Below are 72089 nucleotides of genomic sequence, written 5' to 3' on the forward strand. Positions count from 1 at the left end.
AGAACAAGAACAGAAGGATATATACACGGACACTGGGGCGTCTTTCTTTCTTTCTGAAGCCAACATGTGTAAACAATGCCTGGCTTTCTGGAGTGTCAAGATTTCAAATTAAAAACTCTTGCTCGTTAACTGCGAAACTGCCAGTCGTCGTCTCGTCAAAACCAGGTCTCTTGGAGCGTCTCGACCCTGCTTGTGAGAACTCGGTGGGCTTGTGTTGGCCTTTGTGTGCCTTTCCCTCCAGCACAATGCGTCTGCCCTGAGGAAAGGAATTGTGGATGCCTCTTTTTTCTCAAGGGCGGGATCTATCTTTTCACTGGCTGCAGCCGAACATTTTGTTCCACTCAGTGTATGTGTCAATCTCTTTCTGTGATATACTGGCTTGGAATTTACAAAAGACACTCTCAAAGTCCTGGTAGGTGAGGGGCCTTATCTGTCCCCGGGGCATCATACCTGTCATGTCCATGCCCTGTGCAGAGACGTGTAACAGACCTACAAGGGCTTCCTGGCAGAGTCTGGCCAGATCCAGTCCGGAGAAACCCTCTGTACGCTGGACCAGCAGCGCCAGCTCCTCCTCGCTCAGGCAGTACTTGTGCTGAGACTGGACCAGGAGCTGGTTCACCATCTGGTGTCTGGCGGCGCCGTCCGGCAGGGGCACCAGGACCCTGCGGGAAAAGTACCTGCGCAGCCCCTCGTCCATGTCCTGGGGTCTGCTTGTGGAGCAGACCACCAGCACTTGGTTGCCGCTGTCCTCTCCGGAGCCCATGAGCAGCGAGTCCAGCTGGGCCAGGAGCTCGCCCTTCAGCCGGTTGATGGGGCTCTCCTCGCTGAGGTGGGCCGACAGCAGCATGTCCACCTCGCTGAGGAACAGCACCGAGGGCTGCCGGCACCGCGCCACCAGGAAGGACGCGCGGATGATTTTCTCTCCGTCGGCCAGCCACTTGGTGGCCAGCGTGGAGCCGCTGAGCTGCAGGAACGGCGCCCCCAGCTGGCTGGCCAGGCAGCGGCCCAGCAACGTCCTGCCGCTGCCGCGGGGGCCGAACAGCAGCACGCAGCGGGGGGCCGGACCCAGACTGCTGAACATGTCCGGACGGAGGATGGGCCACAGCACCTCCTCCTTCAGCGTGGCCTTGGCCAGCTCTAGACCGGCGATGTCGCTCCAGTCCACGGGGGGGCCCTGCTGGACGATCTCCGAGGTGACCATGTCCAGGAGGTGGGGGTCGCTGGTCTTCAGCTGCTCCTCGGCCGGCGGCCGGGAGGAGGACGAGGACGAGGAGGAGGTCGGGCCCGGCGCCGAGTGGGACAGGTGGAGGCGGTGGTCGTCGGCGCCTTGCTCACTGAGGGAGGGGGAGGTGAAGCTGGCGAGGGAGTCCGCCGAGCGGGACCCCCCCAGGGTGGAGGAGACGTAGGTGGGCGGAGTCAGCGGCCCGGCCGTGTACTTCCTCTGCTCTGACGACATGCTGGACTGCTTCTGAGGGTTAAAAGACACGGACGACTTCTCGGCGCTCCGGTCGAAGCCCCCGCCCCCGGCGCTGTTAGAGCCCCCGTTGGCGCTGCTGCTGTCCGCCGCCACCCGGTACATGGGGCTGTCGGCCGCGCCGCGGGCCTGGCCGTAGCCGAAGCTCCCGTAGGACGAGTCCATCTCGGCCTGGCCGCTCATGTAGAAGGCCTTCCTCTTCAGGGAGTTGGAGGAGCTGCCGCTCAGCGGGGTGGGGGCGATGGGGGGCAGGTTGTGGCTCTGGTAGGGGTATCCAGGTAGAGCGGAGGAGGGGGGGAGGGGCGTAGGGGCAGCGATGCCTGAGGGGAGGTAGGAGGAGGGAGGGGGCGCTCCCCCGGGGCTGTAGCCCGGTCCCACCGAGCTCTGGGCCGGGTATCCTGCTGGGGGGTAGTTATAGCTGGACAGGTTGGGGGAGCCTCCGTTGTAGGCCGGGACCAGCGTGGGGTGGGAGGGCGGCGGGGGCGGCTGCAGGAGCCCGGAGCTGTGCAGCGGGGAGGGGAGGGCGGGGGCGGGGGCCGACTGCGAGCTGTAACTACCGTGCAGGTAGGAGCCGCCGTAGGCCGCGCCGTATTCCTGAGAGGGGAGGGAGGACGAGTGCAGGGCGGTGGCGCTGTGGCTGCCGCAGCTGCTGCTGGAGTAGCTGGGCTCGCTCAGCGTGCTGGACGCCAGCCCGGGGGAGCTGCACATCCCCGACACCACGTCCGAAGCCGACGCCACGCCGCCTTTCCTCACCGACACCCCCTCCGGGAGGCAGCTCATGGGGTAGACGCCGTCCTGCCACGGCTCCGACTCCCCCTTCCGCCCGTTCATGACCCCCGGGGCCTCCGAGTACGAGCCGGGCATCTCCAGGATGCCGGAGTACTTCTCGGCATACTTCTTGAGCAGGTTGGAGGCGGTGAGCGCCGAGATGTCGTCGTTGGCCCAGGCGTACTGGTAGGCGGCGGCGGAGCGCTGCAGGTGGCCCGGCACCGCCCGGTAGGCCTCAGCCTTGTGGGCGGGCGAGCGCGTGGTGGAGGAGATGTCGAAGTGCTGTTCGGCCCACTGGCTGTGCTCGGGGGTCCACTGCATCTTTAAGCCTGCGAGGGAAGAGACGACAGAAGACAACTCAGGGTTCCCACTCTTTTCTTGAAATCATTTCCCTGGACTTTTTCAGCTGCTACATGTTAATATAATAAACCCCCCGTCCCATTCAAAACAGCTGTACCTTGTTTAGTACATGATTGTTTCTATGTTTATTCCTCTCTCACCCCCAGAAGTCTGATGTGCAGTTGGTTCTCACTTATATATGAAATAATCTCTTACACGTTTAGAAATTATGACAAATTTATCATAGAACAACGTCCAACACTGGAAAACTCATCAAATCAAAGTCTCTAGTTTGCTCGCCAGGCACTGAAAATGGCAAATTGAGCTCTGGTAGCTGATAAATCATTTTCCATCACATTTTACTTCTTTTTCTCCTTTTTTTGTGTGTTTTTCATGACTGGAAAATGGTTTTCCAGGTTTTCCAGGACACGTGGGAACCCTGCGAACTGCGCGTGAACACACTAAATTATTTCGGTTCTAATTGGAAAGGCAACACCTTCAAATTGGCGAAGATGGAAGGCGGTCAATTAAAAAGGCGACATCCATCTTGAGGCTTGTTTTTTATATATATCCCCCTCTGTTTTTTTGTTGTTGTTGTTTTTAAATGTCAAACTAGACATGTATTGTTGATTTCTACAGATCATAAGGAGGGCAGAGTGTGTGTGTGTGTGTGTGTGTGTGTGTGTGTGTGTGTGTGTGTGTTGTGGCTACAGAGGGATGCTGGGAAGGCTGGTTACTGCAGCCTAATGCACCCCGGCCAGACCAATAAGACAGAGGCATTGAGGGTCATTCTATAATCCCCGGCTCATCTGAGGTGGCTGGAGATGGGTTTGAAAATGCGCCTCGCCGTGCACCTCAAAGCAACACACACACACACACACACACACAGACAGACACACATACACATACTCATACACCCCCACCCCCCTCTGCTTTCATCCAACACACACACACAAACCTCTACTCAGACACACAGGCATTAAAAAAAAAAAAAAAAAAAAAAAAAACTATCTATGCCTGCACTCAAGCGTGCTGACGTACACACACACACACACACACGAGCTCACATCCACTGACCCAGACGGACAAACACAGGCACGCACACAGGAGCTGTAGCGAGCTATGAATTACAACACATTGTGTCTCAAGCTTAGTTCCTGTCTGCACAGCTCCACCTTGACCTCCTCTCTCCACCGCTCTCTTTACCTTTCTGTCTGCGTCTCTTCTTCACGCCTCCCCGCTGCCTTCTCCTCCTCCTCCTCACTCTCTTCTCCTCTCTGCTTTTTTCTGTCATCCATTTTCCACCTCCCCTCCTGCTACTAGATCCTCCTTTATTTCTCCTCACCCCCCCCCCCCTCTCCTCCAGCCGCCCCTCCCCTCTTTTATTCTGACTCCATCTATTTCGATATATATCTCTCCTTTTCATTCTGCTCTTTCTTCACGGCCACCCCTCTTTTTATTTACTCCCTCTGTGTCCGCTTCACCTCCTCCCCTCCCTCCCCTCCCCTCCTTCCTCGCTCCATCTCATCTCAGACACACTCACCTGGCTCTCTCCCCCCTTTATTGCCTCGGGAGGCTGGAGAGCCACTGTTTCCTTTAATCCCAGCCAGTGCCATCTGCAAACACTGACAGTCACACAGCGACTCCATCGTTGTCTCACTATCAAAGCCGCGTGGCTATCAAAGGCTGGACGGGGCGTAATCACAGCAGCCGCACGGCAGATTGAACCCCGTTTGATTTGACTTAGTGCACACAAATAAAGGATAATATCGGTGTCATTTAGGCTGCTTCCTCTGACTTATTGACTAGCACTGGATGCATGTAGAGAGCCACGGTTGGGGGTCTAGTGAGCAATACCTGCCTTGGAATTGGTTTCTGTGTGGTTTTTTTGTGCTTGTAAGCAGACATGCACAATAAAATCCATTCACCGAGGAGCAAATCTTCCCTCTCTCTCATCCATTTACGCTGCTGAAAACACACACACACACACAGAAAAAAAAACAGGCAAGCACAAACACATACACGTTCACACTCTCTTGCTCTCTTTTCCGAGGGCCTTGTGTTTGTTTGGTAACAACACACAGCCAGGGAGGGGGGGAATCCCCAGACTCCTATTTCCTCTCTGATTCTCCTCTCTAGCCATCTCTCGGCAGACGCCAGTGGCTAATTAGCAGAATGGCGATCTGCTAATTGTGTTAATTTACAACATTTTAGCCGAGGGGAGTCTAGCAGGGGCTGGCAAGCCTGTCACCATCCCAGCGTACCGAGTGAGGAACGCCTCAGACAAAGAGCCGAGCGGAGAGAAGTTTTTTTTGCATTAGCTGGGAGGCTGCTCTGAAACAGAGAATATATTAAGTGGAAGCGGAGCAATCAGAGGGCAGTGTTTCAAGGAGAAAATTACAAGTCAGGAAGAACTGGACAAAAGGAAGAGAAAATACAGCTCTAGGCTAAACACAGATTTCACAACACACCCTCTAATCATTTTTATATAGTGTTGTGAGCTTCAGAAAAAATGAAAACAAGGATTAAAATATCTTCTTCAAGTTTAACACACAACAAAAAGAAAACGACTCAGTCACTACATGTATGTTTCATGTGAACTGAAAACCTTTGTGCTTGGTATAACTACGTTTTTATACATAACATTGATTCTCTATATAATAAAAGAAAGAAAGAAAGAAAGAGGGCTTTACTCTGTCGTTCCCTCTTCTATCCTTTCGTTTCTCACTAACTCGAGTGGCAGGGATTGGCTGTGTGGAGTCACATGACCAGCGCTGTCAAGACTAGAAAGGCTGTTGCAGCTATAGCAGAAATGCTGCGTCAAAATTATTGATAATCATCGATAATTTATCAGTTATCCAGACCGAGGCTCGCCTGATTTCAATGTCAGGAGAAAAACTTTTAAATGAAAGAAGCAGCACATTTGATCAGTGTCTTATCTATAATATTATATGATCCTATGATGATATGAACAGGAAATGATCATTGTATTGTCTTATTGAAGAACGGTTTTAAAGGCTTCTCCGTTATAATGTTTGTTGCTCTGAAGCCGAGCTGTGATCTGCAGCCACGGGCCAGATATTGGTTCAGCATTGCACAGGAAATTTCTATTATTCCTCCTTCATCTCTCGACAACACGCACCGAACGACACGTGGCAAAGGCCACACAGCTTCAGACACCAGAACCCGCCTTTCTCTGGCTAATCTACAGTCCGGTCCCTGCACCTGACTCTGCCGCAGTCGCTGCACCACGTCGCTCCAGACCGTCTGGTCCTGGAGCTTTTTCACAGGCCGTGAACCTGCTTCACCGACGCACGCTCAGTCTCTTGATTGTGCAGTGCAAAAAAAGAAAAAAAACATCCACTATCACATGTCACCGACTGAGTAATCTACCATTCAAGTTTCCTAATCAAGCCCTCCACCGCTGATCAGGGGATTAACAACACTGGCAAGTGCTTGACCTCGTCCCGCTGCTGATAATATCAGGAAATGCCAGTTTTATAGAGCAGACGCTATAGGATGATGGAGAGAAGCGGTGATTAATAAAACAAGGCCACATAATGATAATTAGGAGTTATGTGATATGACCTGAGAATATTTACACCTTGCAGTGTTTAGCTATTCATCACCGCCCCTGCAGAGGAGCTAACTTTAATGAAAACATGAATCTGTTGTATAAATCTCATTATGAACTATAGGAACTTGAAACATAACCAAAAATATCTACATATATGTATATTCTTTGCATTTGTACAGATGTTTTTATGGAGTCTAACAATTTAGACAATGTGTGAGACTTGTGTCTGCAGGTGCTCAGTCAAATCAAGCAGAAATAAGCTTGTTCCAAGATCATTATTAGTTGATTTAACATAACACATGGAGAGGGGAGAAAAAAAAGGAAAAAAAAAATCTGCTCTTGGATGATAGAAAGACGAATGAGGAGGAGAAGGTCAGAAAGCAAACACGGAGGAAGATGAGGGGAGAGAATAGTAGAAAGAGAAATAACAGAATACACTGGGCTTTGTGAATCATAAACTCTTCCCTCCACAGAGTTTGACACTCCATCAAACTCTGATATGTCCTCCATTTAAAGAAACATGGATCTTTCTAATTCCATCATTAATAAAGATAACATATATAAAAGAGTGTGTCAGGCTCCATCAGGGCTTTCATCTCTTTTATAATGAGGTTAATGCAGAGACGCAGTGATTACCCCTGCAATGCAAATGAAGGCCAAATGATAACTTGCACTATTTAAATAAGGTAATAGCGATTACTCCACGTTATTCAAATGAGGACAGATGCTTTGAACCGAGCGCTTTGAACTCACTGCTCCTTCTCCAAAACATATGGAAGAGCTGGAGGAGGATTGACTTTGGTATCATTCAGGATGTAGCCTCTAATTCAATGTGATGTAAACCAAGGGCAATGAGCAAAGCAAAGTCGCTTAGTGCGGAGGTGCAGGACGGGCGGTGCTGAAAAGAATAGTCAAGGTAGCTTGACTTGCTACACACTCCTTCATTCACTTTGAAAGACCTCCAAAGTCCCTGCAAAGTCCTTCATTGTCAAAGCGAACACAAGATCCAGCATGGTGGGTTTTTTTTCTTTGGGTGGTAACTTGAATCGTTGAAACGTTTGTGTTTCCAAAGTTTTTACCGCATCTACTGTACCAACGAGCCAGCACAGGAGAGGGAAGAGGTCGTTCTCCATCACCCCGTTTACACCTGGTATTAAAGAGGAACTGTGCAGGATTTGTAGCTCAACTATGCTACATTTTTACAAACCCTTAACCCGTAACCTCTTGTTCATGACAGATAAGACTACACAAATATACACGTTGTAACATCGTATATGATATATAACGTCATCTACCGCTCTATTGATTGCTTTCTCGCCAGCTTCGTTGTAAACAAATGCACATGGCCGAGAGGAGGGTTAGCAACACAGTGGAAAAGCGACCGGACTTACGTAGTTTCCTCTTTAACATGAGGTTTTTCAGTGATGGGATTTCAGTCGGATAGTGTTTGACCACCATATTCGGGTCATTAAGGTATTTATTTTATTTTTTCTTTTTGAATTCACCCACGCAGAAAGAAAACAACCTCAAGAATCCAGATTTAAACCAGATACTATATGAGTGGTTGAGTCCTCATCACCACCAACGCCAACGCCAACGCCGACCCTTGAGCATTTGCTGCACGTCATCTCTCACTCTTTCCAATTGAAAGGAAAGAACAACCTCCTAAAAGTCCAATCAATCAATCAATCAATCAATCAAATCCATGTACAGTTGCTCTTGTCTTGACGACTGGTTGTTGGTCTTTCAGTCCATCAAACCTGAAGTCCACACTACTTCTCCATCAGCCACTCTTTCTGTTTTAACTTTTTTTTTTTTTTACAGTTTCACTTTCCTTTTGTGCTGCACATGAAGCCTTCATCTCTGCCACGTGTCACACACTAAAAGCTGATAGTTGTAGCCTGCACATTGTCCAATCAACAACAAAAAAAAAAACTCTCTTTAATAAAAACATCAACTCGCCTGATTCTGAATGCCACTTGTCCAAAAAAATAAGATAAAAAAAAAACTTTCAAGGCCTTTTTCTTATTTGAACTATGAAGAGAATTAAAACTCTGTGTGTTTTGGCTGCAGCGGCCTTCAGCAGGGTAACAGGGCATCACACAATACACTTTAAAAGCTTTGTCCACATTTTCCTAAATAGTCGTCGGCGGATCGCGTCTATTCATTCAGAGTCCAGATCCTTGATGGAGCTGCAAGGCTGCGCGAGATTTGATTTTGCCCACAACGGGGTTTTGAAGCCTGGGGGAGAGGGAGAAAGAGAGGGGACGGGTGGGATGGGGCGGGAGGGGGTTACAGGATTTGCAAAAGCACATGGAGGGACACATGCAGCAAAGTGTGCGAGTAAAGAAAGCAAAAAAGAAAGTGTGTTTGTGCTGCAGTGAAAGAGGGAGGGAGGGGCGGATGGGGAGGGGGGGGGGATCGTGCACTCAGCTGAAACAACATCCAACAGAAAATCTTCTCCACCTTCTGAAGTGTCAAGTCTGCCAGCACTATGTTTTTTTTTTTGTTTTTTTTGGTCCTCTCTCCTCCAGCCTCCACATAGAGAAGCCTAATCATTCTCATTACACTCGGCGTCCATCTGCATCAACAGAGCTGCCTATTACTGTGCGTGTGTGTGTATATGTGTGTGTGTGTGTGTGTGTGTGTGTGTGCAGTAAACAGCTCTTTAGAGAGAGCTAATGAGCTCTTTTAAGTCTGTCCGCCGTGTGATTCTGCAAGCGGGGTGTCAGAGCAAACTGCCCATTTTGGTAACGTCATAATTAAGCCGCGTGAGCGTTGGGAAGAGATGCCGGCACACATGTTGCCGCCGCCGACATGCCCACACACACATACACACATTTACACAATTACACACACACACACACACACACACATGCATAAATATATTTCTGAGATGAGATGTACAAATGTGTGCGGCCTTCTTTGTCTTTTTAACATAAACAGACACGCAGGACCTTCAAAAACAAACTACCATGTCACATCCTCTTAAGATATCTGTTCCACGAGAAGAAGGAGAAGAAGGAGGAGAAGGAGGAGGAGGAGGAGGAGGAGGAGGAGGAGGAGGAGGAGGAGGAGGAGGAGGAAGGAGCTGACATGACAAGCGATAACTTCATCAAGAGAGACCTGTTTTCACACCACCGGGGAAATCTAAGCAGCCAGTTATTCAAATCCTTCTCAAATACACCAGAGGGGATCTGTTAACCTCTTAACTGCTGCAGCTCAATGTGCTATTGTTTTATTGTGTGGATATGAGTGTATAGGCATGCACACAGAGCCTCTTGTGTGTCTGCGTGCGTGTGTGTGTGTGTGTGTGTGTGTGTGTGTGTGTCTGCGTGTGTGTGTGTGTGTGTGTGTGTGTGTGTGTGTCTGTGTGTGTGTGTGTGTGTTTGACAACCTCCGGACCACCTTGTTAATGAGTCCGGCACACTGTGACTAAGCCACGGGCGATGCTGTATTGGCACACAACCTACTGTACAGAGTCAAATAATGTGATTAGGTCCTCCAAAAGGCAATTAATTATAAAATTAGTCATGAGCTTGTGTCACACACACACACACACACAGACACACACACTGACACACATACACACCATAATCAAAACTCTCTCCCAGCGCTGGTGAATTCGTCTGTGATGCCAAACCGGAAAAATAAACGATCTGTGTTCGTTAAAAGACAAAAAAAGATATATGAAACGAAACAAACGAGATAATGTGTTCAGCTAAATTCCTCTCCTCCTCCTCCCTTTCTTTCTTTCCCACCATGCCAGACTTTCTAACCAACAATAACAACAACAACTACGACGACAACGACAACAACGGCGGCGGTTGATAAGCGAGTAAACAGAGCGAGTTCAAAGTCTCGACGGCGAGCAGTGACCGGGAGAGATGAGCTGTCACTAACTCAAAGACAGTAAGGGTGAGAGGAGGGGGAGGGGGGGTGACAGCTCCGAGCTGCAATATAAGGATATTTGACAAATGACGGCGTCTTTAAAACAAAAAAAAAAATCAAATATTCATTGTAATCTGTGATCTTTGACCTCCAGACAAGTTCTTTTTTTTTTGCGGCTTCGACTTTAAAACTTTGAGCTAAAAAAAAAAGAAGAAAAACCCAAAAAAAATAACTCTTTTCTGCTTTTTAAACACGAGGCTGTATTTAAAGACTTGAATCTCTAACTAAATTCCGGAGGCATATCATGGCCGCCCCTGCCCGGCTGTATCAGATCTTCCTTAGAGCTGGATAAATTGACACTGTCTAAATTTCCTTTCAGTAGACAGACTATTGAATGGGTGGGTTAAATGGGTAGGGCGCAGTTAAACAAATGCTCCGGATCAAGGAAATTGTGCGTGGCTTCTTTTGTCATCCAGAGAGGAAATTGAGAGATATTCGGCGGGGGAGCTCCGAGCCGCTAACGCACCGGCATTCATCTATAATGCACTCGGCCTGTCCGTCAGCTACTCCATTTCCTGTGACTAGCGCAGCGTGCCTAATCACCCCAGCGCCACGCGGGGTTCCTTCCTCAAAGACAACCCCGGCACACACACACACACACACACACACACACACACACACACACACACACACACAGGAGAGGAGATGCATGCAGGACACAGCAACATGCATAGAAGAAGCATCAGGCCCGCTGAGGCAAACAGATTATTCTTATCTGCTGAACAAAAACATCTGTAAAGACTCTCACCACCACGGCGCTCTAACAGTGTCACAACCCCAACAGCATCTCCACATCTCCTCTTTCATCACTCACAGGAGAAAAAACCTTTCACAGGAATCCACACACACACATAAACACACACACACACACCAGTGGAGTGGTGGTGTGAGTGTGTGGCTGATACAGTGAATGACACACCTGTGTGGTGGGAAAGTCAGGTGAGATCACACACCCACATGTTGAAGCCTGTGCCTTTGTCTCTTTGTCTTTATCACATGACAAATAAAAAATGTGCAACTGATGAGGAAGATGATGATGATGATGATGATGATGATGATGAAGATAAACTGCAGGCAGAGACTTAACGGACAATTAATTACCTTAATAAATCCATCTGTCAAAACATCTGCACTCATTCAGCTGTTAAATCTGATTCCCTCTTATTTCTAATCAATTAAACACCGATAAACTATTTATTATCTTTTATTAAAACCTTTTGGTCGTGTGAGTTTATTCTATTGTTGATACATTAAATATTTTCTATTTAAAAAAGAACCTTATTAACCTCATATTAAGTAAAAACATATGATTTATTGTGGTTATAGAAGCTGTTAATGGCTAACAAGTTATCTATCAACTTTATTTATGGATTCTAAATGATTACTAAAGTCTTTATGTGGTTATAAATAAAAGAATTAACAAAAAAACATCCAGTAACACTATAAAAACAATGAGTAAAAACATATAACAGTTTATCAAATAAGTAGACACTGCTATTAGGTTAACTAATGATTTATAAAGCCTCATATAAACATTAATTAAGCTATTACTGAGGATTACATATCAATTATATGCTGTCACTGATTTGTCTGTTAATTGAATAAATCTTTTTCAGCACCAACAAATCATTTATTAACTTGATAAATACATTTGTAATTATCTATAATGGCTTATGGAGCATTTCCTAATGGGCTGTAAGTAGTTACTAAACAGCAATTTATTAACTTATTAATCATAAAATAAAGAATAAAGATTAACTTTAGACTATATTATGATATTGAGTCCATAAACTTAATTATGACCTTTAAATGATGCACATATATATATATATAATCTCTAAACCTTAAAGTGAACATGAGCAGGTGAACAGGAGCCGTCAAACATCTGCATCCAGCTGCTGCTGCTGCTGCTGCTGCTTCTACCTGCGGTGCAGCAACAGGATCCTTCAGAGCGGCCCCTGAGGTTAACATGGGGCCACACACTATCAATACTGGTCCGACGCCCCCCCAGATCCATACCCCACCACTTTGTTTACCTGTGTGTTCAGTAATTAAAATAGATTTCTGCGCGGAGGCTTAATCCTTTTAGAAATGACATTGATCCACCGACACCGGTGCAACAGAGCTGTGTCCAGACTCTGCCTGCTTTTATTTTTGTTTTTTTCCTCCTCCTCTCTTGCTGACACTCTCTACATACAATCTCCAACCAAACCCCCCCTTTACCCTCCTTTTCCTCCTCGATTGAAACTTTGGAAAGTCCTCGACATGAAGGACGTCATTTGGGGCCAGGCGGGGAGGAGGAGGAGGAGGAGGAGGAGGTGGCAGGTGGAGATAATAGAAAGGAAGCCTCTAACCCCGTCTAAAGCTGTCTGTCTTCGTAAATAAAATGAGATAATTATTGAGTGAACAACATTATACGCCGACGACGACACACTCTTTCTTCCCCCCCCCCTCCTCCTCTCCCGCCAGCGCAGTTGTAAATCTCAACAAACACGGTGCTTTTGGACATTAAGTGCTCACTAAGCACAGTGGATGCATCATATTTCAAGAGCAGGCGTTGTGTGGGTGAGGAGCTGGGGAAAATGGAGTGTAATGGTTATCCATTATCTTATACGGCAACGGCGGCGATGATCATTTTCAAGTGACTCATTTCTGGAAGTACCTATCTATTGGCCACTTGGAGAGAAGACTTTGATGGCTAATCCAAAACAACTATTCAGAGGTCATTTGCTGCGGCAGCACAGAGACACTCTGCACAAGAGAACGCTCCAGCCTCCCTCATTATTCAAATCCAATCCTCAGGAAGATCCACATCACAAACACAGACACACACACACACACACATAGCGACTGGCCGGGCCGCAGCCACCGGGAGTGGGCGATTACCTCCACAACACACACACACACACACACACACAGAGTCCAGAGTGGAAACATTAACAATGCATCAACAAATGAATATATCACAATCTGAGTGAGAGAGTTTTGAAAAGCGCACAAGAGATATTTGTCACGGGAATTAAAGAGTGATACCGGAGTTTATTAACATATCAACGCCGGGTGGGAAAAAAAAGCTGGGTACAAGTGAGAGCTGTCACATTATTCAATCATATTATTGTATGTTTTATTCAGCCGGGGTAAATAATGTATTTTTAGAAGTGTAGGTGTGATGTTTGTTTGTGTTTGTGTGTGTGTGTGTGTGTGGTCTCGGCTCCACATGAATGGTTACTTAACACCACGCTGATTTCCCCTCAGCAGTTAGAGAGAAACCAGGCGATGCTCAATGATGCATCACCGTGTTTGTTGCCGCCAGGCGGTGTGCATATGTGTGTGTGTGTGTGTGTTTTCTCTTTCTGTGTGTGTGTGTGTGTGTGTGTGTGTGTGTGTGTGTGTGTGTGTGTGTGTGTGTGTGTGTGTGTGTGTGTGTTAGCATCACTGGCACACAGACAGACAGCCCAGGAGTGACTGCCGGAGTGTCACCATCTGTGGATGCATTTATGTCTGTCTGCACTGGGCTGTGTGTCTCTGTGTGTCTCTATGTGTGTGTGTGTGTGTGTGTGTATGTGTGTGTGTGGGTGGAGGGTGGGGGGAGTGGACACAGGCAGACAGTCACTGGGCCACAGTTTCATAGTTTATAGTATATAACAGGGCTATTGTGTAGAACTTTGCAGCTTCTACAATAATTATGTTGAATACTTTTTTTTCCATTCAAACTTGAGTTAAAAAAATATATTTCAAAATAAAAAATAAGACTTTTTATTCTCTTTTATATTACTAAAAACTGTAATTTCATCACCAGGCTCAATAAATAAAAGTTTAAAATGTTTTTTAAAGCGTTGGATTTATTGGTGAGTTCAATAGTTGGTGCAGATTGACGCTCATGATGTGCGAGACTTGTGTGTGTCTGTGCGCGCGTGTGCACCTGCCTGTGGGGTACGTGTGGATGACCTCTAACCCCCCCCGGCCTGTGAACTCATGGTGCATGTTTGAAGTGTCAAATCCTGCACACTTCGTATAGATTCTGGCAAGATCTGCCAACCTCAACGCCTTCTCTCTCTGTTCCAGTGATATAAAATAAAATAATATATATTTATATAGAAATATAAATAAAAGATGTGGAGCAGAATTAGTCTCAGAAAGCCTGTTTTTATGCACCTGAGTGGAAATTGGAAGTAAAAAATAGTGCGAAAAAGTTTTCACCCTTAGCGGAGGTGGGAATAAAGTCTGAATAAATCATGATGTGCTGGCCTCAGACCAGTGACCAGAATGCAACACTGCTCAGATTAATGCATGAAACAAAAATAAACTCTATCATTCTAAAATCAATTTTCATTTACAACACCTCACTTTTTTTATATATAGTAAACCCCCGTTTAAATCTATTGCTGGAGGCTGATGAACCAATCGGGAGAGAGGAGGCTCTGAGCTTGACTGCTTCGTTGTGACATCACAAAGTCACCAAAGTCTGTTTTTTTTCACCTTTCTCCATGGACTGAGAGTTTAATACTTTCACAGTACTAATATAAAACCTAGAGCTGCTTTATAATCAAAATAGACACAGAAATCTGCCTTTATACGATATGAGACCTTTGAAAATTTAGTTTAAGAATCACTCAGAATAAAACACCGTTAGCAAGTGGAGATTAAAGGTCACACTCATGTGTCTAAAAGTGGATTTAATTATAGAAAACATCACTTCTGCTGAGTGAGTGTGACGTCATTTCTCCTGATGAAATGGGAGGACGTGTCGCGTAAGGTCACGGAGTTGGATTCTAACCCACACACACTCATCACCAGTTCAACTCCAGCTGCTTTTATTCCCATCTGGACTCACATGTTATGGTAACGTTATAAGTTGTGTAGGTGATATCACAGGAACCGTCAAACACATCTGTAAATGACAGCGGCGAAACGGCGCGTGCGTCTTTGTAAATCCACTGCGGGCCTCGCATCACGCTGGAATTCACACAGGTTGTCTAAACAGTCAAACAGCGGATCAATACACCCATCGATCGGTGGCATTGAGACTGAACCGGTCGTGTCGAGGGGGCAGGAGATTCTCACTACAGCTCTGTGCAACGCTGCCGCCTGGAGAACCACACTCACAAACAGGGATTTTTTTTTTTTTTTTTTTTTTTTTTACATATGTAGTGTGGTATAAACTGCAAATCTTCATGCACACACAACATTTGCACTCCGCTCGTCTCGCTCTCTCTCCGACACAGACACACACAGTTCTCGGGACGCTCATCTCTCAGGAGCAGATTCAGGTCCTGTCTGCCGGAGTCGGAGCGCTCGGGCCGGCAGTTTGTCTCAAAGTGAGGGCATCCAGTCAGCTCCGGCAGCTGAATATCAAGCTGCCTGCCCGCCGCGTCTCCTCGCACTCCACTGACACCGTCGATAGCTCTGCATTATTCATGGGGATCGGACGGGGGCCGATGAGATGGCCTCTCTCGCTGAGGGCTGGATTTCAACGCTTCTCCAAAACTTTTACAGGGGGGGTTGGCGGACGCGTGACACCTCCGTCAGCGAGGAATGCGGGAGTTTGAAAGCAGATTTTTTGCTGCCTTTTAAATAAAAGTCCCTCCAGAGCTAAAATAGCCCCACTCTGAAAAATAAAGTACATATCATGACTCCCTTGTCAGCTCCTCTTGTTCGCCATCAAGTCAATAAACAAGGATCACAAAGTTAACATGAAATCCTGAAGCGTCTAATAAAAAGAAAACAAATCATAATTTCAAATGCCTGCTCATCCGTGTTCACTGATTTCCATTACACAGACTAAAAGACATCAATTAGCCAAACCAAACCACATCGGTTCAGGACAAAGGGAAAAGAAAACAGACAGTTATTTGGAGTGAATCAAACAAGACGCAACAAGAGAGGGAACCAGAGGCAATGAAACACGTCAGGCTGCTTGATATCAGATCTCGGAGGAGAAATTTGATGGGCACCGATGAGCAGAAGGCATCTCAGGAGGATTGGACAGAGGAGAGATTTAATGTGATCATAGGGGACGCTCATCTTTCAGGGAACGGGGTAATAATGAGCAATCAATAACGTCCTTAACAGAGTTAGAGCGAGTGGCTGACAGCAGATGTAAGGCTCCGGCTAACAGGCCACGTCTGATCTCACATTACCGCACTGGATCTGGCTCTAACATGCGTGCTGCACGTGCGCGTACGTGCACACCGATAGCATATGGAGCAGCATGCACCAACATATGGACTCACACACACACATTTTACTCTGCCTCTCCTTCTTTCCCTTTCTGCAAGCCTGTTTTTCTCACCCACATACACAGACACACACTCTTCTTCTCCTCAGGTGACATCCACCAGCATCGTGTCATTGTGTATCGATCAATAGCTGTAATCACATTCACAGGCGATGAACATGGACGCTGGGAACACAGGCCTCCTCTCGGTTTATCTGCCGACGGCTGATTTCACAGGTTACAACGGCGACGACGGCGACGATGCTGCTGCTGCTGCTGCTGCTGCTGCACACTCGTGAGGTAATGAAAAAAAACACACACACATACACACACAGACGCAGCATTTACTTATTAAATCGACAAAACTCTGTCTCCTGCCGTCCACGCCACTTAGGCTTCCCCGCCATCACACGCCCAGTCTGAGCAAGGCCACGCGTGAACATGACACGCTACATGTAACAATCTGTAAAATATAATCACAGCAGCGGCCGAGCTGGGCTTTTATTTTGAAATTCAAAACTGCATATAACATGTTCCCTATCCAAGCTATTGTTCTCTTTAGCATCATTAGCATTTCCATTTATTATCAGTCCAACTCATCACTTTCTTTTGTCTATAAAAGGTTGAAATAGCTCAAACTGTCAATCAAAATCTGAGGGGAAGGGGAACTTGTCGATGAATTGACACTCAGTCAGTCAGTCTGTTAGTTTAAGGCCCCCGGTGTGCAGTAAACGCAACTTATTCTTTTTTTTTTTCTACATCGGCAGCCATCGCAGCCGCAGTTTGTAGCATCTCCTCTGAAAAACCACCACAGCGGCCGAGACGTTTCATCCCCTCCGTGTGTGTTCACCACTCTGCATCTTTCAGCCTGATCTGGAGTAAGAAAGACCAGGACCTTGATAACAGTGCGACTGTATGTCGGCAACTTCATCTACACATATTCTCAGCTTGATATTTCTCAGCAGCAGCAGCAGCAGCAGCAGTTAGAAAAAGTCTTGTTTTCCCTCTCACTAAATAAATAATTACAGCTTTATTACTGTGGGGCGCCGCAGGGAAACACAAGGTCTCTACTTGTCTGTCGTCTAGAAATAAAAAACGCAAAACTACTTTGCTCGTCTCCGAATGACAAGAGACGACTCACTTCTTTGGGATGCTTAATCATCGTGGTGCTGGTATCCACTTCTACGTTTGTGTGTGAAGAAGCCGAGGAGGCAGAGAAAGGGTGTATTGAAGTGATGAGCTGTGATAAGGAGGCGACTGCGCTGCGCTGTGTGTCCTGTTGGGAGGGGAATGTCATTCCACCGCCGAGGTCCCAGGAGGGAGATGACTCAAGGCCGAGGAACGCTGAGGCCAACAGAGCAGCCTGAAACTCAGCCCGTCACATTCTCATTTTGGAAACTTGCGGTATTTGTCACATCCTGCAAAAAAAAAACGAGCCGGATTTTTTTTATATTTTATTTCATTTCACTTCACCTGCTTCTTTGCTCTATAGACAGTTTTTTCTTTTCTTTTTTTTTGTAAACAACATCATGCATTTGCGGATGCTTGTGCTGCTAACAGCTGACCAGATGTGTCCAAGGGTCTCGGCGTCTCCTAGCAACAGTGAAATGTTATGGCACAGATTTCTATAGTGTGTCATTTCCAATGGATCCTGCAGCCACTTCTGATTTTTTTTTTTTTTTTTTAACTTGGAGAGATTTGTGTTAATTCTCTCCCATCTATCTACCTACTCTACCTGCAGTTCTTCAGGTTGTTCGTTGCTCTCCAACGTGCCTCTTATCTTATCAGCCAATCGGCGACAACACGCGGGAAATGAGACGTGCGGCCAACAACACTCAATTACCATACAGCAGCACGCAAATCAGGGCAAACTGAATTGCTGCTGACGTTAAAACCAACTAAGTCATTAGTCGCATCCATATAGGGAAAGCAAAAGCGCCGCGGGAACGAGGGGGGACAGAGGTGTTGTTTTATTTGGCGGCGTGTACGTGTGCAAAAGAGGAAGTGGTAAACTTCTTCCCGCCGCACGGACGCAAATCCGTCCTTTTTTCTAATCATGAGAGTGTGTTTGTTTTTTGATGCAGCCCCTTAAATTACTGTACTTGTTTGCTGCTTCTGTCTGGAGACGGAGAGAGAGAAAGGAGGAGGGGAGGAGGAGGGAGGGAGGGATCGGACATATATACGGTATAAAGAGAGAGACAGAGATAAAGACAGGAACAGATTCACAGAGAGAGAAACAAAGACTGAGACAAACACATAAGGCGAGAGAAGGAGGGAGAGAGACACAGACAGAGAAAGAGAAAGAGAAAGAGAAAAAGAGAGAGAGAGATAAGGATGCTGGATGTGTGTACTGCATCCCAAGGGATCACTTACTCAGTATAGACACAGTACTGGAGGACAGAGCACAACAAGGGTTCATTGGCCAAAATCTCTCCTCTTTACACACACACACACACACACACACTCTAACGCACACACACACACACACAATCCCTCCAAGCGATATTCCTGTAAGCACTCGTCCACTGAGAATAACCGCATTGACTGAAGTGGAGTGGAGGAAGGAATGGAAGAGGATGATAGAAAAAGGGGAGGAGGAGAAAAAATAAAAACGGAGGGATCAGGACCAAGCAGGAGGATGATGATGAGGAGGAAGAGGAGAGGAAGAGGAGGAGGAGGAGGAGGAGGAGGAGGAGTGTCCACCTGGCCGGTGTCCAGGGGAATTAAACAGTCTGTTTACCATCTCGGCGCGGCGGCGGCAGCAGCAGCAGCAGCAGCAGCAGCAGCAGCGCCATGTTAGCCTAATGGCACGGACACGAAGCCAATTGATTTGTGGACCAATAGACCTGTCCCACTGCACGGGCAGATTACCTAGATCACTGGCTCCGCATCGAGTAGACATCGCTTCTCATTCGCGCCCCACAGGCAGTGGAATGTGAACAAGGTTTAATGTGTGTGCGTCTGACTCTCTCTCCCTGTGTGTGTGTGTGTGTGTGTGTGTGAAGCTTGCATATTTGTACACGTGTCCCTGGGATTAGAACATGAAACAATGGGGCCGGGGTTGTAGGCTGCTGTATCTGCCGGGGTTAATTCTCCACTTGGATATTGTCGCCGTCAGGTAAAAACGTGGCTCCTCCATTGGGTTTGATAACACCATCATGTCTTAAAGCGCTCACGCTACCCTATTACCCCCTTCCAAAACACTGCAATCCCAGAATGCTCTCCTTCCTTCCCATCCCGCGGTTCCTAGAGTCTCCGAAAGCAGAGCCGTTAGCGATCAGGCCCCTCGACTGCAGAACTATCTTCCTTTTTGATAAGTCTTATAAGTTAGGGCCGACTCAGGTGAGCCCTGAACTATCCCCTGGTTATCCTGCTATGGGCCCAGACGGCTCAGAGACTTCCTGTGATGCAGCCGGCTCCTCTCACATCCCATTACTAACCCGGCGTCGCTCTGCAGGTATTTCTGCCTCCAAGAGCTGCAGAGTCCAGATCTGTGACTGCAAAACCAGCAACACACATTATCACCAGTCCTCATTAAAAGTCTGATTGTTGTTATCACTCAGGATTTCTGTTGTTTTTTTCTATGCTGCTTCTTCAATGGCGCTTCAAATGGGGGTACATTGGGTCTCTGCTATATGAATAGTGCAATGCGGTATAAGTGAAAGTGAAAGATTTTTCTTATTGTTACACTGGGAATCATGTTGTGTTTTTGGTTTTTCCTTGTGAAAATTAATGATTTCAAACTCACTGTACTTTAAACATCAAATATAATTGTGAATGTTTTTTTGTTATCTGCTTTACATGATGTTGAATAAGATGTGATTGCACCAAAATGCTGCCTTAACAGTGTATTTTAAGATATTTCTTAAGGTACAAGCTGAATACATATGACTGTCACTCTAATTATCAAACTGAAACAAAGATACACTGCCGGTCAAAAAAAAAAAAAAAGTCACCACTTGGATTTAACTAAGCTAATAGGCCAGAGCCTCCCATTGGATAATTACTGCATGGATGATTATGTTTCAGCTGGCAACAACTTATCTACCTACTGTAACTGACACATCCTGTGGTCGTGGAAAAGATATTAATCTGTTTCAGAAGGGTCAAATTATTGGCATGAATCAAGCAAATAAAACATCTATCTATGCTGAGACTAAAATTGGGTTAAGAACTGTCCAACACATTATTAAAAACCGGAAGGAGAGTGGGAAACCATCATCTCCAAGGAAGAAACATGGTCCAATGTGACCACAGAGTCCAGACTTGAACCCCACTGAGAATCTTTGAAAAATTAATGCAACTCTGGATGTTGTGACATTGCAGAAGCTTATTGAAACGATGCCACAGCAAATGTCTGCTGTAAACAAAGTTAAAGACAGTCCAACTAAATATTGTGTGACTTTTAAAGGATGAGCTAAGGTTAGTTTATAATAGAGCTAAGCAGCCTGAAAGTTAGTTAGCAGCTATTCATTTCAGTTAGACTTTGATTTTTTTTTAACCTTTTAAGTTTAAAGAGGCACTAGGCAAGATTTTGAAACAGCTTTTCAGTAACTGTGATGGTTAAATGGCTCTCTGCCTTCCACCTAGCGCCTCTTGGCTGAAAACCAACGCTGTAGGATCAGAGCCTCCGACTCGTAATCTCTTGTTTATGACAGATGACTACACAAATATACACATGGTAACATGGTTTATGATAAATAACGTTATCCACTGCTCCATGGATTGATTTCTCACCGGTGAAAACGAATGCACATAGTTCCCCTTTAAAAACAATGACATAACAAATTATAACCAGAAATCCAAACAGCTGTTTTCAGCCTCCAAGCTAGCTGCTAGCAGAAACTTGCCACTCGACAATACAAGCAATAAACAATATAAATATTTTATAATTACTAAAGCTGAAAATCCAATTTGCTGGATAATCTAAAGTATTATCTTATAAAATGACGCTCTCATGTGAGCTCAGTGAGTAGGCCTATTATTTATCCATCCACAGGGTTACAGTTGGCTCTGAGCACGATGCACGTTTGCAGCATTAACACTTCACACTCTTTCTAATTGAATCTTAAACCCAAATAAAAAAATAAAAAAAAAGACTTGCTGCGCGACAATAAAAAGACCACACAACGCGAAACTACAGTCGTCTGTGTGTATGGCCGTGCAGTGGGAATAATTCCACATTTTCCACAGTTTTCACTCATGTCACTGTCCCGGTTGATAAGCATGAAAATCCATTTATCTACAAAGGAACTGTATGGCCCATATTGGACAATGTCTCTTTCATGGACCCTCGCAGGCCCTTTTTTTCGTCCACAAAGCCGCCCAACTGACTCCACCACGTCTGTAATAGGCCACATTCATTTGATACAGACACATCAAGGGAGATATTGCAGCGGTTTTTCGCCGTGCATCAAGAAAGGACTGGAGCTGGTTCACAGAAACAACAGTATGCTCTCAACATAAAAGAACAATGGACACAGGCAGATGCTGATCGCAAAGAGAAAAAGAAAAAAGAAATAAATAATGAAAAGACAGAGGAGAGGACACACGGCGCAGGCCTGCATATAAACACCAAACATGTAGCCGTGCATGAATGCATGAATGGGAAACCATATGGAGACACGGTGAGGCTCACTGTCATTATCATTCAGCCTTTTCCTCCTTGTGAGCAGGAATCAGGATGAAGAGGAGGAGGAGGAGGAGGAGGAGGAGGAGGAGGAGCCGTCAGATTACAGATTAGAAGGTGGGGAAGTGGTGGGATTAAACATGTGGTCTAGATGCTTGCCACACTAATACAGCTCACAGCTCACCGGCTAAGGGCGTTGTCAAACCCAGTCCTGTGGGTTTTTACGCTGTGGCTACAAACCGCACTGAGGGAAACGTTTGAAAAAGGAAAAACAACTCTCCTGGATATTGTTATCGAAACACTTTCCACTGGGGTCAATGTTATTCATTGCTCACCTAATCCATATTTGTGTAAATGAGGTGCCGCGGAGCTTTTACAACAGAAGGCAGACACACACACACACATGAGAAAAAAAAAAAAAAAACCTAGGAGACTTTGGTATTAACAACGACGCTACGTCTTAACCACCCTCTGGCTAATGCAGCTAATGAATGAGAGAGCGCTAGCAGGCTAACGGCTCTAATTCTCCTTCACAGGCTATCATGTTGCAGCCCGGAGACAGATCAATACCATTTGCTCAACACACAGGAGGCCCGGGAATCTATAAAAGGGCTTTTATTGAGTAATTAAACACCCATTACTGTCCCATGCAGCCAAACAATAAATTTGATCAGGCCTCTCAGGCACAGATCCAGCCGTGATTAATACTCAGTGCATGCATGACATAAAAGACCACAATGACATTTTACTAAGTCCTGTCTTAGACCCTTTGACAGTCCAGGGGTGGTGGTGGTGGTGGTGGTGGGTGGTGGGGGGGTAGGGACAGGAGTTGGGCTGCTTACAGTGACAGTTTCAAGGTTGGTTAGTGCAGCAGCAGCTTCAGAGAGAGATCCATGTGGACCAGCGTCCAAACGTCCCTGCCAGACTGGGATGGAAGCAAACCAGAACCTGCATCAAACACACACTGAAGTCCCACAGCAGCCACGAGCTCAGGATAAAAAAAAAACTAAACAACAACCCTCTAATATTTGCACTTCAGCCTCAGGAACCAGAACTACAATTATAACTATGACAATAATGATGTTACAACAGTGTGTCAGATTTAATAAGTGTTTACGTTACTTTATTTAACTTCTCTCTCTGTCGTTGTAAAATCGATTTCAATTCACAAATTGTGACATTTTACTCACATCCTGAGAGTGTACACACACACACAACACACTACTACTCTATTTTGACAAATACTACAATTCTTGTTCAGCATGTCACATTCGTATTAGTCCTTGCTTTTTACTATTCACCCCTTTTCACAGTAAACCGTGGGTTGGGCGCTTTTTTTTTTTTGCTGCTTTTTTCCCCCCCCTCAATTTCCCAATGTCCTTTTCTACACTTGCACAATTCAAAAACCTGTTACAATCACATCCTTGTTGGAGAATATTTAGCGTTGTTGAGCCAACAATATGGCATCTGGGTGATTCTCCTAAATATGAATGGCCCATTCACGGGGCTCAATGGAGTCGCTTGGCAATGGCCCGTCTTCCCCTCCCTCCTCCATACTCAAAACAATATTCAGCGCAGCAGTCTTGGCACTTTTCCCCGAAATCAACAAAAGAGGAACTCGAAGCTGTCCCTGAAACCCTCAAAGCATTAAGCCTCTGTGAGATGCAAGTACTTGGCACAAGCAAAGCGATTTAACGACAATGGGCAAATCATACAGTGCTTTGTGAGATTTAGGGGATACAATAGCACTCCGTTTCCAAAGCACACATTAGTAAGCATGTCATTGGGACCCCCTGGGGGGATTTGAGCAGCCCAGAGGATTGTGTAGTGAAGAGGATAAATATATGTTACTGGGCAAAGACGATGGACCGCTGCCAGTGCCTCCCTCCTTCACACAACATACTGCGTGGAATACATTAATAGAATAATCTTCTCGCAAACTAACCCACCAACTGAACCCATTTGGCTTGTAAAGCATATACATTGCAGCACATCCAAAATCAATTTACAACCATTTAACAGAGCTCAAGGGGTGCTGATGAGGAGAGTCTTGACTTATAAATATATATATATATTTATATTAAATATATAAATTAAAAAAAACAAGCTCCCGCCATGAAAATAAGACACAAAAAAAAAAAATACACTTGTTATAAATGTGCGGCGCTTGCAGCCATGCTGACCTCTGAGTACTAAACAAAACCAACAACGGACAAGCAGACACCCACTCAAAAGTCAATACCATGCGTGCCTCCTATTCCTCTTGTATGGTTAATGCATGATGCCAGGTAGGGGAGACAGACGGAGAGTAGGATCTCATTATACACTGCATGCTATCATTAGTTAGCTACCACATGTGTCCATCCTGCCAACAGAGTCGAACAAGCAACATCCTAATGCTCTCGCCTGCTTCCAGTGGGGAAACTTGGCCCACACACACAAACAAACACACACACACACACACACACACACACTGTAGGAGCATGCACAAACACAATCACAGTCACACACACACCTTCTTTGCTTGACAAGCCAGGGTGCATGGACATACACGGGTTTAAAGTCACTTTTTTCCAGCAAAAATATTTAACTTCTCCGATTGCGGCTCCTCTAATGTGAGGATTTGTTGCCGTTTGTGAGTTTTGTGTCATTGTTAACAGACTTTGTGACACGGGAACGGACAAAACAAGGCGGCTAAAGATGTCACCTTAGACACCGGGAGGCAGGGATGCTTCAAATTATTCTGTCAATGAACTGATCACCTGAAAAATAGCACAACTCTAGGCACTTTTTCTTGTATCACCAATAATAATAATAAAAAAAGGTGAATACATGATGAATTGTGAGGATTTGTTGCAGCTCATATGTGACACATGAAGCTGTAAATGGAATTTGAACAGAGGTTGATTGATTGATTAATAGGATAAAACTAAAAGTCGATCAATGGCTTTCAGCAGACGCTACTTAGCAGCAGCAGCAGCAGCAGCAGCAGTTGCTTTTGCTCTCGTTCCCAGTTTGTGTCCGTCTCCCAGAGGCCACAGGCAGCTCAGTGATGCTGTGCCACACGCCCAGCCACTCAACATCCTTTGTGTCCATCCCTTGGCAGCCTGCCAAGCTTAAACACACACACACACACACACACAATCCAGCCTCATACCCAATGAGCCATTGTTCATTAACGCGCACGCACACCTTCGCTGCCTCGCAGACACAAAAGTGTCCGAGTTACTTGGGAGATGCCGCGCTAATCAAGACGTTCAGAACTCAGCTGCAGACGGGAAGGTGGCGGGTGGGGGGCAGAGGGGCAGAGGGGAGTGGTGTGGTGTGGATGGGTGGAGGGGTGGAGGAGGGGGGGGGGTGCAGCGGCAGCAGACGGCCACTATCTATAGCCAACGAGGCTCACTGTTAACAAAATCAGATCATCCAGCCAGAGCCGGCGAGAGAAGAGCAGCAGTGAAGAGATTACAGTCAGATCCTTCCTGTCATTTTCTTTGGCCCCTGTAAGAAAAAAAAAAAAAAAAAAAAAAAGCCTCTCGTCGTCTGCGTCCTCCATCACGGGGGCCAAATGAGCGGCGAGCTCCTCTGCACATCAATGCGCAATTTAACTTAAGACTTCCATGGCAATAACCTAATTAGAAACGGCGCCTTCTCATTTGGAGGCACAATGTAAAGGATAAGCTGCAACGCCGCCATGTCTACTGAGGTCTGATGCTGCAGGATTTTTCACAGTGGAAGTTGGATTTTTTTTTTTAATAAGTCCTTAGCATATTTAACGCTTCCACACTGAATGTTTTAATATCTGCCCGAGAATCCGGGCCATGGGTGGTGGAGGTGGTGGTGGAGGGAGATTGCCGGCGAGGAGTAAAAGGCAGATGAGCGGGGGTCGGTCTGCTTAAAATATTCAGGAAAAAGGGGGGCAGTGGTTCGTAAAAGAAGGTGGGAGGAAAAAAGAAAAAGAAAAACCCACAGCTTTGATTTGATTAAAAAGCTCTGAAAATGACACATTACATAAAATGTAGGAACTTCAAACATTCGGGGGGATTCAGAGTTCAAAGAAAGTGAGATAATGCTTTTAATGCTGGAATTAACATGGCGGTGAATTAAACAGGACGGAGGTGGAGGAAGCTGGAAAAATCTAGTGGCACTGATCTAAGATCAGCTTCGGCTGCTGTGGCGGGAACGACTGCGACCTGAGCTGACCCTGGAGCAGCTGTCGTTTGCCTCTGACACACTTCTGCACAAAAACTTCCATCTCGTTTCTTTGCTTTAGATTTTTTTTTTTTTTTTCCCTCCTCCGACTGGAAAACATTAAAAGTGACACCGGCTTTTAGTCGATTTATGATCGCGGCCACTGAAACATCTCAGAGCTTTCAAGTGTTACGCATCACCGTGACGCATAAAAGGCATTATGGCGGTATTAAGTGGCCTATCACAGGTTACAGCAGGGTACACAGTGGTAAGCTGGCAGTATTACTGCACCCCTGAGTCAGTCCTGTGCACCTGAAGCATCAGATTTTGACTAGATAATAATCAGTCAGCAGTGGGTGAGGGAAGTGAGGGCAGAGTGAATATATGTTTAAATCAATCAGCCGTCAATTGTCATTCACACCAACACAAAAATCCCCAAAATGTCTTTTTAAAAGGGAAGAAATGGAGCGATGAAAGAGGAGGAGGAGGAGGAGGAAGGGGGGGTTGAGTGGATCATGGTGTCAAGGATTTAAGGAATTGGCGTCCGCTCATCTACGGAGAAACACGTCTCGGGCAGCGGCGCTGTACCGACAGCTGCCCGCCGTCTCCAGGAGAGGAACTTAGATCAGTGAGGAGGAGGAGGAGGAAGGGGAGGAAGGGGAGGAAGAGGAGGAAGAGGAGGGGAGGGGGGGCTGTCAGCGAGCATACAGGGAAACACACAAAGACTTACACAGCCCCACTACAGTTAGCTGACACACAGCCCCCAGCACTGTCTTCTGGGACGGAGGGAGAGAGGGAGAAGGAGAGAGAGAGAGAGAGAGAGAGGAGGGGAAATAAGTGGACAAAGAGTGAAATAGATGAGAGAGCAAGGAGACAAGACAGGCTGACGCACTGTCGAGCAAAACGACGTGGAGGGAGAAAAAAAAAAAAGAGAGGAGGAGGAGGAGGTGGTGGGTGGTGGTGGGGGAAAGGGAAAGAGAGAGAGAGGAAGATGAGAAGACAGAGAAATGGAGAGAGTGAAACAGACAGACAGGTCCGAGAGGGATTTGTTCTATTTGCATGCGCCGGGGGCTCCCATGGGGTCCGGCTCCGCTCAGCAAAGCCGAGAGCACAAAAGATAACACTTAACATATTTGCTAAAAGATGACAACCCTGCCTGGATCTCGTTTGAAGAGGGGCCTCCTTTGTCAGGACGTGCAGACAGCAAGAAAATCCACTGATACGGACACAGCAGAGGCTAACAAATGTCTCCCTCCGTATATATATATATGTGTGTGTGTGTGATGTCTGTCTAAAAAGCACAATATTTCCCCCCTTTACATCTGGCAACTCGGTCCCCACGGGTCGGATCGCACGGTGGCTCCGGGACGGTAAAACAGCTTTTAATGGTAAACATTACAGACTGATAGAAAGTGTCAGGATAATTTATTTATATGGTCCCACTGGGAGTAGCTGAGCCGCCCCTGTAGCACGCCGGCTCTCTCTATCTCCATCCATTTGAGGGAGAGAGGTCCATATTTAGATAAATAAAGGAAGAGTAAAGAGGTGGCTGTTTGTAAAGCAGTTCCTCTCTTCTATTCCTATTATCTCCCCCTCTCTCTGTCCCTATTAGCCGTAGCGCGGGGGCTGCCAGAGATGTGAGGCGATACGTTATGTGTATAATGAGGGGGATTATTGCTACTGTCACTGCAACACGCGCGCAGGCAGCGGCTGCACGGGGACGGATCTTAAGCCGAGGACTGTAGCAAACAAATAGACTTAGAGGGAATAAACAAACCGCTGAGTGGTGTCTGCGTTATTTACATTACGCTGGGGGGAAAAAAAAAAAAAAAAGGACAGACACAGGTACGGTTCTCGCGCTCCAGCTTCCTCACGCACAGCCACACACGTGAAGTCAAATTTCAAAACACACACACACACAAACACAGTCCACGAGTCCACATATCTGCAAAACTTGATTCTCCAAACTGAAGTTTTCAAATGCATCTGCACAACCAGACGTCTTCATTTCTGCTTTGATGTCTCCATTAAAACACTCATTATTTAAAATTAAAATAAGAAAATAAAATGTAGATGGTTTGATATTTAAATAAACACACATACACACACACACACCTGCTGCTGCTGTCTGTTTCCTCAGATTAAGTTCAAAATTACTGTATATTCACACACTGCTAGGATACATTTTCTATTTGCATTACAGTCAGAACACACACACACACACACACACACACCTACTACACAAACATGCAAATATTTACAAAGTACACACACACACACACATACACACACACGTGCATCAGCAGGAGGAAGGGGGAACCAGCACATGACCTACTGTAAAGCAGGTGTGTGTGTGTGTGTGTGTGTGTGTGTGTGTGTTGAGTTCTCACTAATAGCTGCTACAAAAAATACCAAGAATGTGCAACCATGGAACTTCAGCCTGCATGTGTGTGTGTGTGTGTGTGTGTGTGCGTGTGTGTGTGTGTGTGTGTGAAGGAGCCACCAACATGATTATTCATTAGAAAAAACTGCACTTGCAACCTGGTGGGATGTGTGTTTCAAATCTGAACAATCTGCCATTGTTCCACATGAACGTGGAGGAAAACACATTTTCATTTTTTAAATTTTTTTTTAACACCTGAGATTTGACTGAACTGGACTCTGAACTGGTGTGTGTTGCTCAGCGTCGTTAACGCTGCTGTCAGCAACACATGACGACCAACAGTAAATCATTATCTCTAAATCCATATTCAATGAAATTTAACATTAAACATCTACTAATACTTATCAATATAGTGCAGCTCTTAACAATAAACATGCATTTAGTCTTTCCATCGTTCACTCACAATCACATGTCCTCAATACGACTATTTTCTATCCTTCAATCAAAATAAAACTTGTGTGTGTGAGTACAAAATGAAAAAAACTTATATTTATATTTTAAAGCAACAGGTTTGTTTTAAAAAAGTAAAAATATATATAGATTTTTGCCACAGTTTTGTTGTTTATTATCTACAAAAAAACTAATTAAAGCTGCAGTGTGTAGTTTAGTTGTAAGGTATTAATTAGGACGTGCTGCTGCTATGTGTGTATGTGTGTGTGCAATATATAAAGATGAATAAATAAACTTCAACATGGCACCTGTGCATTTCTCCTATAATAAACAACACAATTTACACGTCAAGCTTAAACACAGTCAGTGCTGTTGTTGCTGCTGTTGTGAGTTTTACACCTTGTAACATGTGATTCAGGAGAAAACAAATAAGACTAATAAGAGATGATGGAAGATCAACCTACCATAGACGCTGCTGCTGCTGATCATGTCGTGCTGGAACAGGGAGAGGAAGAGGAGGGAGAGGAAGAGGAGATGAGAGCATTGGAATTAATGTCTGGAGGAAGAAAAAGCAGAAGGGTTCCCTCTGAATAAAAAGAATTAGGACACTTTTTTCTTTCTTTTTTGGGGATGTGGGTGGGTTGGGGGGGTCCAGCACTGCTGCTCGGATTTCAAGTCGTGTGAAAGGTGGGCCCTTCCAAGTCTTGGAGCGAGCAACTCAATAGAGAGAAGGCATCTTAACCTACATGCATCTCATTAGAAAGTGGAGCCCGGGATGACAGGAGGAGAAGAAGAAGAGGAGGAGGAGGAGGAGGAAGAAGAGGAGGAGGAAGAGGAAGAGGGGTCAATCAACTAGTGATGCAGAACTGAAGTTAAATCTGTTGATAACGCCCTGTGATCAAATATAAATAAATAAATAAAATGAATAAAACGCTCCCTCTCTTTTAAAAAATACATGCTGCGGTGTCATTGTATCCAACTTGTTGTAACCGTAACCGCGAGAAAAAAACGGCTGGAAAAGCCTCCGCGTGCATGCACCGCAAGTTGTGTATGTGTGTGCATGCGTGTTTTTTAGTGAGTGCCGCACAGGGAACCTGTAGTGCAGCTACGTGTCCGTTCCTGTGCGATTTTAAACGGTGGCGCAGGTGCGCTCCTTGAAAATCCGATAAAACGGCAGAAAAATATTAAAAAATAAAATATTTTTAAAAAGACGCACGCTCCAATTTCCGCGCAGGTTGCGTGTTTTTGCAATAAGGGAAACTTGTCAAATCACAAAGTGCACATGCATTATTGGGCTCGTCTGCACAGAGCGCTGCCTCGCAGAGAGAGAGAGGCTGTCTGCTGCTGACCACTCTGCGGATCCCCCGGACGATCCTTCCTTCCTTCCCTCTCTCCCTCCTCTCTCTTCTCCCCGCTTCCTTCCCTTACCTGTGTTTTTAGCGACAGGTCGACCTCTCACGTGGGGCTTCAGGGTCGCATCGATCCCGGGGAGGGCTGCTGCTGCTGCTGCTGCTGACGGTCGGGCTGGAGACGAGCTTAAGCCGGGTTGCGTGCGAGCTGAAACCATCCCAAGTTAACGCAGGAAACACTGACCACAGCCACTGCCATGTTGGAATTTCACCAGCCCCCTTGAACAGCTGCTTCTCAGACTGACCAGTACGCTCCCCACTGCGCATGCGCCTGCAGAGAGAGAGAGAGAGAGAGAGAGAGGGAGGGGGGAGAGGAGAAGAAGAGAGACAGAGAGGGAGAGAGAGAGAGAAAATCCTCAATTCCAATTATTCCCATAAGGTTGTTATGGGCGTCTGGTTTGTATGGAGAGGTCACGTGGTGAGGAGAGAAGGAGCAAATGAAGAGATAGAAAGAGAAGAGAAGAGAGGGGCTCATTAACAAGTCACCTCTGTTTATCTGGATTAAGAAAATAAAGGTGTGAAGACTTCTTTTGTTTTCATGCCCATCAACTGACAAACAAGCAGACATTGACTCATTACAGTAAAAACACATGTCGACAAATAACTAACCATGATAAGTTAAAGGAAGCTGATGAGATGCAGGGACTCAACTCGCTTTGGCCAATCAGATCGCAGGAGGATGATGCATAATCATAATCAAAGCTGCAGGGTGAGAGAGAGCACATCCAACACAGGACACAGAATCATCATCAGCGGTTTGATTCCCAACTTAGATGAATATCATATATCTTTACTTTTACTATTATCAATAGACCAATCAATATCAATCAGTAAGAGCCAATGAGGTAATAATAGCTGCACTTTAAACGCCCATATCTGTCCACCTCCTGGGGTGAGGACGGAGGACGCCGGCGCCACAGTCCACGTCCGTGTCTCCCAGTGATAATTATAGCAGCAATATGGTTTCAGCAGTGGAAGCGCTAATTAGAGTGAAAATGTCCCAGTTAGCTCGTTATCAAAGCGTCATCAGAGGGGGGTTAAACAAGACATCAAAGATGATGGAGGGAGGAGGCACCGGCACCTCGCTCGCTGCAGTACGTTTGAGACAGCGAGGGAATCGAACCCACACATGAAGCTGGAGAGTGTGATCTGAGAGGAAGGGAAGGAGAGGAAGGGAGAGGAAGGGAGGGGTCAAGAGTGCAGCACTGAGTCACCATCAGTTGTTTCCTTTGTACCTCCACCTTTGTTTATTACAGAGCATTACAACACACTGTAATTAATTGTCTTTTTTATGTATAAATATATAAATTTATATATATAAGTCCATCAATTCATTTAATTGGTCACGCCTGCAATGCAATCAAGGGTTTCTTTTGTAATTAAAATTGATTGAAAAGGCAAATAACTGCTGTAACAGCTCCATAAAGAAGAAACCTTCTCCTTCTTCTTATTCTGTGTTTTCTGCAGCGCTGATTATTAGTTAGTAATTAGAAAAATCCTACAACGCTTTAAGTGAGAGAAAACAGGGCTTTGTGTGTGTGTGTCTGTGTGTTACCAGGCTTCCTGTCTGATTTACATACACTGAAGGCAAAGGTATCATTCAAGTGTGTTGAATATGCAGTGATGCTATAAAAGGCTCCACACACTGATGTGGGAAGTCTTGTGTAGGACACTTTGAGGTTTTAATTTTCTAACACCCTTTTTTTTTTTTTTTTTTTTTTTTTTACTGATTTGTGATTGTGACACAACCTGCATGTACGTATACGTGTGTGTATGTGTGTGTTTGCGGTGGAGGCGATTTAACGGCAACATAAATCTAAATAGATTTTAACTCATTAGCCATTGGAGAGGTAATGATGTAAGTCTGCCACTAATGAGCTTAAGCTCTTAATTGAATAGGAGGAGGGGAGGGGGGAGGGGTAGAGGGGGGTGGGGGAACGCGCACACACACACACACACACACACACTCATACGCACGCACATGCACATTACACACAGCATGGACGCCCACACAACTCTCAGCTGCACAAAAGGATGCACACATAAAGACACGCACGCACACACCTACAAATACAATCCCGCCTCCTGTGTTGGTATGGGGTCTCTGTGTGTGTGTGTGTGTGTGTGTGTGTGTGTGTGTGTGTGTGTGTGTGTGTGTGTGTGTGTGTGTGTGTGTTTTCCTCCCTTCTCTGGGGTCATGATGGAGGGAGGAGGAAGAGATGGGGAGGAGGAGGGGGGTGTCATAGTCACATGACCAGCTAAATTTCAACTCCACTGCCTGTGGACTTCCAGTGTCGGCCTGCATCACTTCAAATCTGCACTTTTATTTATGCTTTTTTTTTTTTTTTTTTTTTTTGCCCCTACCTCCCCTTAATACATACTCTAAAAATAAATGAAATAACACACTCTTGTTCATGTGAAAACAAGTGAAAACAAAGCCGGCTTTTCAGAATAAGAGCTTAATCAAAGCTAATCAAACCTTCTGGTGCGAATAAAACGCTCCGTATTTGCGGAATAAGGAAAAAAAAACATGCAACAGAACAGAAACAGAAAACCCACTTGCTTTGATGTCACCTCTACCAGACGCATTTCAGATTTTTTTTTTTTTATTCATCTCTTCTAAATAATTATCATCACTTAACCTGCCATGTCTGCGACGACGTAAAAATGTCACAATCAATTTGCACAAAAGAGAAAGACGGGAGGCTTATAGGATGAAATGTCCACTCTTTAGAATAGACCCTGCTCCCTTGGTAATACAGTGTGGAAATGATGATATCCAATTTCTTAGTGTCTCCCTATGAAGTGTACGCTGGTATAAACAAAGCCCAAGTGAATGGGGGGTAGGAGTTGAGGTGGGGAGGGGGGGGTACAATCTCAAAGCAGGAAAATCCAGAGGGAGAAAGAAGAAGAGATTAGACTGTTTCCAGTGCTCAGATAAAGACGAGGGGAAATAATGTTGGAGAATAGAGGAGGGAATGGCTAGTGTGTGTGTCTGTGTGTGTCTGTGTGTGTGGCCGATCCTCTTTTATGAGCCCAGACTAACGCCCTGATGGGACACAGCGTATATTTGAGCAGAGCCTATTGAGCATAAGCTGCTAAATTTGGCAATAAAGGGAATGTGATTTACTGTAAGCTCCACTGGGCCGAGAGCGACACAGCCCACGGCATGTGTACACACACACACACGCACACGCGCGCGCACGCACACCTGAGAGTGTAAAAACACACACATACACACACATACAGTAACAATAACTCACTCACTCTGTTACTGTCTCTTGCTCTCTCCCTCATTCTCCCTGACACACACACACACAGAGCGAATGCCTGACCAGCTTTCCTCTGAGCCCCACACACATACATTTACACACACACACACAGTCGCGCAGCCACTCATGCGGCTCAGCGGCAGTGACTTTGACAAATAACCAGGAAGTCCTGGTGTTGGCTTAAAAACTCCAACTTGTTCAGTTGCAATTCTGCATTTGTCCTGCTTTAATGGCTGTGGAAGTGGCTTTGGAGGTAATCTGTCAGTGATTGATTAGAGCCCGGCCAAATCCCCTCACTGAACACATTGGTAGGCTGCCGGCCCGCCCGCTGCTTGTACCAGGCAGAGAGAGAGGGAGAGAGAGATGCAGAGAGAGAGGGGAGAAGACAGGAAGACAAGCGCTGACACACACTTCTCCGACGTGCGAGCAGAGGAGTCAAAATGGGAAAAGTTCATCCACACTAATAGGAAGAAAAACATCAAATATTAACCACAATATTCAAGAATCAGGAATGTCTCATCTTTTAACCCGATCTGACATCCTACTGTAATAAATAACATTATACAAATATAGTAATATAATTTATTAGGATGAAGGAAGGGGAAAAACACAACAACAATAACAGAGGTCATGTGAGGTCACTGGTTCAAAAAGTCATTTTTATACAATTTAAAACCAGATCAAGAGGAGCTGATGTATAGAAATGTTTAGAAGTTTACTTGACCCACCGATGGACCAGTGAATGCATCATTTAAATCTGCAAAACCTGACATGCAACATATTAACATTAAATATGCCCTAGTAAAGTAAAAGCTAATATTTATATAATGTATACTCCATTACTATTAATAAAAATAAAAAACCTGCTTTCATGTCAAAATAAAAGCCTTCTGTCTTTGTCATTTATTGCATTTAAGCTGGAGGTGGATTTTGAACTGTCAATTAATAACATGTTATGTTATAATGTTAAGATGATTTTATTCTGACTTTGAACTGGCTATTAAAGGGTTAACGAGACAATTCCTGATTGAAATTTTTTTTGCATTTCTTCGACGTGGATGGAAAAGATGAAGCGTCCGAAACTCGTGAAACCACTCACGTCGACATGTCAGAGGCGTCGTCCGGATCTGAGCCTGAAGTTTTTCCTTATTCCAGACCATCAGCTGAAGAACCCAGGACTCTGTCTGCACGCTGCGGGGGGATTCGCTGCCTTGCACGCGGGCGCCTCGGCAGCACTGATGTGAGTAGGATCCTGTGTCATGATCAAAATGCAAATATCACTAAATAGTCAATTAGTAAGGGTTGACACTTAACACAGGTGTGATCACAACAACTGTAACTGTCAGTGCTACATTTGATGTGATTTGTTCTGGAGTGGAAACTGAGAAAAAAAGAGTGGATGAGTCTCTTTGCAGCTAAAAATCCATATTATCTTTCCTCCTTTTTTTTTTTTAATGGCTGCACCGATTTAATCAATGCTTATATTTCACATGCTGTAGCCTAAATGAATTAGTCCACAGATAATTACACTTCCAGTGATGTAATCATCTGTTTTCATCAGTTTCTACTGTACTAATGCTGATGACTGTATCAGAGTTTTACATGTAGGACAGATGAATCTACTTACAGTACAAGCAATCAAACCAAAACCATAACACAATTATAATTAATCTGACATTTATGTGCAACATGTTGCTGAGAGTGGTGGAAAAATAATCTCTGTGTGAGTCGGTTCTCAAAATAAGACCAATATTATTTCTGTCCCTGTTTCCAATCAGTCACAACTAATTTCCACAGCGAGAAAAAAAAACACAAAAAACATTAGATTTCTTTGTCTTTTCTTTTATATTCAAAGACGAGCATGTCCCTTTGCCTGTGGCTGACCATGAAAATGTTCAGCATGAATCTTAATATCACTTAAGTGATAATTATTCCGCTCGCCACAAACCTGACGAACAAAATGGAATTCAATCAGAGCCTGCGCATAATGACAGTCATTATGAAAATAATGAATAAAAAAAGTAATAATGACATCCCTATCTGCATTCAAACCTTTTTTTTTCTCCCCTCACACATCTCCATGGTGATCTGTTTTTTTTTTCCTCCCAACTCTACATTCTGGCTGGCCCATGGCCGCTTTAATCACATTGTTTATGGTAAACCAAGCGTTGCACACTAGCACTGTGCTTGGACTCATTTAATTAACCACTTGAGAGGTGTAGCTGAGTCTACGGCGGTCCGGCGTTGTCTCCTGCAGTGGTGAGTGCAGGGTTATTGTTGCTGACCAGTCCATCTCTCAGCAGCTCCCTGCGTCTCTCTCTCTCTGCTGAGACAAATCTCCCTCTGAACAAGAATTTGCCTTTCAACCATTAATGCGAATCAACGGCCCCGACAATCAAGAACAATATAATTATGAGGAAAAACATCTCACTGGGGTTGTGGAGAACAGATTACGCATGCTGAGATTAAATGATAAATCACTGGCTGCTATTCCATTACAGCCTCTTGAGCTGAATACAAAACAGTGACAGTAAAAATGTCAATTTAACATCATATTATTCAGATTTTAAACCCACAACTGCACCTATTCATAACACCAGTCATTATTAAGTGCATGCACCTGCGCGAAATACAGTTCCTTTGCATGTTTTGAGTGTTTTTGAGGTTTTCTTTGTAACGTGCGAGGATTTTCCTAAGCTTTCCACACAGCAGAAGTGTGTGTGGTGGACCATGTCCTTGAGGTTTACTCTTTTGATTCAATAGCGCTCCACATGGATGGACTCAATCAGATACCTCAAACCCAGTGAAGGGTGATGCTCAATGGAGCTGAAGTTACACTACAGCAGCTCCTCGGAGAAAAAGACGGCCTGGTTCTCAGACGATGTTTACATGTAAAGACACTTCTTCATCTTTTTTCTTTTCTTTCTCTCTGTGGAGCCGACACAGCACCTGAATTTTAGGGATGTAAACAAAGTCGTTTTGACTTGTTAACACAGCTAAAACACTTAATTGTTGTCGCTGGCATGGAAACATATTTAATGTTCGCAGAAAACAACAGAATTTCTGAGCATATGGGAACCGAGGATACAGTATCAGTGTCTGTTAAATCCGACTGTGTATTTAAATCATCAAACATCTTGAAATCTGCGTTTATCACAGGTGTTTGGCTTAAAAGGGATTAAAGGGTTGTGAGCAAAAAATACTGTTTCATTTAACTGTACAAATCCCATCTCGTCTCTACAAAAACACTCTCACACGGCTCCTGAACAATAGCTGTGAAGGTCTGGCTAAGGAACTTGAAATGGCCAATAGGTTTCTGGCCCTCGAAGCCATTACTCCTTGAATACCTTGAGGATAATGAAACTGGGCCAAGGGGAGAGTGGAGATGGAAAAGTGTGCTGTTGGAGTGCAATGAGCCATTGCAAATTTCTGTTTGAACCCATAACACTGCGGCCATGTGACAAATGATAGCAAACACGGAGCCCGAGCCACTCGCAGCAGATTACAGTCAGCTCAGATTCAACTAAAACTCAGAAAAGATTTCCTTCTCGCAGCTCGAGTGGACTCATTATTTAACCCAGTTCAGTTGACAAGAACCTATTTGTGTTTGTGTCAAGTCAAGTAACATTAAGGATAGAACAGGTGTAGTATAAAGTTTGCATTGTAGTCTAGTAGTGCCTCTAAACTTAAGGTTAAATATCGTATAAAAGCAGATGTCCATGTCTTCTTTGATTATTGATATCTATTAGAACAAAGTGCCAAGTTCACAGAAAAACACACACACAGCCTGTGTCAGAAACCGAGACTTTAAAATGCACCGTCAGACAATCTGTGTCTTTGTGATGTCACAAAACAGTCAACCTCAGCCGCGCCTCTGCTCCACTTAAAGGGAAAGTTCAACATTTTGGCAAATTGGCCCATTGCCATAATCCCTATAGTCTTAGCAGTAGGTTTGTTACCTTTTATTGTCGATGCAAGCTGTTTTTAGAACGGCGGAACAGAGTCGCAAGCTGCTCAGAGCTACGCTACGGAGGCTAATGGGATTTCTTGGTTTCCCTCATCAAACTCATCAAATACACAATCCAACAACTCCAAAACGCTCTGGTGGACAAGTTGTGACCTGCACATTCACCACGCTATGAGATAATAACACAACGTTACGAGACAGAGTCTCATCTGATTGGTTCATTACTCTCAGAGCAAACCACAAATCACAAATACATCTCTGTGGGGCGGTGCGTGGCGCAGTGGTTGGAGCGGCCGCCCCATGTGGAGGCTGCAGTCCTCGGCACAGGCGTCCCCGGTTCGGGTCCTGCGTCGGGCGGACATTTCCTGCATGTCATTCCCCCTCTCTCTGCTTCCCCCTTTCCTGTCTGTCTCACTGTGCTATCAAAATAAAGGCAAAAAGGCCAACAAATATACTTAAAAAAAAAAACAAATACATCTCCGTGTGGATCAATACTTCAAATAAAACACAGGAAAAATGATTCATGTGATGAATTCTTGAAAAATCTGTAGATGTTTGCCCTGTGGAGCGAGATAGGCAGTCTTGTTTCCACGTTGTCTGCTACAGTAATGGATACAGATACAGTGTGACAGACTACGTCATCTCTCACTAAATACAGTTTAAAAGTTTGTATTTGTCATACTGTATCGCAGTAAAAATCGATTTCCTCGGAGCAGGGAAATACATTTCTTCTTGCACTTACAGCACTGAGGAACGACCCAGACAATTTCTGCAGTGAGTCACATGTCAGTTTGTACCGGCTGTATCTGAGAAACGAACATTGGCTGGGAGCAGACTTCCTGATTGGTCATTTTGAAGCAGAGAAGTATGTCTGCATGTCCTGACCTCTGCCCGTTGTTTCTTCATGCTCCCGCTGTATAACAAGACCATCACACAGCAACGACGGGAGACAGGTCTCAGCTGCTCGCGCTCTTATCAGAATGGGCTGCGCGGAATGAGACGCCTCGAGGAAGTATCAGTAAACAACGCTATAGGGTTCCAGTTGCTATACGCTCAGGCGCTCATGCAAAATTCAGCACTTTGTAGACCGAGATGGAGCCGAGGCAGAAGTCAGGGGTTATGTTTTAACTGGTGAACCTTCAGAGCTCCACTATTCCCCCTCTAATTCTGAAGGAAATGTTTGCGGATTTGACCTGAGAGCATGAAACAAAAAAATATTAATTGCTGCATTTATACATGAAGAAAATTCAAACAGCTGCTGCTATTGCTGAGCTCCAGCTCCAACCAGTTATCTCTCTCTCTCTCTCTCTCTCCATCCCAAGTCTTTTAATGGTGCGATCGCCCTTAACTCCACTGTAAATCTCTCCCCAACAGCTTATGGTTCAAATTAATGGCCCTGCCATAAGTGTTTGAATTTCATGAATTGTAATAATACTTACATCACAAGACACATGAAGTCATGTCTCCCTCTCTACAGTGGAGATATGATACATTTTAGAGGGATGCACAAAGTGGTCCCCTGGTAGAGTAGTGATGTATTCTAATAGACTGAGCTGGCCAACCCCCGGGTGCAGATATTCATGATTCATATTTGAAGGCTGCAGAACATTTAAATGGGACATTAAGTGGCGAAGAAGATTAAAACACTATTGGCTTTGTGGAATAACTGGGACGTTGGCTGGTAGAGTATTATGTCTTTTTTTCCCCCCCCCCCCCCCCCCCCCCCCCACTTAATGGTAACTATCCTCATGGTGAGGAGTCAAAATATATTAGAGCTGAGAGAACTATACCTTTCAGTTCTCCGCTCATTTTATGTTGGAAATATCAATCAAACTTGTAATTCTGCTATCTTTTTGCATATGTATTGATTTCTACAAAGTGGGTGAACAATGTCTGAGCTTCAAGACAAGGAGGCAGCAGCAGGAGGAGGAGGAGGAGGAGGAGGAAGACTGTCGAGCCCCTGGTTATTAAACTTTATGTGTGTGTTCTCCACCTGTTCTCAACAAACAAGGACATTAATACACAATACGAAACAAAAGAAACTGATGTGCTCGACTCACAGTCTGAAAATACACCGGGTGCCGACCCAAAACTCAGCACAGCGGCGTCAAAACGGACGCGTTTCAGCTCAGAAAGCCAAGAAGAAAGAGCGTTTTTTTCCATATTGTTTGTTGTTTAACATAACTTTCTTTAACAAAAAAAAAAATCCCCAAATTATGAATAAAATCAAATATATTCCACTCGGAAAGTGAAGCAAGTTCACATAGCAAGCACAGGCTAAATTGTAAACTAACTAGCTGCCAAAGCTGGTATAAACAAATCATCATCACACAACACAACTGAGGTTATCATTACCAGAAAAATATAGTCATGAACTCTAGAAAACACATAGTTAGGTTCAAATGCTCATAGCTATTTCGAATAATGTTGGTGGCAGCTAAAAAAAAAAGCCATCACCAGAAAATGGCTAAAATCAGATGCAGCAAAAATGGAGGATTGGGTCGAGGTAATGCTTAATATTTATAGAATGGAGAAGCTGATTTTCTGAGTTTGACTAAAAACAGATACTTTTAAAAATTACTGGGGAAAACTGGGTTAATTTTGAGAGCAGACTTTGTATTGTAGATTATTGACCCCCTTGGTTCAGGCTACAAACTTGTTAATTGTTCATATGTTTATTTGTTATGTTTTTAAAGGGACAATGCAAGAGAGGTGTGAAAATAAGGACAGGAGTGAAAAAGTGTTTTATTTCACTTCACATTTACTTGCGAATTCATGTCTATCTATGTCTCTGCTCCCTGTTGGAGAAGTATAGGAATGTTTTATACTGTTGGAAAATTATATAACGGAATATTGATATGTGGAATCAAAAAAAAAAAAGCATGGCTAACTGTCAAATACTGATATTACAGTATCACATTATGAGTCAGTGCCAAAATAACATACTGTATATATATACATCTATTTATTTGTTCACTTCAATTTTAAGTCAAAATTGTGGCAATATGGTGTAAGTGTAATTTGTAAGCTACAGGTAAGGTTATAAAACTGACAGATAACGTCCTTGTCTGTCACAATAATCTTACAACTTCATCGCGCCGTTGTTATTACGGGTGCATGTTGTGTGAGTGTGTGGACTACAGATGTGTGTGTGTGTGTGTGTGTGCGTGCTGGAGCAGGAGGACACAGGCTTGATGATTCCCCACCCCCCCCTCCGTCCCCGTCTCCTGGTGACTGTGGAGCCAGCCAGCCGTGGCGAGGCTGCCATAACTACCAGTTGAGCTCTGTCAGGGAGATGACCCACTCTCTATTCAACAAGACCTGCCACCCTGACAGACAGACAGACCGACACAGAGAGAGCGTGACAGACAGTCAGACAGGTGGCGGGCGGCGAAGACAAAAGACACAACATGTGAATATTTTAACTCTCGGATGAATCGGAGAAAATCGCAAACTCACTGAGAACAGGGGGGGGAGATGGAAGGAGAAAAAAAAGCCGTAGGTGTAATTGGATGGCAACAGCGCAGGTCAGGAGTCAACGGTCTTATTTGAGGGCTAACACCATTTAAGACTAATTTGAGACTATGTGTTATTGTGCCTTTAACTAAGTTTCTAACCTGATCCGTACAGAGGTTCGTTGTGCTTTTAAAAGAGACCTGCTGCCCTGCAAAAGGCCATCTAATGGTTTTTCAAACCCACAGTATTACTTTAATGTACCGTGGATCAAAGGATAAAACAACCACTTCTGCAGAGGAGGAGGGGAGAGAGAAAAAAAACGTGTGCGGAGAAGATTTTAGATTTTCTTTATGAAAAGAAGTCCATTTGGGTTTTAACTGTCGCCAAAGATTATAGACTTATAGCCTTCAACAGCACTTTAAAGCAAAAATCAAAGTGTATCTCAGCTCGTACAATACGTTTCCCAAGGGTAAAAAAATATTATATCAATTCAATGCACAACAATTTAACAAATGTTGATATCACAACATTGAGTTTGCCTCGATTCAGGTGTGATTGGATCGGATTCAGGGGCCGGTGATTGACAGGAGACGACACACAACACAATCACTTCCATTCATATCAAATCACAAAAAGCAGCTAAAGTATTATTTGACATTTTTATTCCTATTTACTATATAGTGCCACATTGAGCATTACAGTTTTCACTGTCCATAAAAAGGAAGGTTTTCAAAATAATGTTCCAAATCTCATATAGTGGATTCTCACATTGATATTGTTAATGTTAACTGGCTTATCTCATCATGTATGTTCATGTGTTTAGTGTGCATCCAGGTACAGTGTACCTGTCCAAGGCTTTGGGTATGTGTGTGTTCATTTTGTCATTGGTGTTTGTGTGTACGTAGCGAGGTCAGGACCCTGGCTGGAGGCCCGTCCCCGGAGAGCTCGCCTCCAGCGTGGCCAACTAACACTACAAACAATTAAAAACCACTGCTGCCTCTCCCCCAGGGCGTTCGGCTTTATCCAGCTCGGGTCGGGGAGGAATCGCTGCCTCTGCGCTGCAACATGATTCCAAACTAAACCCTCGGTATCTGGTCTATAACGATGCTGGGCAGCGCAGGAGATGGAGAGGCAGAATCGATACGGCTACAGCCTGTGGACCAGTGTGGAGACAGGGGCCTATTATTAGGACGTCCTTTCTTTACCACCTGAGCCACTTACACACTTAGGAGAGTCACACACACACACACACACATTCAGCTCCTCCTCTGTCAAAAGAGCTTGGATGTAGGAACAAAATGATGCTTTCGGGGGGAAACAGACAGAATTATTACAACATAAAAGCCTATTTTCCAGTCCCAGCTGTCCTGAATGTTCACATTACAAAATCAACACGCTGCTGCTTTGAATTCACTTGAATAAAAACAAGACTGATGTAAAATGAATCGCAACTTTGAAAGCGAACGAATAATTCAGACTCCTGCCTGCCTGATGCAATAGTGTGAGTCGGCTCCAGAGAGGGCCGCGCCGCACCGCACCGCACCGCACCGCACCGCACGTTTGAGGGAAATTCAGGATTTGGATTTTCGAAGCAAGAGTGGATGAAGTTAGTGCAGTGAGGTAACCAGTCAGCCAACCAGATATCTCCCTAGGCATATGCTGTGTCCACTGCTCCAGAGCCCCGCTGTCAAAGCCATTGTGAATCCTAATGATCACAGTGCATCCCAACCACTCAAGACACACACACACAGACACAGACACACACACACACACATACACTCCCTGGTCTTCGCTCCAGGGGTCCTGACAAAACAGGAGACGGCGGGGACTCGTCAGAAGACAGCACTGCCGGTGCGCTCCACCTGCTCACTGATTCTTACGCCTGGAGGAGCCTGAAGGCACTGCCATCACACACCCTCCCTGTCCATGGCACACACACACACACACACACACACACGAATACACAAATCAATAGACACACACACGGATGCCCACATGCTTACAGACACACATAGATCCACAATGCATATACACCCAGCTCCCCCTCGTCTCCTACTTCCTTACATACCTCCCACCTCTTCTCCTCCTCCTCCTCGCACCCTTTCCTCCCGACTGCAGAATGCATGAAACTACATACACAAACACACCTACACACACACCCTCTCACCTGTCAGGTAGCATCAGAGGAGGAGAGGGTTGAAGAGACGTGACAGCATGCTGAAGGAATCGTGTGCCAGGAACACAAGACCTCTCCGCGTTCACCTCTGCTGTGCGAGGAACACAACGAGCTGCAGCCCCTCACCTTTGTTAAGGATCAGACCTGTTTGGAGAGCGCTGGAGAACCTCCAACAGTCGGAGCAGCGAAGGCACGCTGAGGAGACGAAGGTAATGCATCCGAGTGTCGAGAGCAAGTTCTGATAATCAATAGGCGCGCAGAGTAAGTCGGAGAGGAAGAAACAAAGACAGGAAAGAAGGAAAGAAAGCATGGGGTAGGGAGGGCCAACACATGCAGCCCCAAGGCCTTTTCACTATCCATCAAATTCAACAAGTTGGCCCGAAAGCTTGCAGCTGCCGTATGTGGTGAACCATTTGCACAGTCAAGTCCAACAAGTCAGCAGCAGCCGGCAGATGATTTGTTAGGAGAAGAGGAAAAAAATCCACCATGAAAACACTTGAAAACTGCAGGAAACCCAGCTAATGCTGCTGCACTTTGGGTTTTCTTGGCCAATTTTCCTTGATTGATGCTGTTTCGGTTTTTAGAAAAGTGGCCAAACATCGGCAAAGTTATATCGCCCCCAATATTTCAACAGCATTCAACAACATAGCAAACAAATGATGATCAAACATCATTTAGGTTTCTTTCTTTTCCACTAATGTCAAGATCAGGAATGCACCAATGCCAGTACCAATACCCAATACCGATCCAATTGTACTTTACAATGCAACCTGCAACATTTCCATTGCAAATATTGCAAGTAGCCATTGAAATTGTTGCCATAGCAAGTGTGAAATACAGACAGCTGACTTGTGATGTAGCACAAACATAGAACTGAAGGGAATAGATGAAAATCACCATTATCCGATACCCGATCAAGCTATTATTTAGTCAATATATGGGCCTATATCCAATCTGAACATCAGACCAGTGCATCCCCAGTCAAGATACACAGTAATACATGGTTAAATACAGTGCTAAGAGCCTCAGATAAAATATTTAACCTTACAGTGTCAAGAACACTAACTAAAATAACACACAGCTGTACATAGCAACCATAGTAATACGTTCAATATCTTTGGATCCATTTTAAATATATAATTGAAATTAAGAGACTTGTCATTGACCCTGTGGCACACCGCTGACCTGAGGAGGTCATCCCTGCCCACTGCAGAAAATATGCTGATATAGACCTCAGCCTCCCATGACCCCAGGGAGGGGGGGAGATTATGAAGAGAAAGAGCGCTGCAACTGAAGGCTGCGGTGAGGTTAAGTCCACCATAAAAGAATGTGTTCAATTCACTCTTTCTTTTTTATTTTTCCTGTTCAATTATCAAATTTCCTGGAGGCAATCTTGTTTTCCTGTCCTTAAGATGCACAGACAAGGTGTATAGTCATCGGTACACAATAAATAAATATGGCTATAGTGGAGCATATGTATCCAAAACACACTGCATGAAAAAAAACTCAATGTATTCATGCTAGGAGAATAAATTAATAATATGTCTGCATGCGCTGGCCTTGGGAAAACATCCCCTCTTTATAATTAAGCCAGTGGCAGACTCCAGCGCAAACCTCTGCATCTCCTCCCGGTTTGAGGGGAATGTTAAAAGCCGGCTGCAACTAATTGGTTCCCCTGCCTCCTGTTTGTCATGGGAACGACACAACAATCAACACCCTCCATCAACTCCTCCGGAATCGGGAAGTGAAACAACAGGGTGGTTGTTTCATGTCACACCAAATAGACTGGCTGTCAGTCGGCCACTGGTGAAGACTGATGTCACACATTAGTCACTTACAGGGAGGTTGATTTCTGTCCATCGCCTGTTCGGACTAACCCCTGTGTCTATGTAAACTCTGTCAATTATAATAAAACACAGTCAATCATAAGTTCTTTGTCTGTAACTTGCGAGTGTAGGAATTAACTTCTCCCACTCTTTTTCTAATCTTCTAATTTCTTTACTTCATTTACTTTGAGGGAGCTCTCCAGCATTTATATTAAAGAAAAGCCCCTCCACGCAGATTTAAAAGGGCCATTTGCGAGTTAGAGAACGCTACTTGAGCAATAACTACCCATCTCTAGTGTTAGTTATCCTCTGTGTCCACAAGGGCCATTTGCACAAAGCGGGGTAGGAGGGAGGGATGGTTTTCTCTTCATCAGGAAGAAGTGGATCTTCTAAAAACAGTCATTTTGTTTCTGCGTCTTCCCCCTCCCCTCCCCCATCACCCGCCCTTACATCTCGAGAGACGGGGTTGCGGGCTGATTCTCCACGTGAAGGGCCTCTCGACGCTCTCCAAACTTACATCATGCATTGTTTCGCCGCCTGGCGTGTTTTGCGGGCTCTTGGCCCATTCGGGTGGCGGATTTGAGTGTGTGTAGGTTAGTGGGTGGGCAGCAGGAGTGGGTTCTCTGCGAGGGGCAGGAGATGCTGGAATTCCTAATAGAACATAATTGAAAATGAGCACTTAGCCGTCGGCTGCAGTTTTTCCTCGTGTACGGTGAAGGGCTGCTGTAATCATGTGCTAGACACTAGCTATGTTTCCATCCACTTGTCAATCGAATTATCTGAAGATCGCTTAAAATATTAATGCGAATAAAGCCGGTGAAAGTGCGTTTCCATCTGAGAGCTTTAAATCCAATAGAAACTTGTGCGTAATGACGCCGCACGTTGTTTTGCGATCAATCGATTGTTGTATTGAATAGATTACTTGCATTTTAAGGTGTTTCCATTCATTAGGCAAACAAGCTAAAAGTTGCCTTAGAAACCTCTGAGTGTTTTGATGAAGATGCAGATGCACCTAGCATTAGCTTAATGCTACATGACAGTGGAAGTGACCTGTGGTTTGGGAACGAACGGCAGCGCTCCGATCAGTTCTGGGAGATCGTAGGTTGAAAGACTCCTGCTGTGTCTCTGAAAAGCTGGAAATACGTAGCAGAATCGACGTAAAACGTGATCGCAATTCACATTTTTCCGACAAAGAACTGTTTCCATCAGCATTTATCACTTGCGATATTTGTTATTCACGATATTAAATCAAACTTTACTGTTTCCATGAGGCATTTTTAATTCGATACAACTTAATGTGCATAAAAATGTGCGGATGGAAACAAACCTACTGTTGTACTCAAAATGCAATCAACAAGGGGGTTGGTGGATGGTTTGAATTTTACCCAAAGAGAAACAGATCATTAAGCTTCTGGACCGATCTGTCGCGCTAAACTTTTTGTCCTTCTTGGGGAAAGAGCTGCAGCCTTGAGAAGTTTTACTGAAATGCCACAACATTCAGTGAGTAGGCAGCTGAAGTGGATGGCATGCCCAAAGAGCCTCCACCTCAGTATTTCTTTCTCTTTCTCTTTGTCTTTCTCCTGCTGCCTCTGTCCATAACTTTCAGGACAAATGGTACACTCACCCTTTGCTACTTTTGCCACCCTCAGATACACTCACCATGAGCTTTCAGTGCATGCTTCACTCAAGATAAGTCCTTGTTCCATTTGTGCAAGTTGAAAGGCAAAGAATAAACTCTTTAAAAATATGTTGAGCTGAGGCATGATCACCTCTCTGAAGGACATGTTGCCAGGAAAGTGGAAGATGGTGAAATGGTCAGAAAATTCTGCTGAATGGCAAAATAACACTGCTATTTGCCTCCATTGTGCTCCATAAGGGTGTGAGGACACAAAATGTATTTACGGGGGTAACCTTGGGAGTGGAAGCAAATCAAAGAAGGAGAAGAAGAAGAAGTAGAGAGGAAGAGAAAGACAAAAGTAGAAGAGAGAGAGGCAGGAGCTGCCTGAGGAGTGGAGCGCACAGACAGGGGAGGTCACATGATCCAGTTCTGATAATCCACACATTTAAACGGTTCGACGGCGACGGAGCTGAAATTCTATAGCCGCCCGCCTCACTCAATCAGCCACAATATCTTGCTCCAGCAAACAGAAGCTGTGCTGCTGCCGCTTAGCACCAGGATAATGATCAGATTAAAAGCTTTGACTGGTGAGACTTGGACTAATGCCAGGTGATGGGAGCAATTTGCTGCCCAATCAACGTCGGACGAAGAGGAGGAGGGGGGGAGGGAGTGCACCATTGGATACCGGCGACAGCGGGGAGGGGTTAGGAGGGCTAGGAGAGGAGGGGGAGGTGTAGAGGTGGGGGGGGTGGAAGCATCCCAACCCCAAAAAGCAGCAACAGTTCCTACTGTCAGATTCCATTACACCCCAACCCACCGCTACGCCCACAACCACTATCAGCGTCCTCTCTCTACCTATAATCAACTTCCTCCTCTTCTTTCCTCATCTTCCTCGTAGCAAAGGCAGCGTCAAACACAATAAAAGCCGAGGAAGTGAGGATAAAACAGAAACTTAGGGCAGGCAGAGAGAGTGAGGAGATGAGAGAGACATGAGTGGGCCGGCGTGCTAATCATTGATCGGATGATTAAGGCAGATGAGGAGGGCTTTTTCCCTCCGTGAAGGATCTGATTGTCGGTCTCCTCCCGCCTGCTGTCCAGGGAGCACGCCGGCGGCAGCGGCTCCGGATCAATACACTCAATCACGGCTGAGAGGGGCAGCGTCAGTCACGCTGTGCCAGACTATTAGAAGCAAGTAGGCAGACAGTGAATAACTCCATGCTTCCCTGGTCCCACCTCACACCACAGGGGGAAGCGATGAACTGGCTGGCTGGAAGGAATGTGTATGTGTGTATTGTCACTCCTGCTTTTGGTTTGGTCAAAGGAGTAGTTCAACACTTTGTGGAAATCACCTCTTCTTACTGAAGGCCCTCACACAGCGGGGGACGTATTTTTCATGCAAGTAATTCATATATATTTCTTTTTTTTCTTTCACACAGACCACGAATGTTACAAACGTAAACAAACCGCTGCTGAATACTTGAGGGATAAATGGCGAGTATGCGTTGTACAGTTTTAAAGGAGACATATACTGCCCCCTTTCCACAAATTAAAATAGTTTCCAGGTGTCCGTGACATGCTTCGGTCAAAATCTCCCAAGGACCAAACATCACAGCTCTTTTCATCCGCTCAAAACAGCCCTGTTCAGAACGGCTGGTTTCAGCGCCTGTCCCTTTAAATGCAAATGAACCACTGCTTGCCCCGCCCCTTCTACCGGTCCCAGGTAGGGGTGGGATTATGCAAATTCGAAACCTAGTTACATCACTGGAAGACAACAGCTCGTAAAACCAAGTGGATTTCAGCCTAGGGAGCCTGCACATTACAGATTTTTTTGTCAATTCTCACATTTTGGGGGCCGGAAGGCAAGACAAACATCCAAATATAAAGGGCCTTCAAAAAGTGATATTTCCATAATATTTCCCCTTTAAGGCACAACATGGAGGCAAAGAACCACCTGATGCAAAGCGAAACTTATAATTATCGCGTCTGTTGCATTTTGAATGTTTTTGATGGTAACTTTTACGTGTAAGGGTCTTAAGACTGAAAATACGGACTATTATCTTAGCTGAGTAGGAAGCCAAGCTCTGTGCAAATCTAACAACATCACGGATTAACACAAACGGTATATTGCTTCCAAAATGAAAGTTGAAATTACATGCTTTGGATTAAAATGGTCATGCCTAGCCGCCATGCTACGGTAAGCTTGTTAGAGTGCTAAATTCAGAAGACGAAAATAATAGAGAGTTAACACTGGCGTTGCTGTCCATTGCTGGAGAAAGTCATTGTCAGGTGAAAGAATGAAGTTTGATGCTGAACTCGCAACTTTTCTTCTAAAGTGCCAAGTATGCAGCTGTAAATGACAACAATAGCTACATAGCTATAGCATATCTTATAAAAAGCTCCTTTCAGAGAGCACTGAGGCCCAGGTATAGTTGTTTTGAGTGGACACAATTATAAGAATGAGAGTTTTCCGTATAGCTATCCTGTGAGGCGCAGACCACCTTTAAATAAGCACTTAGCTGGACTTTTATTCATATGTATAAGGGTGTTGGAATAAAAACACAGCTCTTATTTTGTGATCCATTATGTGAAGCAGAGTATTTGTAAAAATCGATAACTGATACTTGAGCTGCACCTCGTCCTTGTAAGACAAAAGCAAATATTCCAGCACTTCACCAGTCTCGCTGACTTTAGAAATAAAACAGCAGCAATAACAATTTCCTTTAGTGTATCCTTCACCTTTTCACAATGCTCCCTTTAGATTCTCAAGTCCCTGCACTTCAAAAATATAACACTGAAAATCATTTTTTCCTCTTTGCAGACAAAAGGGAATAACAAACCACTGTGAGCTCTGCCGCTCTGATGTGGTGTCAGCAGACTTGTACATGCAGTCTAGCACTCGTCCTCCTCTTCTGCCTGAAAACCTTGTGCACTGACAGAAAAAAAGCCTCGTGCCCCTATAGACGACATCATCCTATGTGGTGGGTGAAAGACTTGTTAGCGCTGTAAGAAAGGCGGAGGGAGGACGGCACTTCTCAGACAGCTGTGTCCCTGACAGACAATGGATGGCCTGCGTCCATCTGGGTGCTGCAGCCCTGGACCAACATGATGTATACATCTTAAATAGCCAATGGGAGCCATCAATCCCTCCTTCACCATGGTGACCAGCGGTGACAGCCAGCCGAGGACCACCGCCCCTATCCATCATCTACTGTATCTATCTTTATCTTTTCTCGTGCAGACTGTAAACCAAAACAAATACATTATTTGGACATAAACAGATAATAGAGTCAAATGCAGTTAAATTTACACAAAAAAACTTTATTGAAAAAATAAAAGTTTGTCGATGAGAAATCACAGCAGAACGGATGTCCGGAAACTTCTCTTTTAATCCAACTTTACGCTGTTATGACCTAGTTTCGTGTCTGTCTATCTATCTATCTATCTATCTATCTATCTATCTATCTATCTATCTATCTATCTATCTATCTTTATCTTTTCTCATGCAGACTGTAAACCAAAACAAATACATTATTTGGACATAAACAGATAATAGAGTCAAATGCAGTTAAATTTACACAACAAACTTTATTGAAAAAATTAAAGTTTGTCGATGAGAAATCACAGCAGAATGGATGTCCGGAAACTTCTCTTTTAATCCAACTTTACGCTGTTATGACCTAGTTTCGTGTCTGTCTATCTATCTATCTATCTATCTATCTATCTATCTATCTATCTATCTATCTATCTATCTATCTATCTATCTATCTATCTATCTATCTATCTATCTATCTATCTGTCGAGGGTCTGTCTGTGTTCCCACCTTATCACCAGGTGTTTTAAATCCTGTATTATCCCTTCAGTAGACCCTGCGTTGGAGTTGAGTGTTTGCTGCATTCCTCTCTAATCTCTGCCTTTAAAAAAAATAAAAAAATAAAAAAAAACATCGCAGGCAACCTTGTCAGCCGAGCAGTGGAGATGCAAAGAGGAATTGGAGGAATGGCCTTGCTACAGGACCATTCTGAATATGTTAACAGCGCTGCTTCCCTTGAACTGTCACAACTTGAAAATCCACCGTGTTAAGAGCTTCACATGCAGGCGGCCATGAATATCTGCCGTTTCCATAGACTTGGCCACAGAGGCTCTTAAAAAGCACTTGTTGTAATACATGACCAATTTCCCGGCAGCGAGTGCAGGGGAGTATTAACATCTCCTCAGCCCGGTTCGGTTTTAATGTGACGGAGATGTTATTAGAGCGATCACAGGCCCAAATGAATGGCCAGTGGAAGCGCCACAGCGGGAGAGAGAGGGGGGAACGCACCGACCTTCGCCTTACCAAGGACAAGGACACTTGTGCTCGTAAAAAGGGGTGGTCCAATTGTTCACACCAGCCATGGCTGCAGACCGAGCCTTGAAGTCAGGCTTACATGTTCATATTACACCCGGTTAGTCAGCTGTTAGTTCACGCTGTCCGCAAATCAGCTTCAGTGATGATCTGAAGTCCTTTTAATACCATCTTAAAAAACCTGAGTATACCGCGTCTATAAAAGCTTGATGCCCGTGGAGAGGATCTGCTGTTTTGAATAATTTTCTAATCATTTATAATAATGTAAATTATGACAATTTCATGGTATCGCTGTAAAAATCATTTAATGATGATGAACAGATGCACAGAAATATTAAACGTGTGTTGTTGTGTTTTTTTGAAATTCACTCCTACTGAGCTCTTCTGTGTGTAAAGTGACTGATTACATTAAGAGACTTTAATATCTCCGCCATCCATTTGATTAATTTTGCTGTCCTGCATTGTTGTGGCAAGCAGTTCTCCCTGTGACGAGAGGTGCTTTCGTCTTTGAACACTTATCCTGGCTCCCTGCCCCCTTTGAAGTATAATTATTTCACTGTAATTAGAAGCGAATCATGCTTAGTAAACACAAAAACACGGTCTCTTCAGATTAATAAGCCGGGGTAATGCGTTAGGCATGGGGAGTTGCTTTGAATGGGCTTTGGCTGTGCTCCAATTCAGGCATGATTCTCATTGTGCAGCAGCTCCCAGCCTTGACGAACTGACCAGTGACTAGCAGAGGCGGGAGGTGTGTGCATGTGTGTGTGTGTGTGTGTGTGTGTGTGTCGGGGTGGGGGGGGTGTAGAGTGAAGACACAGCAGAGAAGCAGCACAGGTCTGTGTCCAACACTGGATTCTGCTATTGTTCCAACACAAAACATGTTGTTCTTTGTTGTCCGCTATTAATAATACATTGGCCCAAATCTGTAAGTCAAATCCAGCAGAATTAGGCATGAGGAGCCTTGTCAAAAAACACACACAAAAAAAAACCCAAACAAACTGACTGTTACATAACTTATGAGCATGCTGTGAGACTTTTCAGTCATGTAAAATTTAAGATATTTGATTAAAATTCCACCCTGACGTTTGCTTTTTCAGATAATTTGTTCAGTTTCTCTTCACTACACATTCAAATGTAATGGATATTTAGTTGAATTCATTTTAAACAAATGAAGAAAATAAAAGTGTTCCAGTTTTTGCACTTCCAAACACACATAATACAAACTGAATCTAAACAACAATCAATTTCATATCCAACTAAAACAAAAAGAACTCCTGCAGCCTTTCCCCTAAAACACATTCAATTAAGCTATCAAACCCAAAAAGAGGAAATGCTCTAATATTTACTTGGCCGTTTCAGCAGTTATGCAGAGGGAGGAGGGTGGGAGGAAGTGAGGGGGGGGCAGTTGGGGAGGGAGGGTGTCGCTCTCCCAGCAACTAATTACTTAAGCAGTTGTCAAAGGTTTGAAGCTCGCTCTTGAATTCCAATGAACACTGTCCATGGACAGCGGTGGTTTTGCATATATTATGAATATTTCAGCTTCTCCCAGTAACCTTGGTGTCGTTTGGCAGATAGGGGCTGGCAGAGAGCCATTTAAAAGCTTCTCTGTTGCAGAAGGGAGGAGACAGGGTATTAAGCTTTATCTATACTTGACATTTCGAAGCATTTTGTAATTAATTCATATAGAAAATCTTTCTCCCACCCTTTCTCTAAATGACTGGCTTTGAACATCCTGTAGCTAAAAGGTAAACCGCTTTTGTTTCTGTGAAAGGACACCAGACGCAAAACCAAAGTGCTACATGGCAAACCTACACATCACAACACAACACACAGAAAGCTTCAGGCACACACACACACCGCGCATCGAGTCAAAATGTGAAATTTGTTCTTTTTAAGCCAGAGGATCTTCCACTCCAGCTCGTGTGGACGTTTCTGATTAAGCATGCTGTTCAAGACTCAAGGTAAGCGCTCACGTCGCGCAGCAAGGCCCTGAATACCAGCACACGGCTCTGAGATTCTCAATGTGAATAAAGATGCACATGTAAATGTTAAGAAAAGTGAAAAGCGCAGCCAGATGGACAAAACTATAGTCTGTCTGCGTGTCACAACTCCTGGCACAGAGCCAAAGACACAGGTGTGTGTATATGTGTGTGTGTGAGGGACAGTGTGTTTATGTGTGTGTCATCTTTTAACACACAAACCGATCCTGTGATGTACAGAAGTCCCTAAATTCTAAAAGTTTCAACGCACACCCACAGCGTGCATGTTTTCTTCCTCCACCGATCACACAAATAGACAGATTTATTTTCCTATAGGCTACGTCTTGCTGTTTGTGTTGCTCGGCTGAAAAGATGAAACATTTCTAACTTTAGTCAGACCTCCAGACGCCGGCCACAACAATCCGGCCTCGCATTTTATATTTCTGCTGCTTATTTATGCTCCAAAAATGGCCACCAGCTACCACAAGCATCCATGTTGAACAGATAAAAACCCACAATGCAGCTGGACTGTTTAGTTGGAGACTTAGTTGAGACTGGATGAGAGAGCAGAGATGAGACGTGGTGTCTCTCTCTTAACTCAACACAACTTTGTTTTCCTTGTATTATCAATACTAGTGACTCAAGTGACATCACTTGAGGATAGTATCAGAGACGGAAAATGCACAATACAACTTGTAAACAAACTTATTGATCACAGATTTAATATGTCCAAATATATTAGACCTATTTTTTCCTTATGCAGTGATCATAACGCGGATAGCTGCAAGAAAAACTGGCAACTTTCACAATGCATTTTAGGCTAATGATGTGATGATTGGCACCGATCAGGCGCACTTACATAGTTCAGTAAAATGAACACAGGACACAGGATACAGTACATTAGATACAGTCTGAAAATCACAGGACATGTCTGTTCTGATGATACAAGTCAGCTGTGTAACACTCAAGCATGTTGGAATCACAATAGCCTAAGTGTAAAGCAGCATCCCTCAACAGAGCACCAGTCAACACAGTGATATGGACAGAACAGAAAATAGCATGCACACACACCGACACATATTGCAAACTTACTTTGAACGGAGTTATCTCGTCGTCCACATCCTCATCTAAAGTCCTCCATATCGAGGCTGGAGGACCGGGCTGGTCTTGGATCCGTGGCCGCTGCCTGAGCACCACCTGCGGCTGTTAGCTAGCAGCGCTGAGCTCCCGCTGCTGTGTGTGGCTCCTCCGGCTCCAGCTCCGTCTTCAACCTCACACGGTTTCGCTGAAATATCCGATAAGGAAACGGAGTCTGAACAATTAAAACATTCACGGGCATCCATTATTAGTTAGTAGCTACAGGCTTCTTTTCTAGAGGAGGGTCTGGCGAGCGAGACTAGCTACAAGCTAAATGCTACAACTTCTCTGTTCCGGTCTCCATATTCAGGTTACCTGGCAACGTACAGCCAGCCAGGCCGTGATTGGCTCTCACAGCCATCAATCAAAAACACGTCACACACTTGCTGTAAGGTGCACTCAAAGGAAATTAAATAGGCTACCTAGATTAAAAGAAAAAACAGCAGAATATACACAAACACAATAAAAACAAAAGTCCTATTTTTAATATTAATTTAAGTATTAAGTAGGCTAAATTAATTAATAAATTAAAAGAAAACAACACAAACGTATACTGTATCTGGGCATGTTGGACCTACAATTACTTAGGCTACTGAGTTGCCATATTAACCACATAACTAAATAAATAAAACAAAAATTGTATTCTCAACCACCGTAGTATTAATATTGTCTTGTGAACTATCAGGCAGGAGGATAAAGTTTTTTTAATTGAATTGAAATCTGGGAAATGTGTACAAAAGTATCATGCTCCTGACTGTTCCCACTTTTGTTAGTACCTGATTATTATTTTATTAAATCTATGAAGATGTTTGAGATGTTTCCCACCTGTGCTCTACACGTCAGGCAGCTGAGTCAGGTGCATGTGCTTAGATACGACAGGCCAGCCGCACGGTGTATTTAAATTTCTAAAATCCTCGTGTTTTTGGGGGACTGGATAAATACCATATCCATGTTTTCCTTGATGGAGGCTGAGCTCTTCAGTACTGTAGATGTGATATTTGCAGTAGCTCAGCCTCTTTGCTGGAGGTGATGTCAATCCACTGAGATGACTAGGCAAGTGTAAAGACTTCAATCTGCGGCTGTGGCTCATCTAAAGCCGAACCCATCCACACCATTGTGTCCATTTTCTAAAAGAGTGAGTGAGTTAGAAACAGCGTGGGGGTAGTGAGTGTGTTTGTGTGTGTATGGATTTGTTTGTGTGTGTGTGTGGAGTGAGTGTGCCTGTCCAAGAGCTTGCCAACTGGGATTAGGGGAATGTGAATCAGTGAGGGACCACCGCGGTGGTATCCAGTGGTGTTGAGTGTGCCCCCACCCTCCAACACACACACACAAACCACAACCACCCCCTCCCTCTACCTCCACCCCTGTGCTCTCTTTCACAATCCACCCCCCCTCCCTCCCCCCCTCACCTCTCCTCTCCTCCCTCCACCCCCACTCCATCCTTGTCCCTTGTTTCTGCCTCCAGCTTTAGCACTTCCTAGTTTAGTTCTGCCCGAGTGCAGAGCGGCTCTCTCTCCAATTTAGTGAGTGGCAGGGAAGATGCGGACTGGCACCGCACTGATTCAGTGAAGTGTGTGCGTACATGTGCATGTGTGTGTGTGTGTGTGTGGAGAGGCCACAAAGAGAGAAAGAAAGAAGGGAAGAAATGTAAAAGTATATAACATTTAAGTATAAATATAGCTCATTAGCAGATGAGCAATGTCTTCATTTCACCCCTTTAATCTTTGAGTGAGTGTTGCCATGTGACCTGTGTCTTTCCTAATTAATAACCCCTTCGTGTGAGAGAATACGCAGCCAAAGAGAGGCTTCAAAAAAAAAGAAAGAAAGAAAAAAGAGGCCAAATCATATCTTCCATCAGCTTCGATGCTTTATCTCTAAATCCTCTCTTTTCATAGTGAAGACTGGTGTTTGCACAAGGGCTGCTTCCATGTGAAGCCTGTATCTGTAGAAAGCTCCGGCTCTCTATGAGAAGGCCAGCGCTCAGTCTTCAGGGTGCCATCCTGTGGCAACATCAGAAGAAATGTCAAAGATTTTGAAGGCTTGGTTAAATACGACTGGATTTCTTTGCCTTAAACCTTCAATGACATTTTTGGCTGTCGGAAAGGTCAGCGTGCAGCTCCTGTGAAATGCTAGCTCTTTTGGGGTGAACTTCAATACAGGATAATAAATCCCTCTCTCTATTTTTCCCCTCCATACTTCCAGCGCCCGCCACAATAGCCGGTCAACAAGTAGGAAAACATACAGCGTTTGATGGATATATCTGTGTGGCGTGTCTTTTGTCCGATAAATCTCTTTGTCCTGAAGCAATTACGATATATTTTTGTCAGTGAACTGCACGTCTGACATATTGTCTACAGAATCATTAAATACATTTCATTCCAATGCCAAGCCAGAACAAATCGACTCTAAAAGCAGGATAATGAATGTTCTCATCTAGGGGGTAAGTGCAGTGTTTGTTAATTGAGATTGACACTTCACTTGTAATGAAATTGGATAAAGCGTTGCCATAAATATCTGTAAATAAAGGTTTTAAGTTCATAGATTTGAGGTTTAACATTTCACTACTGCAAACTGTAGTGTGGTTTCATAGTCATAATACAAAAAGATTGATTGTTTGATTGTGTAAATGTTTGGATTTGTTGCAGCAATTCCATGTCATTCAGAGCCTTTATTCACAGATACAGCAGCCAACACACATTTTATAAATTTCATTTTTACAATATAGCCTACTATTTAGAGCTTAATAGCTTAAATATTTCCTATCAGTGGTTCCCAACCTGTGGGTCAGGAGTCACTGCTGGGGCACAAGGACAAGGTATACATGCACATTCACCACGCTATGAGATAATAACAGAACGTTGCGAGACAGAGTTGTTTTAGAGGCAAATACAGAGACCGTTTGCCTAAAAACTGCCCTCGACAGGAACGCGGTTTTGCATGAATTTACCTCTAAAACAACTCTATCTGGTAACGTTCTGTTATTATCTCATAGCGTGGTGAATGTGCAGGTCACAACTTGTCCACCAGAGCGTTTTGGAGTTGGATTGAGATGTCACATATACAATAAGAGTCAACTTGAAGGTGAGATGGAGAAACTTCAGAGCAAACGTAACGAGCACTGAGGGAAGTGGAGATGGATCGAAGAGCAAGAGCCTGAGAGAAAAAAAAGGGAAAGAGACCAAGGAGCTGAAAGTCTGAGAAGTCAGAGAGAAAGGGTTGAGGAGGAGGAGAAGGAGAAGGAGGCAGGAGGCCAAACTGAGATCATCAGACTCCGCCCAGCACCGGCCTGCTGCTGCTGCTGCTGCTGCTGCTGCTGCTGCTGCAACAAGCCAAGTATCAAGCAAGTATCTCATTTATTTCTCACCATTTCTTTCAAAGTGCATCCTTTTTACATGCTCGTCACATTTGTTTTGTTCCTATAAAACAGCAGAGAGACCCCAGACGTCCAGGGCCCTGCTCCGGCTGCAGGAGTCTGGACCGTCTGCACAGGAACAGGAGGAGATGGAGAGGAAGAAAGAAGAGACCTGTAGACTCAAAGACCCGTATGGAGTGATTATAAGCCATTTGAGTGAGCAGGAACAAGATCCTCAGGAGAAACCTGCTCTTACCTTTAAACCTTCTTCATAAAACTTGTTATTTTGTGTTATTTCTATAAAATATGTTGGTTTTTGGTTTTTTTTTTAAACATAATCTCACACCTTTACCTGTTCACCTATCCTTAATCCTTACTCTGAACTGGATCAACTCACAGCCTGGAAAACAGGGAATCTAAGTTACATACTTCTGTAAAGGAACAGCATCATGGTGCTAATTGTAAATATTGATCACAGAGCCAGGTATTGGTTTACAATCCCTTTTCATTAGTTGCAGTTGTTTCACTGACAGAGAACATGTTGTTAACAGTCGGCAGAATTATTGTGAAATATAATACTGAGAGTGTATGAGGATGTCATCATTATCTCAGGTGCATTTGACAGGGGGTAGACAGTAAATACGTCATTATCAGAACTGGAACATGGAGCTCCAACTTCCCCGTGCACTTGAACGCCTCTGCTGTAATTCTACCCCTGGCTTTACCAGAGGATGTTGCACTCCACCGTCCACCAGTGATGCACAATTACTCCTTCAATATGATGCCACACAAAGACGATTTGGAGAGATGGAGAATCTGATGAAAAGCATTGAACAGGAATTAAATCATGTTTTCCACACCATAGGTTCAGAAAATGGTGCTTGAGACACTGGAGAGCCCAGAGGCAGATTCCAATCTGTGGGCTGAAATTGGAAATGAACAGCGGTCCCGTCTCCATTCTGACAGCCTTGTGTCAATAAAAGTCAGTTTCCCTCCATTGCTTCCCATCGCTGACCACAAAGGGGACTTTTTTTTCTTTTCTTTTTCTTTTGGCAGCTACAAGCCACAGCGACGGATGGCTACAGTACTCTAACCTGCAGAAAATGGTGATTGCATTTGCAATAAGTTGGATTTTAATGATGAATCAGAGCATATACAGAGAGAGGACAAACACAGTCTGTGTTATATTATATATACAGCAGCGAATTGGTTGTTTTCTGCCTCCAGAGTGAACAGCACACGCCGGCTCCCTGTGCTGAGGAGATCATATAGTGTGATTTATGGTTCTGGGGTGAATTATGGAAACACTGACCTTCCCTTTACATCCCATCAAACAGATAACTGGCCAGTAAGTTGCTGTTATGATAGCAGGAGGAGGGGTGGAGGCACTGTCATGTATGTTTACATGTCCTGTTGCGGCCTGAACGGCAAATAGAACCAGATTCATATCGGACACCGCCGCCTTTGATACATGAATAGGAGTCGGATATTTTGGATGTGGGTTTGAGCTCCCGCGTGATGCGTGATGGGATGTTTTTTTTTTTCTTCCAACATCCATATACATTTTGCAGCTACACGCTATACACAACCTGCACCTCACGGCCTTGGCTGTACAAAATAACATTAACGGTTGCATCTCTAATTTTTTCTTTTCCAACAGAATGTCATGACAATACCATCTCAGAGGTTTTTTTTTATATTATTATTTAGAAAGAAAGAAAAAAAAAAAAAACCTTCATCTCCCCCACCTTTGTTTGCACTTACAATTTGCATATCAAAGAAATCCCATTGGGACCTGCTTTGCATATTTACATCTGATTAGTAACTTTAAATGAACATGTCAAAAATGGTCGAGTTTTCTTTTTTGAATGTGCGAGGACTACCTAGCTTGTATAATTAGTGCCAGCACATGTAACGTAGCCAAAAAACAAAACAAGCTGATTTCAAACAGCACAAGAGGCACCTTTTATATTGCCTTTCATTAGGCGTACTCAAATATTCCTGTCTCACCTTGGACCTCAAAGCTTGCTAAATGATAACTCCCTTCGAATGATAAAGACAAAAATATGTACTGTATGTTTGTGGTAATATTTCTTTGCAATGACATTAGGTCTTGTAAATTCTATCAGTTTGCTTCTGATGGGAATATTTTTAGATGTACGGAGGAAGAGTTTGAAAAGAGAACGTCTGGGTTCAAGGTCACTTAGTTCTGTGACAAAAACAATCTGTCTGCTTACCGTCATATAGTTCAAAGTCACAATAGGGTAAAGTGATATTCTGTCTTCTTACCTGACAGCAGAGTATGTCTCAATGCTGACATGTTATTCCTCTCATTCTGGAGACCACAAGTGAGATCTGAAACCAAATTTAAACATTTTATTTTCCCTGTGTTTTGTCACATGTGGGAGGGACAGACTCGAGGGCCTGCGCCTTCTTATTCCCACCAAGTTGAAAACTTGACATGTTTGACGTTCAGTGTGTGTGTGTGTGTGTGTGTGTGTGCATTGCAGCATGTTAAGGAATTGAAACCAAACTTTTCCCAGCTGAAACTTCCTGCTCCTGCAGGCCACAGTCTGCACACAGGGAGCCTAAAAATGAACTAACTATGTGATTATTAATTGGAGTCTATTTTGATTCAGTATTCCACGCTGCATATCGTCACGGGTCCTCAGTGGGATTGTGTCTGCGTAGCAGTGTGTTGGGTGGGGGGAGAGAGAGGGAGAGAGAGAGAGGTGGGGGCAGTCTGGAAGGCTGTGCCGTTAGGAGCACGGCTCGCTACCCGCACATCGGCATACCAATGAGTGGGGTTAAGAAGGCACGGCTCCTCACGGAGACACCGTTCCTTCAGCAGACCCAATCCGCCAAGTCTCCACGGACCTATTTCCAAAAGCTGCTCCTAATGTGGGCCTGTGTCAATCACCCCACAGACACCTCCTCCTCGCCCCCCCTCTTCTCCTGTCCATATGAAATAGTCATACATTAGGAACCAGGGGACAGCACCTCGCTGTCTAGGAGTCCTCATGTATTCTAATGCAATTCAAAAGCTGTGGGTAGTTAAGAGGAGGACAGTAGCTGCTCGTTACACCCGCTCTCTATGGAAGCACTTCCTCCTTTTTTTTTTTTTTTTTAGTTTTTCAAAGAGTTGGATTTCGACATGCGAGAACTCGGCTTTCTTTTGTCTCTGTTTGTTTGTTTATGAAGAGTCATACTGTGCAGGCAAGGAGAGGCTTTAACAGAGGGAGCGTTGTTCTGTCAGCCAGTGGACGGGGGCTCGATATTGGATCTCGCAGTGACATGTTTATGTGACAACATCGTTTGACAGCTTTGACACTCCATAGACAAAACACCTTCAGAAGAGCAGACAGTATGCCCGCTCAAAACAAAATATAGGGATACCTTTTTTTTTGCTGCCAAATGTAAACTAAGTTGATGGACTAATTTTTTTATTTATTTTTGTTCAGACTTAGGCCTCGGAGTGCATTTCAAACATCGTCACTGCTGCATCTGGCAGCCGCGTCTGCAATGCCTAAAATTATAACGTGTCTTGACTGACGGCTAAAAAATAAGCAGCTGGATGCAAAATGGTGATTGTAGTTCAGATGAAAAAAGTCAAGATGTTTACGAAGAAAGAGCAGTTTCACTACAGAGCCAGCATTAGCTTTAGCGTTAGCATTAGCTGGAGGCGTACAGCAAAGGTCCATGGTTTGGACTTGGACCAATGGCTACTGTGGTTAGGATTAGGTCCATTGATTGATTGATGATGTATTGATGGATAAAAGGATTTCAAGTCTACTTTTTTTTTCTTTAAATGTTTTTCCAGGTTGAGGAAGAGAGAGAGGACAAGAAATTTCATGTCAGCCTTCAACACAAAGCTGCCTCCCATTTAGTTTTGGACATAACAGCAAGATCTGTCCATTTCAAATCAATGAGGAGCACACACACACACACACACACACACACACACACACACACACACACACACACACACACAAAAGAAAAAAGAAGAAGAGAAAATCAGAAACCTCTTCTTACAAACTTTGGTAGAAAATTGTGTTTTCATGTAGCCTAACACCCAACGTCTTGTAGCAGATTGTAAAAAGAAATATTTTCAGGACCTTTAAATTGGTCTTTAAATGTTTTCTTTATTTTCTTGGTCAAGTGCAAGGTCCAGTTGAAATATCTGCAAAGCTAGGGAGGGCTTTGCTTTTAAAAAAGATGCACAATAAGGTTCAGGTTTTTTTTTCTTTTTTAGAAAACTGTGTAGGCCTATTTATCGTGGAAATTCCTACCCATAGCTGTGATCTGTGAGTATTTAAAGCAGCAGGATGGTTGTGTTTACCACTCACACAATGCAATGGGCTCATTTATAGTGTGAACAGTGATGTGATAACTTTTAAAAGGAGTAATCAGTAGTCAGTAATCTACAGTAATTACCTCTCCAGAGCAATTTGTCCCCAACACTGACTACTTGTGGGTTGGTTTTGGTCTCACTGGGGAATTGTTGATACAAGAAAAAATACAGAATATCACCGGACGAACTAAACGTTTTAGGTAAAGCGAACTGAACATATAGCTATGTAGCTACAGTTTGGTGTAGTTTGGACAACGTCTGCTGGAGTTCAAACCACTTTTTGTTCCATGGAGAAACACTGAAACTCAAGACAAGCTCTGCAGTTTGGCGCACAAAGGTCTTGGGATTGGACGAACCAAGTTTGATGACGATCAGATCAGTTCTCTAGGAGCTAGACCAAGACCAAGTCCAAGACTGAGACCAAACCAATGCGAGACCATTTACAAAACCATTCCTGTATTTAGTACCAGTTCTTATAATAAGCATGTGGCTTGATATTTACATTATTCCTTTTTAATGTAAGATCTATAATGGAAACAAAGTTTGGACTGAACAGAATCACACAAGTCTCTCACTTTTGGCACTGGTGCAACCAAGTCTTTCAGATAACACAAGCATATACTTCTGAACAATTTAGGCAAGGCAAGGCAAGGCAATTTTATTTCTATAGCCCGTTTTTACAAACAGTTTGTCTCAAAGGGCTTTACATGGCATCACAACAACATCCTCTGCCCTTAGACCCTCACATCGACTGAGGAAAAACTCCATGGAAACCCTTTTAACAGGGAAAAATTGGAGAAACCTCAGGGTGAGCAACAGAGGAGGGATCCCTCACCCAGGACGGACAGACGTGCAATAGATGTTGTTACATACAAGAAAACAGTTTATAGTTTAATCATCTTAAAGTTATTGAATTACATCACATAATCCAAAGTGAGCGAATGACAGGGAGAGTCCAGCTCGACCAAGACCGAGACAAGACCAAGACCTTTAAAATGTGGTCTCGAGTACCACAACACTACCAGGAGGAGTTTGTAAAAGCAGCCCATAAATCAACAGCACATGTGTGTTTAAACCATGGCTAAAGGAGGAGCCCCTTCTTTAAATCAACTCCATTAAACATGTGTTGGAGCAGGTTTATAGTGTCGGCCTACAGTATAGACTGATAATAATAATAAACACTATTCCAATAGGGTCGTCACATCATATAAAAAAGTAGGGATCATCCTTTTCTATCCTGTATTGACTCCTGATTTATTGCAGCCTGGGGTCTTATCACTCTACAGCGAACACATTATCCCACTATAAGGAGTCACACTGCGGTGCCATGGAGGCAGCTGGCACTAAGTTCCTCCATGACCAAGGATCCAATCTCCTCTGGGGTCAGAGTACATGAAGCGTCCATGGCTCGTCCAATAGCACCATGCTTGGCTGAGTGCGGCACACGCTGGGCCGGAGCTATGGTGGCATGGACCACGGGACGTGAGCTAGGATGAGTAAACCACAGGGATCTGAGTGGATTTACTCTCCTGTCAGCATCCTTTCTGGTCAACAGAGGAGCTATTGTGCTGCCTCAATATGTTAGCAGCAACACAGAGACAAAGAGGGACTGAGGGAGACAACAAATAAAGACAGGTGGAGAATGGTGTTCACAGACGGGAGGTAACAAGGACGCCTCATTCATTTTTTTTTTTTTTTTTGAAAAATTGGCTTTTTATCACAGAATTAAACCATGATAGAAAAAAGGAACTGAAGGCCATGAAGCTTGAAATTATCAACACTTGAAGTATAGTTTTTTGCTTTGCTTATACTGACGTACAACTTATCTCCCAACTTAATTTAATATATGTGAAAAGAAGATGATAACCCAATTAATTGTGAGGAACTCTGCTATGTAGAGAATGTGGATTTCTTTCAAATAAATACAAAGTGTTGAAGGCTGTTCCTTAGAAAATCTTTCTGCTGGAAAATTTGGCCAAAAATATTTATTGATTCAACCACATTCATTGTCCTTAAATTAATTTTTTTCTTTTTTAGCACGCAGACATTGTGTATTAGCGCTAATATATCACTGACTAAACTCAGTCTTTAGCAGAGTCTCTGAAAATGTTGTGTTGGAATATAAAAAAAAGGAAAGGGTCACAGGAAGATGAAAAAAAATATTGTGTTTGAAGGCATCGCCTTTGAAAAGTTGTTGGATGCCAAAATCTGAGACACCAACACGGTGTCAGGATAAGCGAAGCGGCGCTGCAGCGGTGACAGCTGTAATGAACAATTCACATGGTTGTTGTTTTCGCCTGCTGCTTTTGTGTGTTACCATTTACTAAGGGAGCGTCTGACTTAGATTACTTTTCCTCTTCACCTTCATCCACGTTGCACAATTCTCCTTGAATCCATTGAATTAGTTGTTGTGAGGCTTAAGAGAGCTTGTTTCCCTTTAAACTTCTGTGCATTTATATGTATTTATTGTAAGTATCACAGCTGCACAATATGGAGTCAAGTGAATTAATTGTAAGTGATGAAACAGACAGACAGACAGACAGAGAGCAGCTGCACCTCCTTTTTGAGAGGAATCAGACTCTGCTTGAACTGTTTTCTCCTGATAATGAACTAATTAAAATCACTCTGCCGGCAGATTTTATTGTTTCAATTAACACAATAACCTGTGAAGAATTTGCTTATTAGTAAATGTTTATATAATGGACAGTAAGAAAACCATTCGGGGTCAAAAAACAGAAAAAAAAGAGGGAAATACAGTATGTATTTTCTCTTATTTCACTTCAACCAACAGTGCCCAGTTGATTCAGTCAATCAGTACTTTTACATGACACTGGACAACTAAAGTTCAGCTAAATGTTATTCCGATTCAGACTGGACTTCTCCACATCCGACTAAAATGAGTTGGGACGAGGAAAGACTTAGCTCTGAGCACTGCCGAACTTGGCTGTACATGTAAACGCACTGAGAGACATAAGTGGCTGACACTGAAACGCTCCATGAACAGGATGCACTCATTTACATTGATCATGATGTCATCACTGTCTTCCGATTCACATAATTCACAACATAGGCTGTCAATAAATGAATAGATAATGCTACAACTCCATAAAACACAGGTAAAGATACCGAGGCAGAAGACCAGGTTGAATAAAACCATGTATGCAAAATGAAAATGAACAGGCCACAGCATTTAAAGGGGAATGGTCTCTTCTCCTCTGTGTCTCTAACCCTCCTCTCCACCATGTGCATTTGTTTTTAACGAACGGTGATGAGAAATCAATCCATGGAGTGGTGGTGGATAACGTTATTTATCATCTACCATGTTACCATGTGTATATTTGTGTAGTCTTATCTGTCATGAACAAGAGATTACGGGTTACGGGGCGCGTTATGTTTGTGTGGCGGTGTCGCAGAGACGAGAGATGGGACACCGGGTCGGAGGCTCTGATTTTACAAGGTTGGTTTTCAGCCAAGAGACGCTAGGTGGAAGGCAGAGAGCCTCCATTCTCCCTGGAACTAGTTACAAGTCATTTATTAAACCAGCACTGTTACTACACAGCTGATTAAGGTACAAATGTAGCAGAGTTAAGGTAAAAACCCTGCATAGTTCCTCTTTAAGAGAGATTACCTACTACTTAAAATAAGTTTTAATCCAGTCTCTGTTTTTCTCATTAGCAAAATAAAAGTCCATAAAGTAATTACAAGCCATAATAGCAAAGAGCTAAAAGTTAAGTACTGACTTTTTTTGTTGAAAAGCGAACCATTCGAATAAGCCGCCCTTCCAACCACGACAAATTGTGCACTTTTTCTACAAATCCATTTCATATGATAAGACCTTGAGTTACACTTGATTCATAGAAAAATAATAATAAAAAAAAAATCTACCATCCTCTTTCCACAGTTACTACAGTATATAGCATGAAGCACAGTGGAGGAATTTATCATTACTGTGGGAAGCCTGACGGTATGTGTGCTTTTAAAATTAATGACAAGAGCACTCTGACTTTTTAGTCCATCTAAAATTTTCATTAAATTTCATTATTCAGCTGTCTCTGTGGCCCTGAATTAATAAACTGCAGGTATTATATCATGAATTCATATTACATTTGAGACCGATAGAGCCAGGTATGCTGCTTTACAATATCCTCAAAACATACAATTAAAACTAAGTTCAAAGTAGTTTCTTTAACGTGAGACTTTTCTGCCTCGAGGACAAAGGGGAAGACAGCTGCTGCACACACACACACACATACACACACACATACACACACACATGCTCAGATGCTATTTTTGTAGATGCTGAAATCAATGGTCCCAACATGTATCACTCAATGTGAACACATCTCTTTTTATACTGACACTGACAGATGAAGAGAATATGATAAAGATTTTCCCTCAATGGTTGAAAACCTGCAGGCGTTAATGCAACTGATTTATATGAAGTTAAAGACGCCACCTGCAAAAAAAAAGCCCTTTATATTTAACATGGTTAAATAAAACGTCCAGGAAAAGTAATCATACTTGGGCCCACATGCTGGTTTTCCTCTGGCCCATACAGTCTGGTTTTAAGATGCTCCCTCCACACCTGGCAGACAGCAGCGAGCCAGACTCTGCTCAGATTTGGGAGTTCAGTACGCGGGGCGCTCAGCCTCGGGGGGGGGCAAGGACCCAGGTATGTGTTGGGCCAGAATTGAGCTACGTGGGACCGACAAAACTGAAAATCATTTCGGCGGAGCGAAGGGAACATTTCAGCCTCTGCAAAAGTCATCACAGGCGAAAACAGAGAAGAAACACAACTGGCAGGATTTAACTCAAACTCAAATTATCTCTGACAGACACTGTCAGGGAAAAAAAAGACCTTACTGCTTTTTAAAACACACATTTTTACATAAAACATCTGTATCGTTTGTCTGATGTTTTTCCAACAGGGAGAGAAAAATGTTTTTGTCAGAACTCAGACAAAATGGACAATTTGCTGTATCGATATATTTTTTTCTTTCTACATAGCAGATCTCTGTTGTGTTGATGGTTCCTGTTTGTCCACCACCCTGCAGTACAGTAAGTGTGATGCCGCTGAGGTCAAAGCTACTTTTAGGCCGTCCAAAGAAGCAGAGGTGGGAGGTGGCGGCGTGAGCAGCTGTTAATAGCACTGCCCTCTGTACTTCAGCAAAAAGTCAGATTTTTACATTGCACCAAGGAAGCGCTGCCTTTCACCACATATCTCGACCTCATGATGGATGTAGAGGAAATAAGCGGGTTTAAAAGACAAAAGATAAGAATTAGAATGATTAAAATCATGCAAATAACTACTGTATGTTTCCAACCTGGCTTTAAAGAAACTGACAGAACAACTGAACGCTGCTTGACTTAATTTGGTTCTGGTTCAGGGTCCAGACCACCTTAGGGGGTCTGGATGCTTCACATGGACCCTAATAAATCTAGTAAAGCATGTTCTGAGGTCGGATGCAACATGGTCCAGTTTCCTGGTGTGTGTAAGGACTGCAGCGTTCTGGATCAGCAGCTGCAACACGTCTAATTGGATCTCATTGTTTAGACACCAGGTAAAGACACTATTACATTAAAATGAATGCATGGACATTGGACAACAGTTTTTTTGGTTGTTGTACAATTTCTTTTTTTGCTATTATTGATCGACATAAGAATAAGGGAGGCTGCAGTTGTGATAAAAGGTTTGTTCTTGGATTTTGGCTCTCAAGTACTATTTGTATGAGTGTGTGTTTGTGTTTGTGTGTGTGTGTGAATAGCTCCATAACATTGTGTGTGTCCTTGATTCACAAAACCTGTTTAATTCATCAAATAAAACACTTACAAATCCAAAGCATAAAAAAATCTGAAACCACTGTTTACTTACTTGTTTAGAGTTAGAGTTTCTTCTGTTTTGCCATAATAATAATAATTATTAATGTCTTTTTTATCATTCTACATTAATAGAACAATGTGAGGCCACTGGTAGGAACAGGAAATTATTTGTGATTTAAAAAGAGGACCAGGATTAAACATTTAAACCAAGACAAGTAGATATAAAACACACAGTAAAACATAAATCTATGATCATAATCAGTGCTTGGCCATTGGGCTGTATGTTAAGAGTTAAATCTCACTGGATGATTAGCAAGTTCCTTTGTCATGTTCCTGTGTATGTACGTCCCCCCCACTACAGACCATAATTGCCTGCACAAGGCCAAAGCAAAACAGCTATGATGATTGCTGCAAAGTAACAACGCAGTCTTATAGGTAAATTCCACACACAAATAACTACTTAAAGCGCTCGCGGTGATTTATAAGATCCTTTCAGAGCTGCTGTCTGAATGGAGAGAGAACGACTCAGTTCAATACACACTCAATATGTTTTCACAGCTTCAGTGAGGATAATTACTCTGTTTTATTTTAAAATTAGAAAAAAAAATTATGTTTAAAATTAAAAAACATCAATTTGAATGACTTGCATGCATAATCAACATGCAATTGAGAGATAATGTTGATATTGGCATTGGTATCCGTTCATCAAGGTGCGTTTATCAATGGCAGTGGGTCGACCACCATAAACTCACTGTACCTGCACATAAACATAAATATATGAACCTGTGTATTAATTGAATAGCTGTGAATGCACATGAACGAGATGCAGACTGAGCACAGTTTGATATGAAACACAGTGTTATACAATATCTATAGTAGGGGGGTTGAAGACGCCTGCTGTCGACTAATTTGTGTTTAATTCCCCTATAAGAATTAAGGTTATATAGACATAAACCTCCTGTTGCAGAGAACAGAACAAACCATGGAAGATAATGGAGACAAAATGTAACTAATTGTCATATAACCCTCAAATTGGGGGCCATGAAAGTGTCTAAATAATGGCAGCTAATTTGCCTTGTATTGTGCTTTTCTTGATGGGTTTAAATTGAATGAGTCAGGATCCATTCTGGCGTAATGTGAAAGCCGGGGCACCGGTTCACACCGGAGACATTCAAGGTCGAGCTGCTCCAAATGAAGGCTTGACGTCTTCACGTCGGGGGAGTGAAGAGATTTAAAGTAAGGCAGCTGAGTCAATGGACGGTCCGGTTGCATATTTGGCACCTTATACATGCAACCTTGAGTTATTGTTTTTTTTTTTTGTCCCTCCCTTCCCTCCCTCCCTCCTCCCTGCATTGAAAGCTTTTCTAGCCCTTCTCAAAATTATATTCTTTTTTGTCACCCACATTTAATGGCACAATCAGGCAGGAAAAAAAAATTGCAGTCACAAATTATTCATTGTAATCCTCCATTTGAGGACCCTAATGCCTCTAATTGGGCTTTTATGACTTACAAACTGTATCTTCCTTTCTTTTTCTCTCTCTCTCTCTCTTTCTTTTTTTTTTATTTTTTTATATATTTTTTCCCCTCTGGCGTTTGTTTTTCTTCCTTCCCGCCATGGTGCGGAGTGACATTGAGCCTCTCCCTGTCGGGGTGCTCTCTTGTCTCACTCCAGTGCACATTTTCGCTGTCCCCCTCCTCTCCTCGTCCCCCTCCTCCTCCTCTCCTCCCCCCCAGACAATGAGCTTTTGACTGAATACATTATCTGAGCTGTTGTCCTGTTTGTTGTTGTTTTAGCATCCAAGAAAAAGAGATGAATTATTAATGACGACAGACAAAAAAAAAGAAAGAAGAGGAGAGGAGAGCAAAAAAAGAAGAAGAGAAAGTGTTTTTTAGGAATGCTGCGGCTCCATCAAGAGGCCCGCGGATAAGACCGTACAACATAAATCTTTTTATAACACGGCCTGAGATTTATAGTGTAATATCATTGTACGCATCACAAAGCTATAAAATACCTATGATAGTTAAAATGTAGGTACAGTAGAATAAAAACAAGACTGTGGGGAACAGCTGAGCACAGGAACTCAATTATAGGCTACTCATAGGTATTTTAAGCTCCACACAATTCACACTAAACTGCCTGTGTCACTAAAGAAGAGAGTGGTTTATCACTTTATATTATATATACTTACATACTTTCTGTCCACTTATAATATATTGTTTAAACCATTGAAAAAAAAGTGATTATTGCTCCATTTAAAGTTACAATGGTGCATTTTGTATTGTTGCGTTTTGTATTTGCAGCTCTACCTGCAAGGGCAGAGGAGTGCACAGGTTTTTTAAATGTTGAAATTTGAAATGCTAAATTCAAATTTAAAAAGAAGTAAAAAATAAAATAAAATAAAATAAAAAATTGGTAGATGGTCTGGTTTCTGCATAAAGAAACTGCCTTTACTCTATAATGGGAATCAACTGCTGCACAATGACAAACCAGGAACTGGAGGAGGAAGTCACACTGGACCAAACCTGACCGCCTGACGCCTTCGACTTTCACGAGTTGGTGTGGTTGTCAATAAAGATCCCGAGACTATAAGAGACATTATGTTGCTGCTTGTTAAACCCATTCCTCAACTTGTCCTTTCCCCCATAAAGAAACATTTCTATGGAGTCGAGACGCCTGTAAAAAAAATAAAAAAATAAAAAGGAGTTCTTTTTTATACTGCAAACACTGTAACACACTCTTCACTGCTTATTGTAGCTGTGATGTGACTTCAGGTAGTTTTTGTCACATGGGCAGAAGATTTACTGTGATTACACCTGATTCATTAATAAAAACAACTATAGTGAGCCTGGGTTGGTTGTTTAACCTGTTAACCTGTTCACTTTAAATCCATCATCAGTCCAGGATTTGCCCCCCTTTCCAAAAACATGAGTGTAACAGTGAACTCTGGGCCATGTTGTATTGTGAAGTCTGAGTTTTGTGTTGGATCCAGATGGGAAACTGGATTGAAAATATCTAAATGCAGTAGTGTCACATCTTAAAGCTCATTTTGTTAAATCTAAACTACCAAAATAAAAGCCCCAATGAGCAGGCAGCAGCAGCAGCAGCAGCAATAGCAGCGTCGACCGGCCTGAGCGTATGTCTTAATTAGAGCCGTCAGAGTGAATGTAGTTTTTTTTTTATTTCTCAGGCCCATGGAAATGCTGTCAGTGTGTCTTAAGCAGGGCTAGCTGTGCCCCCTGTTGGTCGCACACGAGCACTGCGTTGTCATTCAAAGCTTTTAAGTTCTCAGTGATTCTACTACTACTACAGTACAGCCAACTGTTGTGATCATTAGAGTGATTAGACCGGAGCAGCAGAGTCAAAGATATAGGCTGCAGGTGTCAGGGCACAGGGAGGGAGGGGGAGGAGGGGGGAGGAGGAGGGGGGATACATTGTTTTGCATTAAGGTTCTCATTTGTTTCTAAGAGCAGAGGCTTTTGAGCAGCAGTGACAAATTAAGTGGCGAGATTGTGTCAGTTTGTCACCACGTTGGATCGGAGATGTCGACCAATTCATCACCGTGGAAAGCTGCTGCACTTCCCCCCCCCCACTTCCCAACACCACCACCTCCTCTCCCACTCTCTCTCTCTTCCTCTCACTCTCTCTCAGGATTCAGTGATAAGGGATGAATGAAGAAAAATGACAGAGAGATAGAGGCTTGTCCACTATCTATCACACAGCAACAGGGCCCATCGTGCTCAGCCATCACGCGCTGCCTGCCTGCCTGCCTACCTTCTTTTTTTTTTGCTTTTTTTGTTCCTCGCCCTGTTATTTCATACAGCCGGTGCTGCTGCCGAGCACCATGAATCAAAACCAGGCTTGACTTTGTGGGTTTATGTCAAAGCGGGCTCCGCTGTGTCCTTTAACGCACAAGGCACAACAGTGAATCATGATTTTTAAAAAGGCCTCGGCTCAAGCAGCTCGCAAATCCGCGTAGTACTTGATTGATTTTAACACTCACTTTTTGGATTATCTATTTTTTCCTTTTGCTGTTTGTATTTATAGCACCTCTTTAAGTCCTTCTTCCCTCAACCACGAAAGAAGAAGGAGGAGGAGGAGGAGGAGGGGGAGGTGGGGTACAGTAGGAGGGGGTGGGCTGCCTGTTTGGAGTTTACAGGATCAAAGAAGAGGTAAATATCATTTCCATAACATTTGAACCAGTTAACCACCAGCACAATGCAGAGAAACACTACTGTAAGCGCCTGACAATGCCAATGAGGCAGGAACTCTGTGATTTGCCGCTCCGCCAAAGAGGATGGAAACGAGCGCAAACATGGAGGAGGTCGCGGGGGTCAACTGTGCTCTCCCTGCATCACTTTCCAAGAAGCCCCTCCAGCGTTGGTGATGTTTTAGGCAACCGTGCCTCAC

General features: G+C 43.9%; 1 protein-coding gene across 1 annotated transcript; it reads right to left on the reverse strand.

Annotated features, from left to right (window-relative positions):
- Positions 1-310: 310 nt before the first annotated feature.
- On the reverse strand, positions 311-30652 carry LOC311000303 (fidgetin-like; the record flags this gene model as incomplete). Its single annotated transcript, XM_083990981.1, is given in 4 exon segments — positions 311-2571; positions 29441-29471; positions 30405-30433; positions 30436-30652. Coding segments are annotated over 4 exon segments (2538 nt in total).
- Between the last annotated feature and the right edge of the window lie 41437 nt (positions 30653-72089).

Source organism: Trachurus trachurus (assembly GCF_905171665.1).
Source record: "Trachurus trachurus genome assembly, chromosome: 2".
Lineage (NCBI taxonomy): Eukaryota > Metazoa > Chordata > Actinopteri > Carangiformes > Carangidae > Trachurus > Trachurus trachurus.